We start from the raw sequence: 53,858 nt of genomic DNA on the forward strand, positions 1-53,858 counted from the left end.
CCTGACTGCAGGACCAGGTCCTGGGCCAGGGCTGGGGTCAAGAGATTGCTCTAGAGTAGCCCCCCTGCCCCCGGGCTGGGCACAAATCTCAGTCACTCGGCTGCACAGGCACACACAACTGGAAATCACAACACGGAAACAAGTGCGCAGCCCCCAGTCCCGGGGGCGGGGGCGCGGCTGCGGGGCAGCAGGCTGGGGTCCCGGAGGAGCACCTCCTGGGTCTTGCCCTGGGGGCTGGGGGAGCTTTGCTTGGGAAGCTGTTTGCTTTTCTTAGGACACGCTGGCCAGGTGGTTGTGCTGGAAGACTGGCCTAGGGCCACAAGCAGAAAGTGGCACTGCTGGGCTGTGACTAGGAACATGAAGTCCCTGCCCCCGGTCCCTGACCAGAGCCCTGCCTTCTGCAGGGGCACAGCGGGGCCGCCTGGGTTCTCCCACGGCCCTGGGTGTTGGTCACCCCAGTGAGACCCCTGCCCACTTCCCCATGTCCCTGCCAGACCTCAGTTTGGGTCCACCTTTTCCTGGCATTGCGTAATCCTCTCACATTTTCTAAATTTGCTCAGCTGATTCATGCAGAGCCGGAAAGGTCACGTAACAAGTACCGAAGTTCACTGGAAGGTTCTTCAGTAGGAAGCCCTGATGGACAGAAGAAGGGCCCAGAGGCCTGTCCTGATAGGTAGCCGTCCTCCCCACGCGTGGAGAAGGGGGCATGGAAATCTTGGCTCAACAGGGCATGCGTCTGACGGTTCACTGGTGGTGGACCTCCTTCAGGCATTGCTGGATCCAGGAGCCTGACTGCTCCTGTCAGAGCCTGTGTCTCCCAGCCCTGCTCTCCTCTCAGGCAGCCACTCCCCTTGGCGTGGCCCCTCCAGGCTGACAGCTCACAGCTCACAGCCCTGACAGCAGATGCAGGGGCCCTTGCCCAAGCCCATGGCCTGACTGCTTATCTCAAAGTTGAGGCAGTGATATCCCAGGTTCCAGTCACGTGCGTGCCAGAGGTGGGGTCAGCCTGTGAGTGGGGGTCCCCACAGAAGGATTTGGGGCTGTCCCTAGAAGACAGGGGTGGATGCTGTGCAGAGCAACTGGATGCTTGCCACGGGGGGCCACGCTCGTGCCCTCCAAGGGCCCCACCACTGGGGAACCTGAGGCTCAGAGAGATGCTCTGTTAGCAAGTGGCAGAGCCTGGACTTGAGTGGGGCTGCAGGTTCCTCCCCCACCCCAGCCCACCCCCACCCACCTCCTGCTGGCCTCCAGGGGCGTTCACTGAGCACCTACTACGTGCTGATCGGCTAGGAGCCCAGAAGACATGTCGTTCCTGAGGCCGGTGAGTGGGTGGAGGTGCCAGGCCAGCTCTGTCTCCAGGGGTGCCTCAGAAAGGACCAGCCCTGAGGGCCCGAGCCCCGGGCCGTGGGACTCCTGGGCAGACTGCCTTCCCTCGGTGGGGGCAGGGCTGGCCAAGTGCCCAGAACAAGGCCTCTTATCAGCCCCTTTGCCTCTTGCCCAGAAAAAACCTGGCCCATTAGCCCAGTCTGCCCCCTACCTGGAGGGGACGGAGCCATCCGGCAGGCTGTATGCGTAGTCTGCAGCCCCGGAAGCGGAGAGGCAGCACCCCGTGGACCCCGATTCCTGTGCTGACCCTTCCTCAGATGGCTACAGAATTGTGGGTCCCAGTGCAAGACAAAAATGTGGGGCCCTCCTCAGAAATTAAAAATTGCAAGATGGCAACAGCTGAGCAGTAAACCAAGCATGGAGCCCCACACGACTGCAGACTGCTCTCCTGTCCCTGCCACTGTGGTCACCTCTCACTCCCCACGTGGGACCCTCCAGGGCAGACCCCCCCAACCCCGCTGTGACCGCCTGGCACAGATTGCTAGCTGCCCCCTCCTCTCCCCTTCCCTGCCTTCCTCTCCGGGGATGGGATGGGGGGAGCATGCCTACCCTCCAAAAGACCCCAAATGCCAGGCTCTCTCTTATGCAAGGCCCCCCCCACCCCCCTCCGCGGGAGCCAGTTCGCTTCTGCCCAGAATGGAGGTGAGGCCGCTGCCGCCAGCCCCTCCCCGCTGGCCCAGACCGCTCCCAGGAAGAGGAATGAATCACACTGCTTTGGGCCACCCCCATCCCTGCTCCCTGGGCATGTTTCAGCTTTGCCCCTTCCCACCCCCACGCCTGGCAGCTCCCCTGGCCTGGCCGGCAGCTCCGACAAGTTAAATTTAACATGCCCCGAGCTGTCTTCCTCCCGTTCCCACCTGCCCCACTGGTCCCCTGCACACAGATGCGCCCACACCCCTCCGCTGCACGTGAGCCCCTGGGAAGGGTGGGGAGAGAAGGACCTGCCTGCCTGGGGGGTCCCCTGTGGCCCCCTGAACCCATATGCCTGCTCATGACGGCACCTGGAACCCAGCGCAGGGCCAGCAGTGCAGCAGGTGCTCAGCAGTCAAGGCATAGCCAGGAGGAGAGAAACCAAGCCTTTTGTCCAGGGACAGCGCTGAGGCTCCCTGCCTGGTACCACACTGGGCACACAGTAGGCACACAGGCTGTGAGCTGAGAGTGCTGCTCTGCGTCTGGCACTGCCCACGCCTCACCGGGTGTCTGCATCTCTGGGCCTGCCAGAGGACGCTGGGGGAGGCCTGGGGGCCACAGTCAGGCCTAGCCACACATAATCTTCTTCCCTGGGCCCTCTGTTTTATTCAGGCTGGAAATGCACTCAGCTAAAATGCTACTGTTCCACTGAGAGTGGCATGGGATAAAGTTTTGGCTAGTGAGATGTGAGCAGAAGTGTCTGGTATATCTTCAGGGACAGATTCTCAAAGGGAGATGATTCACCTGGTGGGGCAGCACCTCTCAGCACCTCTGCTCTTGTTCTTTCCCTTACTCCTTCTTCCTGGTCAAATATGCATGTGATGGCTGGAGCACCAGCAGCCATCTTGGGTTGTGAGGTGACACTGAGGATGGACGCTAGTATTAGAAGAGTGATACAATAAGGTAGGAGCTGGGTACCCTGCCAACCCTGGACAGCCGGGGCTTGTGCCATGTGAGAAAGAAGGACATTTCTGTTTTGCTGACGCCTTTGTTATTCTGGGTTTTTTCATGTGTGCAGCTCTAACTAATCCTAAAAAGCAGGAAGCTAAGTGGGCCCAAATGTCCCCCAGGCAAGGTAGGAGGCCAATTCAGAGTCATACAAGACATTCCATAGGGAAAAGAAAAAGTTGTCCAGTTCCAATAAATCCTGGGTCTGCAGCAGGCCCTTCTGTGTCTTGGAGGATCCCACATATACCAGAGTGGGAAGGGCCCTGAGAAGGGGGACACTTGTTGGCTTTGTTTAAACAGCATTCCCAAACCTGTTTGACTGTGGAACCCTTTCCTCTAGAAACACCTAAGAGCAGCCAGAAAGGCCTTGGGATTCCATGGTACCTCATTTGGGAAACTCTTCAGAGGGTGATTAGGGCATTTACCTGAGACAATACACCTAAAGGTACTCAGCCCAGGGCTGGGCACACAGTAAGTGCTCAATAAATGCTAGGGCTGCTACTGAAGCTAGAAGTGGGGCCCATGTCAGTCAACTCTGAGCATGGAAGCCACCCCCCCCCCCGCAGCCCCTCATTCCTGCCTGTTCCAGGGCTGCAGCCCCCACCCTGCTCTTTCTCTCCGTTTCCGTGGGTCAGCTTGCTCCTGCGGTCCCTTTGCGGGGCAGAGTGGCCTCCTGCAGAGGCTATAGGGGCCTGGGGGCAGAGCGCTGCTGAGTTGGGTGGGATCCACCCGGGAAGAGCTGGTTTGCAAAGCTGCAGCAGTGAGGAAGTCGCGGGGTAAAAAGTTTATAAGAGGAATACATTTTTTCTCTTTTGGCAGAATTTAATGGGTGCAGATTGCTCAGGTCCCAAAGCCATGGGGAAAAAAAAAGAAAAAGCCCTTTGCCGCTGCTATTGATAACTTGTCTCTCTCACGTGGTGGGTTCAAAACTAAAAATACTCTTCTCCGACGGCAGGGAAGCCGAGCGTTGTCACGTTGCAGAAGAGACTTGAAAGCTGTGTGGGGAAGGCTCAGCTTGGGCCACGTGAGGGCCGGGGCCCCACCTCAGTGGCCAGCCACCCTCTGCCCACCCAGGTTGCATCCAGATAGAAGATTCCCCAGCATTCCACAGAAGGGAGCAGGGAAATGTCCTCTCCATGGACCCGGGAGGCGTCAGGGAGAGGAGTGAGCCTCGGGCCGGGCCTCCCCAGGGGCAAAGACCAGGTCAGCAACACCGGGTACCCGGCATCCTTGGATGCCCAGCTCTGCTGCAACTCTGGCCTCACACTGAGATACAGAGACCCATCCAGCCTCAGAAACCTGCTGGGGAAGGAGGTGTGAAGCCGGGGAAAGACCAGTAGGCCGAGGGCAGGGCTGGCACCACACCGCTGGCCCGCTCCGCAGGGTGACCCTGGGCCAGCCCCTCTGTTCTCTGAGCCTCAGTTTCACCACTGAAGGGGGAGAAATAGTCTCTGCTGTGCCTTCTGATGTGATGGAAGGAAGGAGGGAGGTGCACGTGGATGTGCCTCCTGAGGGCAAAGTGAGGGTACGTGCTCCCACGCGGCTGGGGCCTCCAGAGCCCAGGACTCCCGGCCTCGCGCCACAGGCTCAGCCGCTGCCCAGGGGGCTTGTGGGCCATGATGTCACCTGATTCTGATTCAGAAGGAGTTGGGACAGGGAGGCTCCAGTCATCCTCGCCTGGGGTGGAGGGAAGGTCACAGGCAGACGTGACTGCCAGGTTGGCCTGATCTGGGAGCAGTTCTGGTGAGACCAGTCACCCCAAAAGTTATCTACTAGCCCAGCACTTCCCAAACTCTGAGAGTGCACACACGGATGGACCCCTGGGGTCCTGAGCAGACTCTGGGGCCAAGTCAGGCCCGAGTTCTCAGGATGGAGGGGGACACTACGATGACCCGCCCCCTCCCGGCCACAGGGCAGGGATCAGCTGATATCGTGGCCATGAGCCGCGCATCCCCCTCCACTGGTCCCAGGAACACCTGAGCACCTATTTCAGATGCAGATCCTGGTCCGGGAGATATGGGCAGGGCTCTGCCTTTCTGACAAGCTCCTGGGCTGTGCCAGGCTGCTGGGTGGCAGGAACGCACTGGGTCTGGGCCACTTCCTCATTGCAGGTCCTGGGTGAGTTACTTCCCCCGCTGAGGCTCAGTTTGCTCATCTGTACAGTGGGAATGATGACACAGAGTGTTTATTTGATTGGCGGTTGTAAACATGAAACTGGATGAGGCATGTAAATCATGGGGCACTGGCTAATGTCAGCTGTCATCACCATTGTCATCATTATTGCCTGGTCCCAAACCCTCTTTGTCTGCTTTTCTGCTCCCACCTTTCATCCCATTCCTGGAGAATTTTGCTGGACTTGGCCGCCTGACCTAGTGCAGGTTATGAAAAATGCTCCTGATTGGTCCCAAGGCACCCTCCTTCCAGCCTCTAACTGAAGGACGATTCCTGCCCAATTCACAGGGACCAGGAAAGAGAACGCAACAGCTGACCCTTGGAGCCCAGTTTATTGCATCTGGTTAAAGGGGATAAGCCGACATCCCAGCCACGGGACCCATCTGGGATCAGAGCCCACTCCTACCCCTCAGGCCAGGGCAGAGATGGCCGTGCTCAGCCCTCAGTGATCCGTGGGCAGGTGGGAGGCTCATTCACCCCCGCCTCTCCTCTGGCCTGAGCTCTCTGATGCTGCACTCACCCCTGGAGTTCATGGCCGAGAGCTGGGCTGGTGCATGGGGCTCAGAGTCTTAAGAGGCTTGTCAGAGTGAGGGACCTGCGCTGGACTCAGGCCAGGTGCACGAGGGAAGCCGTGGAGCATCTCCGTGGCAACCGGCCTTGTCCTTGTCCTGGCTTGGGAGACTGCTCGCTGCACCCTTCCCTCTCCAGCCGGTGTCAGTTTTTTCACAGGTAACCATGGCAATGCCTTTGTTTCCGAGGCCTGGCCCCGCCTCCCTCCCGGCTTTTCTCTCCAACAGTGGCTGGGAGAGCTCCTTCTCAGTCCCTGCACGTCTCCGGGCTCCCGCTGACAGTGGGCCCACCAGTGAGCTGGGGCCAGACCCTGGTATGGGGATGACTGGCTTTCTGGGCCCAGAAATGCAGCCTGGGCCGCAGCCCTGCCGCACGTGCTTCTGCCCCGCTGTTTACAGGAGGCAGCTTCATCTGCACGGGGGCTGCAGAGGCAGCCGCAGTCCAGCCCCCCCCCGCCCCCCCGCGCCCCCGCTGGCCATGAGGAAATGTTCTGAGGAGGGAGTGCAGAGGCCAACTGGGGCTAGCTTTGTGGAAGACGCGGTGAAGGGCAGGAACCTCAAAAGCGCTACGTGATCAGGGGTGGTCTATCAGCACTCTTGTGGCTCCAGGGTCCCAGCGATGCTTTGGTACCACCTCCAACTGGCTTAAGCAGAAAGGAAGACGTGGCCACTCACATACTGAAAAGTCTAGGATAGAGCTTGCTGAGGGTGCGGCTGCTTCCAGGAGACCCAGGGGTATTTGCTCTTGCTTTCCTCTGGGTTGGTTTCATTCCCAGGTGCCCCCCCTCCCCTAGTGGAGACATGGTGCCCATCAGTAGCCCCAGACTTATCGATGCATCTTTCTGTCACCTAGCCCAGCTCTGTGGAGGTCTGTGACCTCAGTTTTCCCTCTGGCCTGAGCTCTCTGACCCCCAGCAAAAGTCCCAGGACTGACCTTCACTGGCCAGGACAGGGTCACCTGCTCACCCCTGATCCAATCGCTGTGACTCTCAGCAGCCAGCCTGATCCATGTTACTCCACCCACCGCAAACCAGACCCAAGATTTAGATGGGATTGGGTGGGAGAAACCTGGTTTGCAAAGGAAAACCTTGGTACTCATAGGCTCAAAGAGGTTAGTTTACTTGCCCACGGCCATACAGCTAGCTGGTAAGGATGCAAGCTCGGGTCTGACTCCAGAGCTTCTGGGCTTAACCATGGCGTCACTACGGGTCAGTAAGAGCCCCCAAAGGTTTTAAACAAGGGAGTGAACGGTCAGGGATGCAGCCTGAGGGTACACTGGCGCCGGGTTTTGGTGAGTGGTGAAAGGCATGGCACGGAGGGTGGACGGTGGGAAGCCCTGAAAGATGCTTGAGCTGAGGAAGGCAGCTTTAGGAGGGTGACTCCCGCCTCCGCCCGTCCCCGGGGGTTGGGAGCGGCAGGCGCAGAGGACTCAGCGCGCCACGCACCCGCGCCCCGGCCACCCGACTCGCTGTTTGTAAACTCAGCTCATCCAGCCACGCCCCTTCCTCCCACCCGCCCGCCCCTTTCGGGTCAATATCTGCATATCCCCGCCTCCCCTGCCTTGATTGGTTACCCGAGTCGTCACTCCTCCGCGTGGGCCGGACTCCCATGGGGCGGGGGGCGGGGCCGATCAGGCGGTGCTATTAGCATACTCCCGCCTCCCGGCTCGGCCCTCGGGCCGGGCGCTGATTGGGCGGGCGGCGGCCGACGCGGCGGCGCCGGGCGCAGTGAGTGGCGGGCGCCGGCTGTCAGTCGACTGGGCAGCCGGCCGCACTTCCGCCTTGGTGTCAGTGGGTCGCGGGCCTGCGGGGCGGGGGCGGGGCGGGGCGGGCAGCGGAGCTCGGTCGGCGCTGGAGGCATCGCGGTCCAGGTGAGTGACCCGGCCGGGACCCCGACCCCGAGTTGCCTGGGAACGGCGCCCGGCATCGGGCGGGCGGGCCTGGGCTGCGGGTGGCGGGGAGGCCGGGCCGGGACGAGTGGAGCCGGAGCCCCGTGACCCCCGCGCGCCGGCCAGGCCCCGACCCCGGCCCCGGCCCGGCCGGCCCCCCGCCGCCCGCCCGCCCGCCCGCCGGCCGCGTCCCGGCCCGGAGGAAACTTGGGAGGAAAGTTGGCTGCCGGCGGCGGGGGCGGCGGGCCTGGATACCGGGCGGCCGCCCGGACCCCGCGTCGCCGGGCAACTGCGGCCCCGGGCCGCACTGCCGGACACCGCACCCGGAAGTCGGCTGGAGAGCTGGCCCGGGCGCCCCTCTCAGCGGCAGGGATGAGTCGGGGGCCACGATGGGCAGGGGCGCTGGGACCCCCGACTTTCCCTTGTGTCTAAGGTAGCCGGCGCCCGCGGTCAACCAGTCAGGAAGGGTCCAGGGTGAAGAGTCAGTGTCCCTGCTCGCGGGGCAGCCTTCCCTCCGCTCCCCTGCCCGGGCGACCACCTGTGGGTTTGTCTCGACCCTGCAAGGTGTTGTGCTCGTGTCCACCCCTTCCACTGCTCTTCGTTTTGTTTTTGTCAACCTTAGCAGACTGTACCTGCTGTGGAGAGCTCTTTACCTAACACATATGTTAGATCAATTAGATTTGTAATCTGATTTTAAAAGCTTCCTTCTGTTTCCAGTTACATTCCAGAAATCAGCAGAATAAATCTTGAGACTTTATAAGCCCAGAACAGGACTGTTGGGTAATCACCAATCAGTGTTCCCGGGTTTTTCTGGGAGAAGCAACCAGGTGGTGTTACGATGTCCCTGGCCCTCTTGAGTGTGAGGGTCACCTCCCCGGAAGCTGTGTTCCTGTCCCTGGGGTTTTTATACTGACGGGTCAGTCTAGGACAAGCTCTGGACCGGCAGCCAGCAGCTTTTGCACTGGTCCCTTTTCTGGGGCTGCCCGTGCACATCTGGAGACGTGATCTCACTCGGTTCAGTTCAACAGACATTTCTGGGATGCCCGCTACATGCTTGGCTGCAAGCTGCGGGACCTCTCCATCCACTGGAGCTGGAGAGCAGAGGTGTCGTGGGACCCCCGTCCTTGTGGCTCCTTGCCCTGGTGGCAGAGCGAAGGCCCTTGCTGACTTTGTGCGCTTGGCAGTGTTTTCCCATCTCTCCTGGCCTCAGTTCCTTCCTCTGCGACATGTGCCGTTTACCTGGCAGGGCCGATAAGAGCAGCAGATGAAATGCTTGTCTCCAGCAGTCCCTGGCCTGTGGTAGGTGCTCCAAATTTTTCGTTCCCGTCCCCCTTGATGAAGACGGGAACCTTATCGGCTGCACTTCCTCCTTGCGCAGCGCAGCGCAGCGCCTGGCAGGGTGCTGTCATTTAGTACGCAGATGACTGAATCTCCTTAGAATGTACCTTTCCCGTTTGCCTCACCTGTCCTTCTGTTAATAACAGCTCTTATCTAAGATGACAGTAATACGTGACAAGTGTTGTTCCAGGACTGCTATAAGCACATTATATTCACTTTATTCATGTGGTTTTCACAACAAACTACAAGACTTGTTCTTAGTTCCATTATCCTTTGTCTATTCATGAGGAAGCTGAGGAACAGAGAGGTTAAGTAACTTACTCTAAATCACACAGTAGTTAGTTATGGATCAGGGATTTGAACCCAGGCAGTCTGGCTCCAGAGTCTACACCCTTAAATACCTCTCTCTACTGCCTTTTAAAAACCAACGTTTTCATTTACAAGGTCCCCTCAGCATTTTTCTGTGGAACATTTAGTTGTGCTGCATTACTGTGTGTCAGAACTTTGTTTCTTGCAGCACACATAACTGATAGATTTTCATTTTGGGTGAGCATGAATGTTTAGAAAACCATTTTATTTCTTCTAAAATAAAGTAGTAATTCTCTATCTGGCTATCCAAGATTTTGCTGAAATACCCCACCTGCTGCCCCGTTCCCTGGTTAGTAAGGAAGTCGTTGATGTTCATGGTGTGAAAAGGGTGAGTTGGTGGAGGAGGGGTGATGATGGATAGACACACTATAAAGCATGAGGTTGTGATTTTGAATTCATTTCTGAGCGAACTTAATGTGGTGAACTTAAAGTCGTAAACCATGTACTTAGGGCTTTCCTTTCTCCTCCCATGTGCATTCAGAGGGGTCAGCTCTGGTTTAACATTTTGATGAGCAGTGTTATTTCACTGTTTAAAAAGTGCCACTTGACCTTCGTCCTCATGCCTCTTATCCATGCCTTCCAGGAAATGCTAGCAAATGAGTCTTGGATATGTACTTAAAACTAGGTCGACTTTTAAAATCTTGTTATATTCAGCTAATTACGAAAGTGACAGTTCTTTTTCTGGTGGCGAAATTTTGGAAACGTTTTATGTGTTCTTATACTGTCTTCAAATGATTTCCTTAGTATTCCTGTGAAAAGCCAAGGCCGTATCTTTTCCTAGGAGTTTGGCTCTGGTGGGTATAAGGTGTGCAGGGCTTGCATCTTTGAGCAAAAGCTGTGATGACGTCCTCAGGTGGCTAACATGTTCCACTTGAGAGTTTAAGAATCTTTCCGGAGGTGGCCTGGGGCTCTCAGGTTTTGGCCCCATTGCTCTCTGACTTTGATGGGAGGAAAGTTACTTATCTGCTCTTGCCTCAAGGGCGTTGGCCTGTAAAGTGGGTTATTGCCAGGAATATAGGTGAAGATGTAACCTGAGAGGCTCTGGTATTGTAGTAGGTGCTGAGTAGACCTTCTGTCCCAGACCTGAGAGCACTGAAATTGACCCCACCCGACACTGGCACAAACAAATGCGGTGCAGAAGTGAAGCTAAGGAAATCTTTGGTAGGTAGGTTTGGAGTTCTACTGAAATGAGCTACAGTAACATTTCTATGTTATGACTATTCAAGTGGGGTTGTCTTATAAAAAGACCCCTGGACCCATGCAGCACCTCTCCTGAGGACTCAGGATGGAACGCAGACAGCGGGGTGGGGTTTAATTTCTGAAACTTGGTGCACTTTAAGGTTGAACGATAGCTTATTGAGACTGGAAGGAAGTTCGTATTTGAACACTAGTGATTGTTTACAAATACTTAAATCCTAAGAATTTTTAATATTTTAGGCTCTAGTTGGCACTTTAAATGCACTTTCCATGTACAGTGATTAACTCGTGTCTCTGCTGCAGTCAAATCCCAGTCAAATCTGCTGATAAATCCCAGGCGTTGGCGTTGCAGCCGTATCACGCTCTGGCTGGAAGCGTGTGTGGAGCATCGGCCCAGCTCTGCAGCTCCCCTTAACAAACGCGTAATGAAATGGTCACTTCAACGTGTCCGTGAACTTTGTGGCACTTATTTCCTTTTCCTTCCAAATTCAGAAAAGAACTCAGGGTCATTGGGCAGAATTTCAAAGCATCACCATCTTTCAGCTGGATCTCCCGGTGGTGCAAATACTGTAACCTCTGCAGTGAGCTAAACAGTGGAGGCCCGCCTTCAGAAGGGGCTGTGTGTGAGAAACGCGGAGGTCCGGAGACTTCTGCCGCGTGTTCGTGTGTCTCTTTCTTCACTTTTTCATTTCATCAGTGGAATTCTTGCAGGATTTCTTTTGAGACACAAACTCCCACGTCAGTGCTGGCTGGCTCGGCCCTGGCCCTGTAGCCTGGGAGCCTGGTGGGAGCGTGCACACTGTTGAAGGCTTACAGGGCCTGGCACTCTCTCCTGGGCACACACACACACAGCCTCCCTGTCTGTTCAGGACGCCTCCGCACCCCTGGGCGCCGGGGTCACATAAGCAGAGGGAATGGTCTGTGTGGCTTTGGGTTGGGCAGACCTGTCTGACCTCTGAGCTCATGCCTTTACCAGAGGGGTGGGACCACCGGCCTTAACAAGTGCCCAGGGAAGCACCTGTTCCAGGCAGGACGCGGGTTCTTGGGGGAGAGCCTGGCATGAGGAATGGTCGTGTAGGGAAGTCGTCCTGAATCCAGGTTCTATAAAAGACGATGGTCGCCATGGGGGCAGGGGAGGCTGTGTGTTTTACTGAACAAACGAAAGGCTGATTGTGAGAAAAGATCAGCTGTGACCTGGCGCCTGTACCACTGTGCTTGGCTGGAAAGTGACTTCCGCTGTCGCTTTAAACCAGGTAAGCATGTGATTTGATGGCCAAACTGTGAAACTCTGAGGGGGGAAAGGAGCACCACGAAGAATTCTCGCGGTGACAGAATTCTCCGGGGGGCGCCCTGTCCGACATGCGACCGGGAGAACCAGAGCCATCCTGTCCCTGACTTGGTACCAGTGAGGCACCAGTGCCTGTGTTCTAAAGATTAACTGTGGGGCGTGTTCTAACACACGAGGGAGAGGGTAGGGGGGTCCCGGGGTGGGGGCGGCTCCAGAGCGCTGCCCTGGGCTCTGTCTCAGAGGTAGGGCACTGTGGGTTCGGTGCTGAGGCTTCTCACCAGAAAAACCTGCGGAACTCTGTAAAAAATGTAGGCTCACGGCCCAGCCCCGCCATGGGGTGCTAACCTGTTTTGCATCAGGGACCCCCTCCTTTGAGAACTGAATGAAGAGTCTGAGTCGTGTTCCTGGGGGAAAATGAACACAAACAGAATTTTACAATTTTTCTCTTTTTATTTGTTTCTCTTTTTTTTGCGAGGGGGTGGTTAGAAATTTGTGAACTTCCCTGACCTTGGTTTAAACACCCACCCCGTTAGTGCTCAGGAAGCATGGTTAGGGGTGACTGGGGCAGGCGGGACACCAGATGATACATTTCTCAGCAGGGTGAAACCAGTCAGGGGCCCTCAGCAGGTCCTACTTGGGCGAGAGCCGACGTGAAGGACCTGGAATAGGAGAGGGAAGTGGGCGAAAGGGCGAGGATGTGAAACCGGACCCTGCCCTGTGATGGAGGTGGCATCTGAAGCATCCTGCCCCACTGCGTCCGGGCCCTTGGTCCTCATCAGAGATGAACAAGCCGTGGGGAGGGGCACTTCAATGGTCTGCCTTCTCCGCGGCTGTCAGCGCGCTGCCTCTGGTGTAGCTGCCGCTCTTGTGGTTTTCTCTGAACACGGGCCCAGAGGCTATGGATGGGCTCCCTGTTCAGAGCTCTCTCACCCACTCCCCAGGCTGCATTCAAAACACTCTGCTTTACTCTGGGTTCCTGAATGATGAGGTTGATTCGGACAAACGCGTCTGCACTAAAGAACATCCATTCATCTCATGCGGTACTTGTTTGCAGTGCTCTGTGCTGGGTTGTAAAAGCGTGTTCCTCGACATGCGTGGTACGTCTTCGGTGCTCACTGTTGCATAGGAAGCAGTTGGTTCGGGGTGGGGGTGTGGCACGGGGCTGGAGGGAATCTGTCGTGAGCGAGGATGTGGGTGGGGCTCTAGGCTCCTGCCGAGTCCCGGCAGGAAGTGTGGCTCCCGTGGCCGCTCCCGGGGGCCGGGCTGGTTGCCCTGTGCCTGCCCTTCAAGGCCTCCCCATTGGGGTGGAGTATGGCAAACAGTGGGCGATTAATGCAGTTGTTTACACAGCAGGAGGTTCCTTTACCTTCCTCGGGTCTGGAAGCTTTCAGTTTCTTGCCTGAACCCCTAAGCACGTTGGCCAGTCCGTGTGCTGACTGTAACCTGCTCACTGGCGTGGATGAGACGGGAGGCCTCCTGGGGGTAGGCTTTTCCGGCCCCCGACGCTGACACCCACCCTCAGGGAAGAAGCTTTAAGTTCCCTGAAGCATTTGGCAGCTGATTTTGTCACGAAGATCATGCAGCCCTGCAGAAGGCCGGTGCTGTTAAAGCTACACAGACAGAAAACACACGTTTACTTGTTTTGCCCTCAAAATGGCGCTCTGATGGAGCCTCATGCACAAATGGGCTGAACCGGATTCCGCTCGAGTATAAGGAACCCGTGTCCAAAAGGCCACTCGATTCCTCCCCGTGGTCACCGAGACACGCGTGCGCGGGCGCTCTGCAGATGACAGCCACCCTTTCAAGAGGCTTCGCTGGGAATAGAGTCGGGGCATTCATTTGATTCCACCACTAAGCTTTTACAGACACAGGAATATGAAGGCCTGATCTTTCTTCAGCAGCTAGCAAAATGCACATTCAGTGAGTACAAGGTGAGAAAGCCAGGGTGGCTTTGAGAATAAGAATAAAGGGCAGGCTTGGCCTGATGCCCTTCTCTGCGCTCCATCCGTGGCTGGCTGTGGAAGGCTGCGGAAACCGGGCCAGCCCTGCTGCCGCCGCCTGGACTTGTGCGCGGAGGCCAAGCACTGCCGGCTCCGCCTGCCGCCTCCTTCCCACGTTCCTCCCTCTGCTTGGTGGGGCCACTGGAGCTTCCTAGGGCCCCCGTGGTGTCCCAGCCCAGTGAGGCCCTAGAGCGCTCTGTCCAGGATGGACGCCACCTGCCACCTGTGGGCGGTTGAAGTGGAAGAAATTCAACTGGGTCGCATCACAGAGAAAGAAGCATTGGCTTCCTCTCCACTTGATTCAAATGCTTAAGGTCACCCGCGGCCAGTGGCCACTGCCCTGGGCAGAGCACGTCCGAGCATTTCCAGCATGGCCGGAGGTTCTGCAATGCGGCTCTGGAATCTGTACAGGTTGAGTGTTTGTTTCCAGTTAAGTTTTGTTCTTTCTGTTTTGTTTTTTTTTTGTGGTACGCGGACCTCTCACCGCTGCGGCCTCTCCCGCTGCGGAGCACAGGCTCCGGACGCGCAGGCCCAGTGGCCATGGCCCATGGGCCCGGCCGTTCTGCGGCACGTGGGATCCTTCTGGACCAGGGCACGAACCCGCGTCCCCTGTATCGGCAGGTGGACCCCCAACCACTGCGCTACCAGGGAAGCCCCAGTTTTGTTCTTTTACAAAAGAAAGAAAGTGGGCACCGTGGCATGGTGGGCGTGACTAGGACAGGGGTCGTTAGGCATCCAGGTGGGCTTACTTTGCAAAGTGGACATCTCAAAACTGAAACACTGAAACAGTCAGTGACCATGGAGGTGTGGCCAGGAAGCACTGTCCTCCCTCAGTGGCACTGCCCCGTGGAGAGGGTGAGGCCTCCTGGAGGCCCCAGGGCTGGTGGTGGCCGCCCCGGGCCTCGTGCCTTTCCCGGGAGCGGCTGGGTTGGGAGAGCCTCCCCAGGCCGGCGCTGTCCTCAGGGTGTGTTCCCATCACCTAGCAGCCTCGGTTTCACTTTTCCCAATTTAATTTTCCCATCCCCATCCTTCAGTTCTTAATTCCTCCTGATAATAATTGTGTCCGTTGCGTGTTAAACTCTGTGGTTTTCACACTCAGAGGTGACACTGGTTCCACATTTTTGGTGGGCACCCCAGCTTGTGTGCTCTGGTAACATTTAGGCATCACCATAGCATCTTTCTGGGGTGTGACAGGCCAGCCTCAGGCGGCGTGGCCAGGGTGGTCCCTGTCAGGCCACTCCCTGGGAAGGAGAGGCCCTTGGGGAGGCGCCAGTGCCTTTGGTTTGCTCTGTCACTGGCCTGTGGCACGCTGCTGCTGTCTGCACTGTGCACGGGCCTGTCTGCTTCTGGGACGGGTTTGGCCTTGACCTTAAGAGCTGTGGGGCAGTGAGAGTCTTACGGATGGACCGTGCTCTTGAAGGCTGCTGCTTGCTTGCTTCTGTTTCTGACTCGTTCTTGATGGAAACCCAGTTTTCTGCATCCGGTGGGTTGAGCAAGTGTCCGGTTAGTGAAGCTTGCTGCTTGGCTGAGGCCCTGGCCATGTCTCACCTGCAGTTCTTTGGGGGCACCTGCTCTGTGACCGCCCTCTGAGTGTGACCCTGTGGGGGAAGGGGGTGGGACCAGGCTTCGTGGAATCTTCTCTGCGGGTCTCCTGGCCAGTTCTTCCACGCCCTGTTCCTCAGTTTCCCAACCCGCCTCCCGCCCTGAGCCACTGCCCTCATAGCTCTTCAGCTCCCTGATCTCACTTGGCCAGTTGCCTTTCCTGGTGGAAATGGGCTGCAAAGTTTATGCTGCATTACACTGAACGTTAGAAGGAGAAACATACCCTGAGGTTTGAGTGTTGGATGGGGTTTGGGCCCTTCTTAGCGCGAGTCTGTCATTTGAGAATCTATCAAAGTTCCCAGTGGAGCTTTTCCTTTCCAGAGTACTGCTGTGTAAGCTTGGCACCCAGAGCGCGGAGTTCTGTGCATAATTGTTCATTTCTTGTTTGTCCTACTTGCTAATGTATTTTTTTCCAATTAAAAAAATTCAGGACTTTCCTGGTGGCGCAGTGGTTAAGAATCCGCCTGCCAATGCAGGGGACATGGGTTCGAGCCCTGGTCCGGGAAGATCCCTGGTCCGGGAAGATCCCACATGCCGCAGGGCATCTAAGCCCGTGCACCACAACTACTGAGCCTGCGCTCTAGAGCCCGCGAGCCACAACTACTGAAGCCCGTGAGCCACAACTACTGAAGCCCACGCGCCTCAACTCCTGAAGCCCACGTGCCTAGAGCCTGTGCTCCACAACAAGAGAAGCCACTGCAAGGAGAAGCCTGTGCACCGCAACGAAGAGTAGCCCCCGCTCGCCACAACTAGAGGAAGCCTTCGCGCAGCAACGAAGACCCAACACGGCCAAAAATAAATAAAAATAAAATAAAATGAGAAAAAAAATTTTTTTAATTGTGGTAAAATACACATAGCATAAAAATCACCATCTTGACCACGTTTAAGCGAGCAGTTCAGTGGTTGTATGTATAGCCATCACCACCGTCCATCCCCATCGCTCTTTTCATCTTGTAAAATGGAAACTCTTTACCCATTAAACACCAAGTCCCCACCCCCTCCCCCAGCCCCTGACAACCACCTTCTACTTTCTGCCTCTATGAATTTGACTCCTCCAGGGACCTCAGATAAGTGGAATCACACAATATTTGTCTTTCTGTGTCTGGCTTATCTCACTGGTCAAAATGCCCTCAGGGTTCATCTGTGCTGTAGCATAGTACAGGGCTTCCTTCCTTTTTAAGGCTGAATAATATTCTACTGTATGTCTAGACCGCATTTCGCTTATCCTTTTGTTTGTGGATGGACACTTGGGTTGCTTCCATGTTTTAGCTATTGTGAATAATGCTGCTGTGAACTTGGGTGCACAAATATCCCTTCGAGACCTTGCTTTCAATTCTTTTGGGTATATACCCAGAAGTGGAATTGCTGGATCACATGGTAATTCTATTTTTAATTTTTTGAGGAACTGCCCTACCGTTTCCCACAGCAGCTGTACCATTTTACATTCTTACCAACAGTGCACAAGGGTTCCTGTTTCTACATATCCTCACCAAGACTTGTTATTTTCTGTGTTTTTTTTTTCTTTTGATAGTAGCCATCCTAATGGGTGTGAGATTGTATCTCATAATAGCTTTGATTTGCATTTCCATGATGTTTAGTGAGTTGAGCATCTTTTCATGTGCTTATTGGCCATTTGTATGTATGTTCTTTGGTGAAATGTCTATTTAGGTCTTTTGCCCATTTTTGAATCAGCTCATTTGTTTTTTGTTATTGAGTGTTAGGAGTTCTTTATATATTCAGGATATTAATCTGTTGTCAGATGTATGATTTGCGAATATTTTCTCCCATTCTGGGGTTGCCTCTGTACTCTGTTGATAGTGTCTGACGCACAGATTTTTAAATTTTTCATAAAGTCCAGTTTGTCTAATTTTTCTTTAATTGCCTCTGCCTTTGGCGTCTTATCCAAGAAATCATTGCCAAATCCAAAGTTGTAAAGGTTTTGCCATATGTTTTCCTCTAAGAGTTTTTTAGTTTTAGATCTTACATTTAGGTCCTTGATCCATTTAGAGTTAATTTTTATATATGGTGTAAGATAGGGTCCTACTTCATTCTTTTGCATGTGGATATCCAGATTCCCAGCACCATTTGTTGAAGACACAGCCCTTTCCTTCTTGAATGGTCTTGACACACCTGTCACAAGTCACTTGATGGTATATGTGAGAGTTTATTTCTGGGCCCCCTCTTCCATTGGTCTTTGTGCTAGTACCACATTGTTTTGATTACTGTAGTTTTGTAGTAAGTTTTGAAATCAGGAAGTGTGAGTCTTCTGGCTTTGTTCTCCTTTCTTCAAGATTGTTTTGGCTATTCAGGGTCGAGATTACATACGAATTTTAGAATGGATGTTTCTGTCTCTGCAAAAAACATCATTGGGGTTTGATAGGGATTGTATTGAATCTGTAGACTGCTTTGTGTGGTATTGACATCTTTTTTTTCTTTTTTTTAAATTGGAGTACAGTTGCTTTACAATGCTGTGTTAGTTTCTGCTGTGCAAGGAAGTGAATGAATCAGCTATATGTATACCTATATCCCCTCCCTCTTGGACCTCCCTTCCACCCCCCAACCCACCCATCCAGGTTGTCACATTATGTCTTTAATTTCTTTTGGCAGTGTTTTATAGCTTTCATTGTACAGTCTTTAACCTCCTTGGTTAATTCCTAAGTACTTTATTGTTTTAGATGGTATTGTAAATGGAATTGTTTTTGTTTTTATTTTTTAGAAAATGTGGTATTTTTTAAAAATTAATTTATTTGACTGTGTTGGGTCTTCATTGCTGTGCGCGCACTTTCTGTAGTTGTGGCGAGCGGGGGCCACTCTTCGTTGTGGTGCGTGGGCTTCTCTCTGTGGTGGCTTCTCTTGTGGAGCACGGGCTCTAGGTGTGCAGGCTTCAGTAGTTGTGGCTTGCAGGCTCTAGAGCGCAGGCTCAGTAGTTGTAGCTCACGGGCTTAGTTGTTCCGCAGAATGTGGGATCTTCCCGGACCAGGGCTCAAACCCATGTACCCTGCATTGGCAGGTGGATTCTTAACCACTGTGCCACCAGGGAAGTCCTTATTTTTTTAATGTAAGTGATGGTAGCTGTAAATTTTCCCCTTAGCACTGCTGTCACTGCATCCCGTAAATTTTGGTGTGTAGTGTTTTCATTTGTTTCTAAAGATTTCCTAATTTCACTTGTAACTTTTTTCTTTGATCTGTTGTTTTTTTAAGAGAATTTTTTTGTTTTGTTTTGTTTTGGCTGTGCCGTGAGGCTTGCCGGATCTTAGTTCCCTGACTGGGAATTGAACCCGGGCCCCCGGGAGTGAAAACCTGAGTCCTAACCACTGGACCACCAGGGAATTCCCAAGAGAATGTTACTTAGTTTCCAGAATTTTGTGAATTTTCCATTTTTCCTTCGGTTACTGATTTTTTTTTAATTAATTTTTATTGCAGTATGGTTGCTTTACAATGTTGTCTTAGCCTCCACCACATAACAAAATGATTCAGCTATACACATACAGATATCCCCTCCCTTCTGGACTTCGCTCCTATTTAGGTTACCACAGTGCATTAGGTAGTGTTCCTGGTGCTATACAGTATGTTCCCATCAGTTGTCTGTTTTATACGTAGTACCTGTTACTGATTTCTAACTCATTCTCTTAGGGTCAGAGAAGATGCTTTGTATATCTTTCATTTAAAATCTCTTGAGAAGTAATCTGTGGCCTAACATACGGTCTATCCTGGAGAACATCCCATGTGTACTTGAGAAGAAGGTGTGTTCTGTTGTTGGGGGGAGTTCTGGATACGTCTGTTAGATCTAGTTGGTTGATTGTGTTGTTCAAGTCCTCTGTTTCTTTCTTTATCTTCTATCTGGTTGATGCTTGCTAATGTATTTTTAAATTACTAAATAAAATTTATATTATTTTGAACAATTTAAATTCAGAATTGATATTTAACCACAAAAGTAGCTTTAGAATCTTCACATTATTGGTGAGCTTTTCTTTCTTTGTGAAGATCACACCTACAGGTTGCTTGCCCGTTTTTTATTGCGAAAGAGAAGTAAATGCGCAATTCGAGTCTCTAGTGAGTTGACCGTGGAGACTAACCCCCAGGGCCCTTAGCCAGCCACTTATTCCTCAGTGACTGGGTCTGCTTTTCTAAGAAAATGTAAAGATGGGCTTGTAAGACTTGAATGCAGGTCTTCATGTACGTGGCGGTGGACACTGCGTCTGGAGCCGGGTCCTGGGAGCTCGGGGCAGCGCGGTCGGAGTGGGCACCTTGAAGAGAGCTGGGGGGCCCTGTGGGGGGCCTGGCACCTTGTGCGGACCTGGCAGCAGTGGGGCGCCCTGGCTGGTGTCCCCTGAAGAGGCCGGGAGGGAGCGCTTGGGGCGGGGCTGGAGGAGGGGCCCCGGAGGCCAGCAAAGATGTCCAGCACAAGCTTATTTTTCCGTGTTTTTCTCTAGAGTTAGAAAAGGAAGCAGCTGACCAGAAAGAGCTGATTTTAAAAAAAGAAAGCCCTTTCCTGAAGCACTGTCTTCATGGATCGTTCTCTGAGGGCACAACAGACGCGTTGGAAAAGAGGCTTCTGCTCCCGCCCGCGCCGTCCCCTCCACAGGGGTGTGGCCGGATGGGGGCGGGGCCCACCTCGGGGTCAGAGGCCACTCAGCCGGGGCGAACCGGCGGGTCCTGCAGCAGCAAGCTTTCTGAGGGGGGTCAGGTGGGGGGGAAACTGAGGGGGAGCGAGGATGCCCTTCCCTCTCTGCCCCCAGAGGGCCCCCCACCCGGGAGAGGCCCCCCCATCCAGACCTGGCCTCCTCACCGCCCTCTCGTGTGGATACTCCGTAGCAGTGCCTAGTTTCCACTGGGCAAAACAAAGAAGATACAATGTGTGAATCGCCTGCACTCTGGGTGGGATTAACTCTCCACCTTGCACACGCGAGCAAGTCTGATGGCTGCTGTGAGGCTTTTGGACGGGGCTCCGGTACTTGGTGAGGGTCGGACCACGTGGTCCTCGTAGCAGGATCGCAGGGACTGCAGCCGTGTCACAGTCCCAGCTGTCGGCCCAGCCTGTGACTTCAGTGTTTGTCCAGCCTGACATCTTACACCCTCATTTTAAAGACTTTCCATAAGTTTGGATTGATTTACTTTTAACATTAGGACTTGTGTTACAGGTGAGGAAGCATATAAAAAAGGAAAATACCATGGCTTTAAACATGCCTTTTATTATGGGAGATTTTATTTTTTAATAACAAAGGATGTAGTCTTTTATTATTTTTAAAAATTATTTTTTAAAGATTTAATTTTATTTATTTTTGACCGCGTTGGGTCTTCGTTGCTGCACGCGGGCTTTCTCTCGTTGTGGTGAATGGGGGCCACTCTTCATTGCGGTGCACAGGCTTCTCATCGCGGTGGCTTCTCTTGTTGCGGAGCACGGGCTCTAGGCACGAGGGCTTCAGTAGTTGTGTCTCGCGGGCTCTAGAGGCTCAGTAGTTGTGGCGCACAGGCTTAGTTGCTCTGCGGCATGTGGGATCTTCCTGGACCAGAGATCAAACCTGTGTTGCCTGCATCGGCAGGCGGCTCCCTATCCACTGTGCCACCAGGGAAGTCCCGGGAGATATTAAATGTACAGAGAAGCAGACAGAATAGCACAGCGGTCCCCTGTGAGCCCATTTCTAGCCTCAGCAGTTTACCAGTTCCAGGCCCATCTTGTCCCATTAATCACTCTGCCCAATCCTCCCAAGTCATTTTGAAGAAAATCCCAGACATGCTATCATTTCATCTGTACATATTTCAGTGTGTAGCTCTAAAAGATAAGGCCTCTTTTAAAAATATATTAAAAAAAATTTTTTTTTTGGCCGTGCTGCACAGCATATGGGATCTTAGTTCCCCCACCAGGATCAAACCTGCACCCTCTGCATTGGGAGCACGGAGTCTTAACCACTGGACCGCCAGGGAAGTCCCAAGCCTCTTTTAAAAAAGTGCAATTATGACACCTGTGCCTTTTTTTAAAGTATCATTTTTGTGGTATAATTTGACATACAGTTAAGTTGCACATATTATAGTGTACAGTGAGTTTTGACCTATGTCTACACCCATGAAACTGTCACCTCAGTCGAGATAGCAAAGTATCCCTTCCCCTGTCATTCTCATTTTCCTTTGTGATTTATTGGTTGAAGAAGCTGGGCTTTGCCCTGTAGACTTTCCCAGAGTCTGGATTTTGCCCACCGTGCCCCCACGGTGGGGTTTAGCACGCTCCTCTGTTCTCTGTGCTCCGTAAGTTGGTAGTTGCAGCTGGAGGAGGGCCGGGTTCTGGCTTGCTTTTCTTGACAGGACCCCTTCAGAGTTGTCACATAGCACATCTGGGTCTATGATAGCACAGCTGTGGGTGGTCAGTGACCAGACATGGGAATTCATCAGGGTTGTACACGGCGATGCCACACACCCTGAGTCCTTCATGGATCGGCAGGAACACCTCTAAAAAGTGGGACAGAGAGGGACTTCCCTGGTCCAGTGGTTAAGAATCCTCCTTCTGGGGGCTTCCCTGGTGGCGCAGTGGTTGGGAGTCCGCCTGCCGATGCAGGGGACGCGGGTTCGTGCCCCCGTCCGGGAGGATCCCACGTGCTGCGGAGCGGCTGGGCCCGTGAGCCATGGCCTCTGAGCCTGCACGTCTGGAGCCTGTGCTCCGCAATGGGAGAGGCCACAGCAGTGAGAGGCCCGCGTACCGCAAAAAAAATAAAAATAAAAAATATTTAAAAAAGGAATCCTCCTTCCAATGCAGGGGACGCGGGTTCAATCCCTGATCGGGGAACTAAGATCCCACATGCCAAGGGGCAACTAAGCCAGCGTGCCACAACTACTGAGCTGGAGCGCTCTAGAGCCCGCGCCACAACTAGAGAGCCCACTCGCCACAGTGAAAGATCCCACATGCGCAACTAAGACCCAATGCAGCCAAATAAATAAATAAAACAAAGTGGGACAGGGAGTCTGCACAGGAAGGCCGCTGAAAGGCTCGACGCTTTCCTGTCGTGTCCTCGTTTTCAAAAGACTGTGTTGGCATCATCCATCCAGTGGTGACCAGTTAATTTCTTTTTCAGCATTTCTGTGAACTCAGGGACTTAAATGTATGGAATGTGTTCCATCCGTCTGGCTGTTCACGGGGCCCACATTGTCCCGTTGTCACAGTGGGAACCTCTGTAGGTTCGACTGAGCCTTTTGACCTGACCCCAGTCGTCCTGCCAGCTTCCTGCTGCCTGTAGAGGGACCCGAGTCCTGGACTGAGCCATTTCTCCTCCAGGAAACACTGGTTCCTTTTAGTGGCTTCTAGAGATCAAATATATTGCAGGATGTTGTAGATGGGACCTGTCATATCAGAGAGGAATCAGAAGCAAGTAATAACAGCTTCTCTAATTTGCCAAAGAAAACTCAACCATCAGCTACTGAGTGAGGCTTTGAATGGGTGTTTCCAGAAGCTGCATAGGTGTCCGGTTCTGCTGGCTGGTTGGGAAATTGGGAAAGGAAAAGGAAACTCTGGAAGAGCCTTTTGGGGAAGGAAGAGCGGAATGACCTAATGCCAGTTTGTTGCATAATGTAGACGCTCACATGTGCTCAGGATGGAGCCCAGAGATGAGCGCTTTGGAGGTGTCACCAAGCTCCGTGTGGCCACTCCAAGGACGGAGGACGCATCCCCCCTCGGGACCACCCGTTCCTTCACTGCCCTCAGAACTGGAGGAGAGCTCTTGGTCCCGTCGCTACGTGGCTCACACAGTTAAATATGGGTCTCTGCTTATTTTCATAAAAAGTCAAACCTTTTGGGATCAGGTTGACCTCTTGCTTCAGTCTCTTGCCATTTATGAAATACTGCACTTCATGATGGGAGAAGTTAATATGCATGAGTTCTACTAAAATATTGAGCTCAAATAATTTTGAGAAAATTTAAGTTGATTACAGTTTATACTGATAACAGCCAACTTACACAGCAGTCTTAATTCTCTAGAATTGAAAATTGGTTTCAGGTTGATGTGAAATAAATGTTTTCACATAACTTTGCATTTATTTATAACCGTTTGTTCCAGCTTCTGGTAAAGATTTGCAGTGGCCGTCAGCGGAGGTGTGTTGGGGCCCCAGCGTGTGGATGCCTCACCTTAGCTAACCTGCCTCTCGACGTGTCCACGCGCCCCCAGATTAGCCGTTTCACTGCTTCCCTGTATAGTGTAGTGGCTTTTAAAGTAACTTCAGGTAGTGGTTCCTTGTTGACGTGCTGCCCGTTGACGGATGCGGGTATCATGACTGTTTCCTCTTGTGTGAGATCCGTCCTTTTACTTCTTTGCTCAGATGTAATTGAGATTGACCTCAAGAATGGTGAATGGGTATTTTTAAATGTTTCTAAACCATACAACTTCGGAAAGCTAAGTATACCAAAATGTTTGGGTTTTTTTTCCCTTTAGGTCTCCAGTGCCTATTGGATTTTCACCTTAAAAAGTTCAGAGCATGAAATTTCTTACACTGTCGATGTAGATCCAGTACAATGATTCAGTAGAAGACCCTACAGATCAGGGGGCGGAGGAGCCTGGCACTGAAGGATGAACGGAGAGGAGGAGTTCTTCGATGCCGTCACAGGTGAGCGGAGGGAGAGGCAAGTTCAGAGATCGTGTCGTGAGCACGAAGCCCCGGGACCCAGGCCTTGGAGGTAGCCCGGGGACGTGAGGACGGCCCAGGAAAACTGTGTGGAGAGAGAGCTGACATGTTCCAAGGCACCAGCCTTCAGTAAAAGCATGTGTCCTATCCTAGGTTTGGGGGAAAACATCACCTTTGGACCACTAAAGATAACAAGAAAGGGCAACTGTGCTTTAGTCTTTAAGAGTTGCCCTGGGGTGTAAATATTTTTATTGGGATCCTAAGTGAGATGGCCAGCATTCTTATATTATTTATACTTAATGATCAAAAGCGTATTGTCCTGTCTCATAACTGTATCGTGTTTTGCGCTGCTTAAAGTCTACCCAAAAATGTACCTGCTTTAATTTACAACAATTTAATTTACAACAATTTAAAGTACATTTACCTGCTTTGGCAGCAGCTCTCACCGTGTCAGAGTTCAGCTCTGTTTCGCTTCTCACACACCACTGTGAGTGCTGGTACACAGCCTGGTGGGCACAGTGCATGGCGGGGTGGCAGGCGGAGGAGAGGCGGGCTGGGTTGGCTCACATTTGCTTAGAACAACCCCTCCTCGTCCTTTTCCCGCCTGAGGGACAGATGACCACAGGGGGCCCCAGAACTCACGTTCAAGACGCCCCCCTCCCCCCCCAACCCCGTTGTCTGCCCTCCACCCTCCTCGTCAGCAGGGGGAGCATCACTTTGCTTTTTCTAGTGAGGGGTCCCCTTGGTGGAGACGGACTTCAGGAGACTCTTCCAGCCCATGCCCCCCTCTCAGGTGTGGGAACATAGAAACAGCAGCTCTGAAATATTACTGCCGCCGGGTTTTTCAGCGCTAACCCTCCCAAGGGCAGTCAGAGGGGCACTTCCGTAATCAGTGCCGAAAGCGCGTGGTGCCCAGCACGACAAAACGCTCTTTCCTGAGCACTGTCACTGTTCCCCGGGACACCTTTGCCGTCCTTGCTGGCGCTCCTGTCTCGTGGAGCCCTGGCCCTGTGCTCCCGGGTGTTCAGCGGCCATGCTTCTCCTGAGTGAAGGGTTGGAGCAGGTTGAGGGATGGGCAGCCCGAGATTATTGACTTATTCTTGTCCGAAGCCCCAGGAGGAGCAGGCCCTGAGCTCATCGCTGTTTTCAAAGGCTGAACTGCTGAGCCATCTTATCTTCCGTGACTTCATAGCTATTGTGTTCCTTGTAGACGTGTTTTCCTGGGAAGCGTGCTTGTCTGCTTAACCCGCACGCCCATCAGTAGTCTTTCTCGCAGTTGAATTCCCACCAAGCGGGGTGTTTGTCAGGGAGTCATGCCCTCAGGCCACCTGGCCCTCGCAGGCTGACCACGTCTGAGACCAAGCGGGCCCGGCCTCGGCGTGGCCTTCTCACCCGGGAGCCTCCTGGGAAACTCCCTTTCACCTGGGACCAGTGTAGATACTCCGGAAGGTCTTTCCCCAGAGAGGGCTTGAACTGCCTGGAGTGCCGTGTGTAGGTGATCCCATCCCTGCCTCTCCGCACGGCGGGACCTCTCTGCGTGTCCCTGAGATGCAGGCGGAAGAGGCAGATGTCTAGGTGAAAATAATTCCTCGCCTCAGCCCTTTGGTTCCCAAGCAAATAACAGAAAGACAAAAAATATGAAGTCTCCCAATGCAATGAAATACCCAGTCAGTGACTACTTCACTGTTTATAGAATCGGCCTTACTTTGTGACTCTAATTTAAAAAGTGTTTAAACCCAGCAGTTATTAAATGAATGACTTCACTAGGCAATTACTGGGGCTTCCCTGGTGGCACAGTGGTTAAGAATCCGCCCGCCAATGCAGTGGACACGGGTTTGAGCCCTGGTCCGGGAAGATCCCACATGCCGCGCAGAGCAGCTAAGCCCGTGCGCCACAACTACTGAGCCCACAAGCCACAACCACTGAAGCCCACGCCCCTAGAGCCCATGCTCCACAATAAGAGAAGCCACCGCAGTGAGAAGCCCGCGCACCGCAACGAAGAGGAGCCCCCGCTCGCCACAGCTAGAGAGGGCCCGTGCGCAGCAATGAAGACCCAACGCAGCCAAAGTAAATAAATAAACAAATAAATTTTTAAAAGATAGGCAATTACTTCCTACAAGAATCAGTACCTTTATTTACTTATTTTCAGTGGTTGTGGCTTTTGGGCTCAGTAGTTGCCACGTGAGGGCTCTAGAGCACAGGCTCAGTAGTTGTGGTGCGCGGTCTTAGCTTCTCCGCGGCATGTGGGATCTTCCCGGACCAGGGCTCGAACCCGTGTCTCCTGCATTGGCAGGCGGATTCTTAACCACTGTGCCACCAGGGAAGTCCAAGAATCAGTACCTTTAAATTGAAAGGTTTTAAAGTACATGAAAAATATGTACAGATTAAGGGTTGTAAAAAGTCAGACTAACCCGTCAAAGGTGGGTATCTCTGAGTGATCAGATTACAGATGATTTCAACTTTCTCCTTTGCTTGTCTGTATTTTCTTTTTCTATAATAAACATGTGTTGTATATTAAAGTGTTTAAACTGTTACGTAGTGTTGGCTTCATCAGAGACAAGACTTCAATGCGCTTGTCAGCGAGGAGCTGCCTTGTTTTCTTGGGCACACACCAGGGTTGTGATTTAAACGAACTTTCTACTTGACGCTGGCCCAGAATCTCAGCCCTGAGGGAGGTCCTCGGAGATAGGGACACCCGTGCAGGGTAACACCAGGTCCATAGGGCTGAGCATCCTTAAGCGGGGACTGCTTCAGGCTAAGTTTAGACTGGGGATTAGTAGATGTTGCTTTGGGGATAGTTAGCAAAAACTAGAGGTGACAGGCTATTTCAGAAAGCATTGATTATATAAGAGGTTCATTTTTTTAAAAATTAATTAATTATTATTCTTGGCTGTGTTGGGTCTTCGTTGCTACATGTGGGCTTTCTCTAGTTGCGGCGAGCGGGGGCTACTCTTTGATGTGGTGCGCGGGCTTCTCATTGCGGTAGCGTCTCTTGTTGCAGAGCATGGGCTCTAGGTACGTGGGCTTCGGAAGTTGTGGCTTGCGGGCTCCAGAGCGCAGGCTCAGTAATTTTGGCGCACGGGCTTAGCTGCTCCGCAGCATGTGGGATCTTCCCGGACCAGGGCTTGAGCCCGTGTCCCCTGCATTGGCAGGCGGATTCTTAACCACTGTGCCACCAGGGAAGTCCAAGAGGTTCATTTTTAATATGTCCTTTCAAATTCATTGTGTAATAAATCTCAATACTACTGTATTTTGTGCACCTGTCAATATAGAAGAATACGAAGGAAGGTTATTTTTGCGTTTTCTCAAGGAGGCTTATTAGCAGCAGGTTTGTTTATGTTTTGTGTCTGACCATAGTCACCACCTGGCCTGTGACCCTGGGCCTCGCCTTCCTCTCGGAAATGAGGGGCTTTTATGGGAACCCTGAGCTCCTCGTGGGCTGTGCCCTCGCTGAAGTAGTCAAGGTCATCGATAGTCAGTGGTCAGGAGCTCCCCACCCCAGCTGGAAGGACTTGCCCTGGCAGCCACAGCTCCCGTCCAGGCCTGCTGTGGAGCAGAACTTGAGTATTTTCAGTGGATTGCACTGGCTGAGTTGAGAGGAAACACACTTTCCTTTTCCCTGTAGTCACTGGTCGCTTTGGGAGAAAGCGTTCCCGATGCAGAAGGGGCACGGAGCACAGCCCAGGGTGGTGTTACTCTTACTCGGCGGATGGGATGGGCCAGGAGCCCGCACGACTGTATTTCACACAGGTCCTAGTAGTTCACTTTCCCCGAGGTTTCCACGTACGTGGCGTGCCCTCTGCGTTCGCAGCCACCGTCTGCTGTTCCGGTTTCTGTTGGCTGGTTCTGGCGGTTCTGGCGGTGTGTTTGCGCGGAGCTCGGACTTAGAAACACGGCAGCAGGTTGTGTTTCAGGACGTGACGCGGAGCTTGACTGCGGCTTGTGCGGAGGAGGGAGGGGTTGCAGCCTGAGTTAGGTGACAACACCACAGAGGTGGCCGCCCCGGAGGGTATGGTCATTGACGACAACAGGGGAAACCTGTCCTAGTGCCCAGGAGCTGCCCCCCACGTAAGGACCTGGAGAGTGTGGCGCTGGTGGCAGGGTGGTGGCCTCACGCGGGGAGCCCCCGGGAGCGGTCCTCGTGCTCCGCCTCGACCTTCGGTTCTTGGGAAGAAGCGTTCATTACTCTGGACGTGTTGGTCAGAAGCACTCTTGAGCTTCAGGTGCCTGCTTGCAGAGTGAGAATTCTTAGAGGTAGGCTTTTCCATCTTCCAAGCCCTGCAGAAGTTACCACTCTGCTTGTCTCGCACAGGCTTTGATTCTGATAACTCTTCTGGGGAATTTTCAGAGGCAAATCAGAGAGTCACTGGCGTGATTCATGTGGACACCAGCAAAAGTAATGGGATTGGAAAAGTTGGGGAGAGGCCTCCTCAAGAGAATGGAATTCAAAAGCACAGGTATGTCATCCCACATGGACGTTTTGGAGTCTCCCAGCGCGCCTGTCCTCGCCCCACATCTGCAGCGGGCCCTGAGCTGAAGGAACATCCGTCCCGTGTCTCCTGGGCCCTGCCCCCTGGGCAGACCCAGGGCCCTGTTCAGCCAAAGACCCCGAGACCCACTGGCCCTATGCGTGCTCCCTGGAGATCAGTGATGGCGCCTCCTCAACGTGACCCCCGTCCGTAAGCGGACGGGCGGCCGTCCCTGCCCTGGGGTTGCTGGGGGACTGAGCTCCGTGGGCGCCCTAGCGTTGGCAGGGGGCCTGGCACAGAGCCAGAGGTCACTGGTATCAGACCCAACTGCTAGCTTCACGCAGAGCCGCCTGCGCTTGGCGCGTCGACCTCTCACCCCGTGAGTGAGTTTCGGAGGGTTGTTTGTGAGCGCAGCGAGACCGCAGTCCATTCTCTCCCCGCCAGCACTGCGTCCTCAGGCAAGCAGACTCTGATGAGTGACCTAAGCCTTCACAGCAGAAGGGGGGACGTAGGCGGGGCAGCCGTGAGTCAGGTGGGTGGAGATGGCGGCCTCTGTCCACCCCGCGCTGTTTGCGCTTCGGCTCCAGGGAGCCCAGCTTCACCCCAGATCTCTGCCCTGCACTGGCACCCAGTGCCCACCTGGGGCCCCGGAGCTGTCAGAGCACCTCCTGCCTGCTCGTGCGGCCTGGACCTCTGCTGTCAGCGCCCCGCACCCTGTAGGCGGGAATCTGACTCAAGCTGCCCGAGGGCCCGCTCCTCCCTCCCGCCTCCAGCCCCAGGCCTGACACGCTGGCCTCCAGACGCCCTTGGGTGCCTTCACCCGCCCGCTCCTGTCGCGGCCCCCTGCCACCACTGCTCCTGAATCCCCCAGGGAGGCGCCTCCTCACTGCTCCGCCCTCCCCCTTCCTTCCAGCCGCCCCAGAGGACAGGTCTGATTGTGCGCCTTCCCAGGCACGGCGCACGTGGCCCTGAGTGACGGGGACAGCGGCCCCTTTTCCTCTTTGAAGAGGCGGTTTGGGTCGTGAACAGTAAGGTTCTCCTCTTAGGCTGAGGACCTGCACCCTCGCCTCTCTCCTGGGGCGGCCCCTCCCGTGTCTGTGGTCCCAGCCTCTTGGGGTCCTCGGTGCACCTGGCCTGTCCCACGTCGGGGCCTGTGCCATGTCGGGGCTCCATGCCCCTGGCTCCGGCCCTCTGCTCCACCTCCATCTCTTCAGCTCCTGCCTCCCCAGGGTCATCCTTGGACCCCTTTCCCACCGTCCACAGAGCCACGCTCCTTCCTCACGGCTCCCTCGCAGTGGGGGCCCGTCCTGCCCTGGCCGCTCGGGGCCCCAGACGAGAGCTGGCAGAGTGGAGCCACGTGCTGGTTGCCGGCAGCCTGGCACGTGGTGCCTCATGAATGTCAGTTTTCTTTCCCATTTCGTCTCCCGCTGCCTTGCCCTCCTCTCCCACCTGCCCCCCCGGGCCCGTGGTCCCCCGACCCAGTTCACCGTGAGCAGGGTGTCCTGTGCCCGGGCTTCCCCGGCATCGGCGGGAAGACACCTGGGGAGGAAGGTGCCTCAGGAAAGACAAGCACAGGCTTCAAAGGGGTTTAAGAGCTGGTTTCTGAAAAGGTTTTCTCTTTCTTTTTCTTTTGGCCATGCTGCGTGGCTCGTGGGATCTTAGTTCCCTGACCAGGGATTGAACCCGTACCCCCTGCACTGGGAGCGCGGAGTCCTAACCACTGGACCGCCAGGGAAGCCCCCGAGGAGGTTTTCTTCATGCAGTTCCCTCGTGGGGTCCTCTGGGCTCCACCTCCGTCTGCAGCCCTGCTGCTGCTCCAGGCCGCTGGCACACGGCTGCCGGGGGACTCAGCGACCCGTCTCCCCAGCTCCGTGGAGGAAAGTCGCCTGTGTGGCCATGATTGCTTCCTAAGAGGCCCTCCAAAGATCGATGCAGAAAGCTTTCTTTGGGACTTCAGCAGCAGCCTGGTCCTTTTTTCTCTGCAGGCATGCCAGCATAGAGAAATGCTAATGCTTAGAAAGATCAAAGGAAGACATGGTCATTGTGCAAAACCATCAGTCATAAGTGACTCTCACGTTGGTTGAATAAATACATGTCACTCTGTTTACCCCTTTACAGGACGTCGTTGCCTGCTCCGATGTTTACCAGAAGTGATTTCAGCGTGTGGAGTATATTGAAAAAGTGCATTGGCTTGGTAAGTTCAGATGAACTCGTTTTGAAGTGTGAATCTTACACGTTTTCAATTCCTGTGAATTTATTGCACTACCGGTAGTTTAAGAAGATGCACTCTGCATAGTTACAAGCAGCATGGTGTAAAGATAGTAAAACAGGAAAGGAACAGATACAGGAGAGGAAAAGGTGAACAAAAGCTGAAGTATTAATACACAGCAGGACACCCATTCTGTGGGTTAATCTCTTGACATGAGGAGCTTCAGATGGGTTTACACTTACCTTGGTGTTTCATGATGTGCTCGTAGCCAGCTGGCTTTGGATAATCCTCATGAACTGGGGGGCTTTGGTGGGGTTCCTGGCCACTCACCAAGGGACCGAGGCTCCGTGTCCCCCAGCCCACCCACCCTGGGCTGCAGGCAGAGTAACAGGAAAGATAGTTGGATACTTAGTGTCCAGAAGTCGTAGGCCTTTCCTTTTATGGTCTTTCCTGGCTGTGAGACTCGGGACTGGTCCTTCTCGGGAGGGGAGAGCGCTGCCTTGAGCAGGCTGCAGCGTGCTCAGCCGCGGCCACGTCTGGTCACTCACACTCAGGCTGCGTGAGCTACAAAAAATGACTTCCCTGCTTCTCGGGTGGTCTTCAGCCCAGTCTTCTAATGCATTTATTTTTTGTCATCTTTTTATCTTGAAATAACTTGAGACTGCAGAATAGCGAGTCTTTTACCCTTCACCCAGCCTTCTGTAACGGCAGCATCTCACGTGAGAACCACAGCCCTCACTCTGGGGCGTTACTGTTAACTGCAGCGCGTACCTGACTGGGCTTTCCCCAGCTTTTCCACCAATGACGTTTGTTTGTTTTTTTTTAAAATTTATTTATTTTTACTTATTTTATTTTTGGCTGTGTTGGGTCTTCGTTGCTGCACGCAGGCTTTCTCTAGTTGCGGAGCACGGGCTCTAGGCGCAAGGGCTTCAGTAGTTGTGGCGCAGGGGCTCAGTAGCTGTGGCATGCTGGCTCTAGAGCGCAGGGCTTAGTTGCTCCGTGACATGTGGGGTCTTCCTGGACCAGGGATCGAACCTGTGTCCCCTGCATTGGCAGGTGGATTCTTAACCACTGAGCCACCAGGGAAGTCCCCACCGATGACCTTGTATTGGAGGATGGTGTGTAGAAACCGAGACCTGGGTGCTGGATGTGCTCATGGCTCCTGGGGTGTCACTGCTCCAGGCCTCTCAGCAGACAGAGCTGGAAAACCTAGGAGTGCACACTGAGCCCTGCTTGCTCACACACGTGTATCTGTACACACCTGTGATCTTTTAAAGTGACATGTTCAGGATTGTTTTCTTTTAGCACCATCCTCTCCTGCGTTTTCGACTGTGTGCACAATTCAGGTCTTCACAAAAGTGTCTATCTGGGAATGTGATGAACTCAACAAGCCACTCGGTCTTGACTCTTCAGATGTCTAAAACCAAAAGTCTCTTTTCAGCAGAGTGACATCATTGCATTGCACTCCCCAAGGAACTGACCGTAGGCTGGATTCAGAGTAAGGCTGGATGTAACACTCGGGGTTGGACGTCTGCATCTTGTTGGGTTGCACTGCCCCACTTCATAGCATCCATCCGCTGTCCCCCGTGAGCTGCTCATCTCTCCGGATGTACCTCCAGGGAGGTGACACACCTCTCTTCACTGCCCATCAGCTCATTGAAACAGCCACGGACTAGTGAACACGACAGTTTCCGACAGAGGTAGCCAGAATCTCACGAAGACCCCTGCCCGTCACCAGCCCTCACCACTGCCAGTCAGGGCTAATCATGCCTCCTCCCCCCTCCTCCCCTGGTATTTTGAAGCAAATTCCAAACACCTTTTCATTTGTGGACATGTCTTATATATCACTAAAGGATAAGGATTCTTTTTAAACACAACCACAATACTATTATCCTACTTTTTTTTTTTTTTGCGGTACGCAGGCCTCTCACTGTTGTGGCCTCTCCCGTTGCGGAGCACAGGCTCCGGACGCGCAGGCTCAGCGGCCATGGCTCACGGGCCCAGCCAGTCCACGGCATGTGGGATCTTCCCGGACCGGGGCACGAACCCGCGTCTCCTGCATCGGCAGGCGGACTCTCAACCACTGCGCCACCAGGGAAGCCCCCTATTATCCTACTTTTGAAAGTAACATAATTCTTTAACATCATCAAATACCCACTCTGTGTTCAAATTTCCAGTCGTCTGAGCGTGACTCTGCTGTGTGTGTTTTGCAGTCTGTGTGGGACTCATCTGGGTCCTTCCACCGCAAGACCCTTCTGTTGCTCTTCTTCTGAATTTAAGAACTGCTGCTGCTTGGTGCCCAGACCCATTATCTCATCAGGAGTTGCAAATCGGAGCCAGGCTGATAACGATTGCCCTTCTTTCATTACCTGGAATATTTCTGTGATGAGAAAGTCCCCTCCTCTACTGTGAATGTGGTTTGCATAAGACAGTCGGGATCAATGAGTGACTCTCTATCAAGGTGTTCAGATGATGTCTTTGGTTCCCTGGCAGCATAACTGGTCTAACCAACCAGCTCACAGCGTTGGCCCTGTGCTGTGTCCAGTCACACTTGTCCGTCTCCGGCTGTAAGAGCCTCTTCAGGCTGGCCCGCACTCCTTTACAAAAGATGCCTCTGCTCCTTCTGTACCTTTATTGTCCAGGGAGAGAGAGAGCTCAGGACCATAGCTGGGCCCGGGGGAGGCTACTGGATTGGTCTTGTTTCTGGGTCTTTTCAGGGGAGAGGGTTAGGAGCTGTGTTTTGATTTGTTTCAACGATGCTTCAAATTCCACGCGACAGGATTTATCTAACCTCTTCTGTCTTCTGTGTCTCTATTCCGCCCAGTTTTTCACGGCACAGGAGATGATGGATTTAGCGCAGCATGTAGCTTGTGACCCGCTGCTGCGCCCACACCCGTGGCGGCTCAGGAGAGCACGTCTGTGGCATTTGTCGTTCTTGCCCCGAGGGTGAATCTTCAGTCCCTGTGCCTTAGCGCCTCTGGGCGATTGTGCCGCCAGGGAGGTGGTGTGGGTTCATTTGTTTTGTTTTATTTGCGGTGTTTAGAGATGGCTTTTCTAAATTTAATTTTGGTTTAAAATTGTAAGTCCAGAGTCAAATCTCTCAGACAAGGTATATTCCAAGCTTTTAGCTTCCTGTCCCCGTGCCCTCCCTGCAGTCTGGAGGTGACCATCAAAACACGTTCTGGTCCCCCTTCCCGCGTGTGAGAACGACGACTGCGTGGCCTTCTCCCGTTCTTTAGATAAACGGTCGGCTCCTCTCCACCTGTTTCTGCCCCACAGTGTAGCCACGAGGGCAGAGCTGCTGCTTGTTCTTCTGGTCGCCGTGCTGTGCTGCCCCATAGTTGACTCACTGTGGCCCTGTGGTTGGATGTTTGCGTTCTTTCTGGCCTTTTGCTGTGTATTTGCTGGAGGAACTGTGGGTTAGGCTCCTACACATGGGGCCGCTGGACCAAAGGCTTGGGGGGGGGCATGGCTGGGTCCCCTCCTCTCCGGAGGCTGCTGCATTTTGCATTCCCACCGGCAGGTGTGGGAGGCCTGGGTCCCCCCAGCCTTGCCAACAGGCGGGGGTCAGAGGGTTGGGGCTTTGCCACTTGAGTTGGGTGTGCAGTGGAATCTCCGTGTGCTTTCATTTCCTGTCTCCTGACGTGAGCGAGGCCGGCATCTTTCCTGGCTTTGGGCCGGCAGCGTTTCTTTCCCTCCCCTCCCTCCCACCTCCTCTTCCCTCCCGCTCCTGTCCAGCCCTGGTCCTTCCTTGACAAAGCCAGTCCTGCGCTGCTCAGCCGTGCTCCTGGGAGGGGCCTCTGCCTTCTCGAAGTGCATTGGAGCCTCCTCCCTAGATGCCGGCTCCCTCGGCGCCCACTGCAGTATGGGTCCCCGAGCGTCTTCCCGGCCTCCCCCTGCACCAGGGGCTGCACGCTTGCTCTGCCTGCACGGTACCTGAGAGCCGGCCGCGTTAGGGGGTCTCACTTGCCAGGCCGAGGAGTTTCCAAGTCACCCTGGGGTGACGGGTTGGAACGATGCTTTGGGACCACGGAGCTGAAGGTGGCATGAGGAACACACAGGAGCAGGGTCGTCACTGGAGCTGGCGGCCTGGGGGTGCCTGCAGGCTCGTGTGCCGTGAGCGGGGGGCGGGCACAGTGCCCACGGGTGTGTGTGCAGGCGGCTGTCTCGCAGGCCAGGCTCCCCACAGGGCCTCTCCAGTCTCGTCCCGCACAGGCAGCTGCGGCTGCAGGGAATGATGCTCGGAGCAGGGGCGGGTGTGGGGGCACTGGTGTCTGGGCAAAGCCACCGGCAGCGGTAGTGGTAGCGGTAACGGGTCCTCATCGGCTCCCCCTAGGAGCTGTCCAAGATCACGATGCCCATCGCCTTCAACGAGCCTCTGAGTTTCCTGCAACGGATCACGGAGTATATGGAGCATGTGTACCTCATCCACAAAGCCTCCTGCCAGCCCCAGCCCCTGGAAAGGATGCAGGTGGGCGGCGGGCTCCTTTCGGGGGGAGGGCCAGGCTGGGTGCAGCTTGGCTGGGTGCGGACCGTAGCTTTTAATGAACGTGATGCCATCAGGTTGGCCATGTGGTGGCAGGGACCCAGGCACCTCAGCAGTGGGACACCTGGGAGAAGGGCCAGTGCAGCTTGCACGGATGTTGGGGTGCTGTCCTGCCCCACGGCCAAGGCATTTGTCGTGGGCACGTTCCGCGCGGGCGTGGTCTCGGCTGCCTGGTGGTCGGGGCTGCAGGGCTGCAGCGGGTCGTGGCGCCGGCACTCGGCTCCTCTTGGGCCCTTTCAGCACCATCACCCCACGTGAGTGTGTGTGTGTGCGCGTGTGTGTGCACATGTGTGTGATGGACAGGGCCTGCGAGGTAGGCCCGGGCTGGGGGTGGAAGGCGGCAGAGTTCCTGCTTTCCATGGCTGTGAGGAAGTGGCGGGTGATAAGCAGTGTTTCCCCGGAAGTTCTGCGGTTTCAAACGTGTTACAAGTGGGAGACTGAAAAGGCACCCAGGAGCGAGCGAGCGGGGCACCCTCACCGCCCTGGCTCCCACATTCTGATGGACAGCCGCCCCTCACCAGCCTGTGGTTGTTTCCAGTCTGTAGCGGCCTTTGCGGTTTCGGCTGTGGCTTCCCAGTGGGAGAGGACCGGCAAGCCGTTCAATCCGCTCTTGGGGGAAACGTACGAGTTAACCAGGTAAGGGGACAGGCCCTCGTGACCGTCTCGTGTGTAAGGTGCTTCTGGCGATGGGCAAGGGTGGTTCCTTGTCCAGCATGGATTTCTCCAGGCTGATTGAATTGAGGGGTTTACTGCAGGTGGGAAGATGGTGCACGTACGAGAGCTGTTGTGTTAATGACATAACAGAAGCCCGGTGAAAAAACCGAGTTGAAAACGGAAGAACGCGTTAGGTTCAGGAACGGAGAGGGGATGCCTGGGAGTGTGCAGCGCGGGGTGTCGGGTTGCTGGGTGCTCGTGTTTGGGCATTTCTGCGAGGTGTAGTTTAGTTTGCAGCATCTTTATAAAACCAGTGGCTGTTCCGTGACCGACGCATCCTGGATTCAGAGAACCACACACTTCTGGTTCTTGGGTCCTTTATTGCATATGTGTTATTAATGGTTGAGTTTTTCCAATGGAGAGTAAATGATGGTGGGATTTGGGGATGTTGGACAGCTTAGAATGGGCACTCTTCAGGTTTGTAGAGTGTAAGCGAGTGTGTGTATCTGCACTGGTTTCCAACCATTTGGGGAGGAATTGTCATCTCAGTGATGCGGGCGGCTTGCACACACCTGCCCACACGTCACTTCCCAGGTTGGGAAAGCAACATTCATGTCAGTTTCAAATTCCACTGTTTCTGGCTTGTCCTGGATGGCTCAGCAGCGACCCCTTCTCCACACGCTGCTAGAGTGGGAATTCCCCCTGGTTTTTTAGTGTGGCTTAGAGGTCGGCTGGCACTGAGCGGTGGAGAAGCCGTTCTCCACATCTCATTGCCCTTGAGAAAGCTGGACGAGTTGGGAGAAAGCGTGATGTGTGCTGCTGGGGGGCTTTGTAAGTGACAGGGGTTCCGCACGTGACCTTGGGCTGTGGCATCTCACAGCAAGCGGGGCCATAAGGCACAGCCCTTTCCTTTTAGAAGTGAGGAAGCTGAGACCCAGGCAAGGGAAAGGCTTGCCCCGAGGGTCACTCTTAAGGGGACACTTTTGTCTTGAATTCATGTAGAGTTTCCTCCTTTCTTAGATGTTTCTCTCGAGCAAAAGCTTCCTCCCTCCGGTTAGTTTGCTTTAGTCCAGGGTTCGAGATTCTGACCTTATGTAGCTGTCAGATTATTATTAGCATTTTTGTTTATTAAAAGCATCATCGAAATATCTGAAAAGAGAAATCAAAGCGTAATATGATAAAAGTTGCAGACAAAGGAAAGTAAGCAGATGGATTAAAAGCGTACGAACCCCCCCAAGATGCTGGATACAGAGTGACACCCCTCATTGTTCATCTTTTTTTTTTTTTTTTTTTTTGCGGTATGCGGGCCTCCCACCGCTGCGGCCTCTCCCGTTGTGGAGCACAGGCTCCGGACGTGCAGGCTCGTGGCCATGGTTCACGGGCCCAGCCGCTCCGCGGCATGTGGGATCTTCCCGGAGCGGGGCACGAACCCGTGTCCCCTGCATCGGCAGGCGGACTCTCAACCGCTGCGCCACCAGGGAAGCCCTGTTCATCTTTTTCATGAACGTAGTTCAGGGGTTGAACTATAGTTTCACAGGCTGATGGGAAACACTGACATTCTCTCTTAACTGTGTGTCAGGCCTTAACTTCTAGGTCACGCTTACGGTGTCTGCCGCGTGCCACACGTGTGAGACGGAGCCATCTTCCTGTTTGGGGGACAACATAACTAAGCCTGGCCATTCACCAGTGTCTTCTCATCCTTAGAGATTGCTCCTGGATAACTAAAAATAACACTTTCTTTTCTTAGACAAGTATTCATTTTGTAAATTACATACCTTGGTAGGCAACCTTTTTAAAATCTAATTTTTCAACTTTCTTTCCTCTGTAATGATTGGAAATTCTGATTCCAGTTAAGTTAGTAATTATGTGGTTGCGCTTTTATAATTGTTAATGACTACAGCTGTAGGTGTATTCAGGGTTCTGGAACAATTAAAAACTGACATTTTTATTGAAAAAGAGAGTGTACTAAAAATCCTATTTCCTGGGCAGGAATATCTTGGGGCATAGGACATTTCATCACAGAAATGCCAGGAGCCTTGAAAGGAGGCTGGAAAGTCCTACTCTGGGTTTACTGGGCAGTGGGCCTCCCTCGAGGACTAAGGTGACAGTTTGCTGTCAGTTCTCTGAGTTCACTGGTTCTGAGAGCTCCTTGTGCACCTGCGCGCAGGGCAGGAGGCCTCTTTGCACTGTCGCTTGTTCTGCGTGGTACTGACTTTGGCCCTGGAGGCACAGCGCATATGCGTGTGCTCTGCGTGTGGCCAGTGTTAGGCCAAGTGTGATGTCAGGGAGCCGTGTCAGATATTTCTGCCACGTGTGACAGCACGCGTGGTCCCCTTATCCCAGCGCCCCTTCCAGACGTGGAGGCCGGGTGGCCGTGAGGTCCTGCAGCGCCACAAGCGCTGAGCTGCAGGCCCGCTGAGAGCGGGTTGGGCTGACCTTTCTGGGCTTTGTTGTCACTGATGAGGCCCTTTGACTGTCCCTCCTGCCCCCTCCTTTCTTTTCCTTGTTTTGTTCCCAGGGAAGACTTAGGGTTCAGGTTCATATCCGAGCAGGTCAGCCACCACCCCCCCATCAGTGCATTTTACTCGGAGGGCCTCCATCAGGACTTCCTGTTTCACGGCTCCATCTACCCGAAGCTCAAGTTCTGGGGGAAGAGCGTGGAGGCGGAGCCGCGTGGCACCATCACGCTGGAGCTTCTCAAGTGAGTGGGCGGCCGCGCATCTGAAGGGAAATCCGTTTCCATTTAGGACGAAGACGTCCTTCTGGTGGAGGGATCCTGCGTGTTCTGCGGGCAGGGAGCCTTTCCAGCGGCAGGGACTTGCTCTAGGGAGGCTGGAGACCTCGTCGGGCTGGCTGTTCCTGGGGGTCCTCCTCACATTTGACCGTGTTGGGTCCCGTCTTCTCTCCCCTGATCTCTGCGGTCTGGTCCCTGTTCGTGGTCATCACCTCCGGCTGCGTGACAGCCCCAGCTCAGCAGTGTGAAACGGCACTGTCCTCCCCCGGTGTCTGGGGGCTGGAGGGCAGGGGCAGCGTGGGTGGCTCTGCCGGGGTTCTGTGCGGGCGCAGCGGGAGGCCTCCTGAAGACAGGTGGGAGGAGCCTCTGCTCCCGCGTTCACTGTGCCGGCAGCTGGCAGGGGCCCTCGCTTCCTTGCCACCCTCTGCTCCATACGGCTGTGCAGACGAGGCACTGGCATCCCCCAGAGCTGGGGCCCGGGGTGGTGGGCAGACCACCACCGGGACAGAACCTGCAGTGTCTTCTGTGACCTGACCTCAGAAGTGAACACAGCCCTATGTGCACGTGCTGCCGGCCACGCAGCCCAGCCCTGCTTGAGTGTGCAGGGTGGGAGGCCGGGCTTGACCACCAGGAGGTGAGAAGGAAGGGGCTGTCTTCCAGGATGCCCGAGCACTGTTAAATCTAAATCTAAACGTGCCCAACCCGATGGTGATCAAAGACCCTCAAAGCAGAAACTGAGTCTCTAGCAACCGCCTGGTGCTGCAAACCCGAGGGGGCGCAGCCGGCTCCCTGTGGTGTGAGCCTCGCTAACCGTAGCCCCCATGGGAAGCTTCTGATGTCATTGCACTTCCTGTGGCCCCACCGGGCTGGAGGAGCGTGGTCTTCCCAGTACCCACCCCCCATCCCCTGCACCTCGGGGCAGATGAGGTCACCCAGGCACGGTGAGGGCGGCCCCTTCCTGGGGAGGGTGCCTGTCCTGTCTGTCCCGAGCTCTTGGCTTTCTCGGGTGAGGCACGGGGAAGTGAAAGGTCACAAACCTTGTCAATTAACACCTTTGGGTTCCTGGGAAATTCAAGGAATTCCAAATATTCATCACGAAATGCTTGTGCTTTGAGCTGCTTTTTGCCCTGAATTGTGGCTCTTTGAGGCAGCCTCCCTTGAGACACACGTCTGGCCACATCTGCTCAGCACCTGTTTGTGGGGTCCATACGCAGGTCCCCAAACGGCCAGGGCCACGCGCTGGGGACCTCGCGGTTCCTGCAGGCTGGGGTGGAGGGGCTGTGCTGTTGAGGGCTTCACAGGAAACCTCTTGCCTTTGTCTCAGCCTTTTCTTGCTTATTAACTTGTCCTGACATTTAAGTAGAAAGCTTTTTTGCTGCTACAAAGGAGAGAAGAAGGACATTTCAAACGAATGCTAAAGAAGTAGCCCCTGTTCAGGGAGTTCAAAGCGGTATTCTGCTCTTCTGCAGGTTTTAAGTCAATTACGGTTTGAATCTGTCTGGTGTTTTGCTTTTGAGGTCGCACAGCGTCTTTGCTTCGCTGGCCTCTGACTTGCTGTTCTCTGGCGTCTTTCAGACATGATGAAGCCTACACGTGGACCAACCCTACCTGCTGTGTCCACAACGTGATTATCGGGAAACTCTGGATAGAGCAGTACGGGACGGTGGAGATTGTGAACCACAGGTAACGGCCCCCGACAGTCGTGCAGCGGTCAAAGCCAGGGTGGCGGTGCAGCACCCAGAGCACCAGCTGGCACTCAGCCCGTGGTTTCACGCTGCTGTCGGCTTCTCCGGGCCCCTCCCTGGTCCCCCGTGCCCCTCGGCCTCCAGACGGGCCTCACTGGCTGGGAGGCCCCACACGTGGCGGTGGTTGGATCTGATTCTGGTTGGCACTGATCGAAGTCATCATTACTGCTCTGTGTTGATATTTCTTTGGTTTTAGTCACAAGAGGGAATTTATTTTGAAATTTTAAACTACACTGAAGAATGGTGTGACTCCCTGATGAAAATAGAGTGACCGCTCTCAAATCTTGTCCACTGTCCAGTCTGTCAGGCCTTATTCCTAGAAGTTCATGGCTGGTTGGCTTTGTTATATCTATTAAGATGTAATTTACGTGTCATAAAATCCACCAGGTAAAGTGGACGCTTACATGGTTTTTAGTAAATCTACTGAGTTGTGCAACCATCGGCACAAGGAAGTGCTCGAAGCTTTCCATCCCCCGGAAAGATCCCTGTGCTGTCCACTGGTCCTGATGCTGCCCAGCCCTGGGCAGCCTCCAGTCTGCCCACTCTCTCCCACCCTCCCTCCCTCTTTTCTCTCTCTCTCTTTCCTGGATGTTTCACGTCTACAACAGAAGCCTGTGTTTGTTTTCCCTGCAGAACTGGAGATAAGTGTGTGCTTCACTTTAAACCGTGTGGATTGTTTGGAAAAGAACTTCACAAAGTGGAAGGGTACATTCAAGACAAAAAGTAGGTCCGCGTGTGGGTTGGGCCACAGGGTGCCTGGATGGCGTGTGTGTCTCTGCAAAAGACATAGTTGTGCCGGTGACATCTGCCGGGGAGGATGAGTTATGACTCTTTCTTGTTTAGCAAAAGCATTTCATTACTGAGCACAGAAGGAGATAATGATGAATTTTAAGTGCACCATTCAGGGTGGTGACTGATGGAGCCCAGCTTCCCCTTCTTTGAGGGTAAAAGATCTGGGTCTGTTTTCTTTTGATAAAATGGATGCGAGAAAGTTCAACATTTTCACTGAGAGATAAAACTGCAGTTGTGCAAACAGGACTGAGATTTTAGAATTTGACCCTTCTCTCTCCTGGCGTCCATAACGGTTGTCAGGCAAAACCCAAACCCGAGCTCATGAGCACCATTCTCATGTGACTTGTTCATTCCAATTTGGAAATTTGGGGCTTTTAAAGTTTTTGTGAGCAGAGGAATGGCCACTAGTAATTTTAACAAATTGGGGGGGGTCCCCCACGTTATGTGTTGGGTCTCAATTTCTCTCTGTCTCTTTTTTTTTCAATAAGTAACTTGGGCTGTATAACAGCCATAAGATTCCTTCCAGCTCCTGAAATATAGACATTTTCGAGTAGAAAGAAGTTTCCACTGTAAAGCAGTGGGTGCTTTTGTTCCATCCCACTCTACTGGGTACCAGAAATTCACCTGTTCTAATTCCTTAAAATACCTTTAGACGTAAGACTCTGACCACTTCGCCCCTTGAAGTAAGTTAGGACCTGGTGTGTGGACTTCACGGGGCAGCATTCCTGTTAGTGGGAATAGCACTGACCTGCCCTGTGGTCAGCTCATCCACAGAAGCAGGCCGCGGGAGCGGACGCCCACCGGCACTCAGTGAGCCATGCCAGTCCTGTTCTGAGTTTCCGGTTTTCCGCCCTACGTTGGATGCTCTTTCCTAATGTTACGTCTCTTGGAGACAGAGAGCGTCTGCCAGGCTGTCTGCCGAGTGAGGTCTAGCCACGTGTCCCTGCCTGCTGGCCCTCCCAGCACATCCCGCGGCGGGCGGGGCAGCCTTTCCAGGGAGCGCGTTGCCAACTGTATGGTCTCCCCCAAGGGAGACGTGGGAAAGAGAAACAAGGGCCCAGCACGGCTGGCACCACTCCTTTGGACTCAGGCAGAGAGCTCTGGTGGCTGATCTGGAAAGAGCTGTCGAGGTTATTACGAAATGAAAGATGTGGGCAGACAGCGACGGGGCATCTGACTTGAGGTCACGAAGATAAAGCAGAGGCCACATCAGCTGAACATGGGGAGGGTTGTTTATGTGGTTTATAGAAAAAGGGCCGCAGGACACACGGTACCTAAAAATGTAATGTATTTCAAAAATAACAATCGGGCGCGCAAGGTGTTAAATGTAATAACGTCGTACACTTGTTCTCGCATCATCTCGTCTCCTGCGGCCCGTCTTTCGCCCTTCAGGTTTTTGTACCTTCATTTTCTCTTTTCTGCTTTTGTGAAGGAATGTGAATAGTTAGTCTCAAAAGCCACGAGTAAGAGATGCTAAAATGAAACTTTTCATCTTTGCATTTACACCCAGCAACATCCCTAAAACTTATAAGAAGACATGCCAGAACGAGAATTTATTCCATGGTCACAGTTAAGGTGCTGCACGTTTAGATGAACGGTTTATAATTGTTAACTGGTAACTTGGTTTTAAAAAATTCCGTTTGACTACAGCAAAAAGAAGCTCTTTATGATCTATGGCAAATGGACGGAGTGTTTGTGGGGCCTGGACCCTGCTGCGTACGAGTCCTTCAAGAAGCAGGAGAGGAGAACTGATTCCCTGAGGAAGACAAAGCTGGTGAGCGGCTCCGTGCGGCGTCCCCCGCGGGTGGGTGGGTGGGTGGAGCCTGGCCGGGCCTGCCGCTTGCGGGGGACACGGTGCCTTCGTGGCCCCGGCTGCAGAGGGCGAATCACGGAACCTGTCTCTCAAGCAAAGCTGCTTGTCTTCTGATTCTGGACGGGGGTGGAGTCCACCTGCGTCCCAGTTGTGCCTCTACCCGCCCGAGCCTGGCGGAAGCAGAGGATACGTCCATTTTCCTCTGGATACTTCTCTCTTTTTGTGGCCACACTGCGAGGCACGCGGGATCTAGTTCCCCGACCAGGGATCGAACCCGGGCCCCTGCAGTGGGAGCACAGGGTCTTAGACCACTGGACCGCCAGGGAAGTCCCTCTTCTGGATACTTCTTCGTAAATCTCCTGTTTCCCTGCACCTTGTGAGCTTAGACCCATTAAACGAGCAAGTGGATGTCACTTCTGCGTTTCTAGTTCTGAGTACCAGGTAACATACCCAACAGTTGGAAAGTTTTCACAAGGATACTTTCCCCTTGGAACTTTGGAATACTGATTTTCTTTTTTTATAATTAATTTATTTATTTATTTATTTTTGCTGTGTTGGGTCTTCGTTTCTGTGCGAGGGCTTTCTCTAGTTGCGGCAAGCGGGGGCCACTCTTCATTGTGGTGTGCGGGCCTCTCACTATCGCGGCCTCTCTTGTTGTGGAGCACAGGCTCCAGACGCGCAGGCTCAGTAGTTGTGGCGCACGGGCCTAGTTGCTCCGCGGCATGTGGGATCTTCCCGGACCAGGGCTCAAACCCGTGTCCCCTGCATTGGCAGGCAGATTCTCAACCACTGCGCCACCAGGGAAGCCCTGGAATACTGATTTTCTTAAGACTAGTTCTTCTTGAGCTTGAAAGTAGAAGTGATAGTTCAAAAGAGGTGTCACATTTTTCTAGGTGATAAATTAGACTGTACCAAACCCGAGGTGTTCATAACAAAATGTTCAGCTGCCACTGGGATCGATAGTGCTTTTTGTTTGTTTGTTTGGCCATGCCACGTGGCATGTGGCATGTGGGATCTTAGTTCCCTGACCAGGGATTGAACCTGTGCCCCCTGCAGTGGAAGCGCAGAGTCTTAACCACTAGACTGCCAGGGAAGTCTCCTGTTAGTGTTTTTTATATTGTGATATTTCATGGGTGCTATTAGACATCGTTTCTAATAATGCTCTTTTAAACTGAAAAAAGAAAAGTAAAGTTCCATTTAAAGACCATCCAGTGGAATGTTAACTCCATTTAGTGGTGTGTTTTAATGCGTCAGCTTGGCTTTGTCGCCCCTTAGGGAACCTCGCAAGGAGGGAGCGTTTTGTGGATACTTGTCACTGAGCTGTGTCTTTATTTAGCTTCGGGCACCAAAGCACATAACCTGCGGGTGGCGTGGCGAGGCCTCCAAGGCTGCGCTTCTCACAGTTTAAGTGTCTCGCTTCACAGCTGCCTGAATAACCACCCTGTTCTTCCCCTTCGTCCCGTTGATTTTGAAAAAGAAGTAGCAGTTGCACCTTTTTATCGAGACGTGATCCCCAGTCTAGAAACGCTAAAACACTCTGAAATCACCAAGTGCGAACCCCGTCTCGACTGAGCAGAAGCGCAGCTCGTGGCGGAATAACCATCTGGGAGAGGCATCCTCAGCTTCCGTAGGAGGTGTTGCCCCGTCCGGTCACACCCAGAAGGCTGTGCGGGCCCCCCCCCACAAGGAGGGCGGTGCCTGGCTGCTGTCTCGGGGGCTCCGGGCGGGGCTGGAGGGGCTCCGGGAGCACCGAGATGCTGTGTCTTTCAGGACGACTGCCCCGAGAAGGCCGACGGTGATGTGGTGGACGCCGTGCCGGAGGCTCAGGAGACGGTGCAGGTCATTCCGGGCAGCAAGCTACTCTGGAGGGTCAACACCCGGCCCCCCAACTCTGCCCAGGTCCGCGCCCCCCCGCCCCAGCCAGGCCCCCCAGCCGTCCACCGTCGCCCGAGGGGCTCCCTGCCCTCCAAGCCCTGACCCGACACATCAACACTCTGCACACACATCCCAGTGCCCGGCTACACTGCGAGCCCTCAGAGCCTATACCGGCTGCGTCCTACCAAAAGGGTTTCCAAACCAGTTTCGAGAGACGATTTTTCTGACTCGTCAGTTTAGGTGCTTAAATGCACTTTGATGTTTGTTTTTGAAAATTGCACTTATGATTTGCATTACATATAATAAATTTATTAAATGTAATGCAAAATTATAAGTACAATTAAATATAATTTAATTATAATAAATATAATAAATTTATTTATAGTAATGTATACTATGTAAAAATAATTATATGCTAACTATAACACATGTAATAAATTATATTTTATTTTAATATATTATAAGTTATATGTTAGTTATATATAAAATACATACACAACATGCTATAAGATTTTTTATTGTATTGTCACATGCTATAAGCAAAGCACAGCAGGTGCAAAATAAAGGAAACAACAAAACATTCGTCGGTCAATACGTTACCTCAGCACAGCCACTGTTATAATTTTAGTGGAGTACAAGCTAGTATAAAGTAATAGCAAAAAAAGCTCATGTTTAAAAATAACACTCATCCCTTTGGTTCAGTGAGCATCTACTGAGTCGGTGCGGGTGGGCCCAGGTCACCGGGAGCAGAGCCCAAGGACAGGGCAGGCGAGGACCCCGCCCACACAGCAGAGCCACCGGCCTGATGGGCTGGGGGCGGGCCTCCTGGGCCCTGGCGACCTAGAGCAGGACCTGGGGGAGGCGGGGGTGGGGGGCCGTGGCCATCCAGCTGCTTTCCGGCAGGGGAGCGGCTGGGCCCGAGCCCCACTGCTCCTGTGAGTGATGTGGGGTTGTTTGGGCAGCGAGGGGACCAGGTGGGCCCCTCTGGCCACTTGTGGAGATAGACTTCAGGGGCCAGAGCGGGAGGGAGGCCAGGTGGGAGGCGGGTCCCCAGGTCTGGGCTGTCGGGAGGCAGAGGCTGGGGGGCCGTGGGCGCAGCAGCCCCCCCCCCCAGAGGAGCTGAGCCGGAGGCTCCCGTCCGGCCCCCAGGATGTGAGAGAGCAGATGTGCGGGTGGGAAGTCAGGGTGAGGGCCTGGGTGCCCCGCGTGGGGGCGGAGGGGAGGGGCCCCAGGCGAGTGCGTGTCAGGGCAGGGAAGGAGCCCCGGCCCCGGTGACCTTGACAGCAGTGTCTCCATGGAGCCGGTGACACTTGGCTGCTCTGAAGGGGTTTAGAGTGTCGGTGGCCTCCAACTGTGAAGAGTGCACAGAAAAGAGTGCCATTTATAGTAACGATTTCTGTGCCTGCTCCTCCAGATGTATAATTTCACGAGCTTCACGGTTAGTCTGAATGAACTGGAGACGGGCATGGAGAAGATCCTGGCCCCCACCGACTGCCGGCTGCGCCCTGACATCCGAGGCATGGAGAACGGCAACATGGGTGCGTGGCCCTGGCTGAGTGGGCGGGCGCTGGAAGGGAACGCATCCGCGTTAACCAGCCACACTTCACGTCTTGTAGATCGTGCTTCTCAAACCGTCTGTGGGGAAAGAGTTAAAAAATTTCTAGTTTGCTGCAGCCCAATTCTTCTCTAAATAAAATAAGATTGAATTACTAGGAAAATTAAATGAAAAAGAATCCGTGCAAAATGCAAGTACCCTGTCTTCTTATTAGGTTCAACAGACAGTAAGATTACATTTCAGAAGCTGCACACATTGTTATTTAAAAGTCGCTTGGCTGGAGGGCCCCCCCAGCATGCCCGCCCAGGCCCGAGGCCCCTCTGCCTGCCGGGCTGGGCCGCGCTGGGGTCTGCGCTGGCATCCGGACCTGGCCGTGCACTTGTGCACTCGTGCCTGGGTTTGGTTTCCCGCTGACGGCCTTTACTGTCTGTGGTTTGCTAACCCACGTGTGACTTTTCATCTGGGGTCGGGTGTGAGGGGTGCTCCGGCATCTGCTCTCTCAGCCCTCAGCTCTGCCTGTCACCCTGAGCCCTGACCCAGTCCCCTGTGCTTGCACCCAGATCTGGCGAGCCAGGAGAAGGAACGGCTGGAGGAGAAGCAGAGGGAGGCCCGGAGGGAGCGGGCCAGGGAGGAGGCCGAGTGGCAGACGAGGTGAGACGCCTGGTGGCCACGAGGGCAAGGAAGGGGGAGGGGGCCACACACCCACCGGGGCTCAGCAGAAGCTCCCCTGTGTCCCATAAGATGGTGGCCGGCAGCTCTGGGCTGCGTGTAAACTGATGTGTGATGTGATGATGCCTAATTAGAGGGGCCGTGATCCCAGGGGGAAGAAAAGACCAACGGCCGTGTCTTGTCCACTGGCCTCCTGACCGCCTGCTCTGTGTCGCAGGTGGTTTCACCGAGGCAGTAACCCGTACACTGGGACCCCCGACTGGCTGTACGTGGGGGGCTACTTTGAGAGGGATTTCTCAGGCTGCCCAGACATCTACTGAGAGAGCGGACCGGCCCCCGGCCCCGGAGACCCGAGAGGCTAGACTCCACCAAGTGGCTGCTCTGAGCTCCGGTCACAGCAGAAGCCAGCTTTCTAACGGCTGTGCGTGGAGATGGCTCCATCCCTGGCTGAGGATTTAATTCTAATCAACTTTTGATTGCCAAACATTTTACTACTGTTGCAGTCTCTTCATAAAGCTTCACTTGGGATCATCATGTTTCCATTAAGGTTTGAAAAGGAAAATTCGTTACAGTTCCCTTTTATGTGACAGAACCAGCGCTGGGGCTGGTGTAGCTTACAGCACCCTCTTAATTACAAAAGTTATAAATAAAGGAAGTAACAGGACGGGGTCCACATTCCTCCTTATAACGCGGTGGCAAAGTGTTTCTGAAAGTATTTTAAATTTGAACCAGTATCAGGAAAAGATGGATCTTGAAAAAAGTCCCACCAAGTGCTTTGTAACGGCCAGGAATTGCTTTCTAGATTACAGTGACGCAAAAGTGAAGATTTTCAAAGCATCTGATTGAATGAAATGAAAAGTTGTCAGAGTCTGTATTTTTTATCAGTCTTCAATAATGTAAAGATTACTTTTGATATTTAAGTTCAAACTACTTGAAGAATATTTTGCTGAAGAGCACGATAGGCATTAACGTCACGTGTACACTGTCCAAAATGAAGCATTACCATGACAACCGAGGGTGGCCAGAAACCTTGACAAAAAGTCCCCAGACGGCTCCCAACCCCGACAGGTTTGGGAGCCCGCCTCTGGCCCCCAGGGCTCCCCTGTCACTGCAGGCCACACCCACGTCACAGAGCGAGTCTCTCACGACAGTTGGCCTGTCCCTGCAGCACCTGTGCTCCTGTCCTGCATGTGTGAAATACGAGGGACCCACCTCTGGGGGCACCGAGGCGGGGGGGTCCTAGCAGTCTGCTTCCAGTGGTGTCATTACCGTTGTGTGTCCATCTCTGCACACATCTGCACCAGTGACTGTTTACCTTCTGTAGAGAAGCCAACACCACCGGTCGTCGCAGAGCTCTTTGAATTGAAGACGATCTGCTGTGTGCACAGACGCACACCTGCACGCACACGCGCACACACACGCACCTGTATGCAGTGGTGGGTTCTCAGTGAGAGGGTGTCGGCATTTTGTGTCCCAGCTTCAAAATCACGTTTGTAATTAAAACACTTTTAAAAGCAAATCGTTGCTCTGAAGGCTTGGTTCTGTAGCTTCGGAAACCCGAGGCGTGGTATTGGGGTCGAATCCCAGCGCATTTGCTCGATGGGACCCGAGCTGGGCCGCCGGCGCCACACGGAAGCCCCCGAGGATGTGATCTTGACGTTATGCAGAGAGGAGATTTTGACACACCCGGTTGTTAGGATGTGGGGAGTCCTGTGCCTCTGGTCGGGAGGCGGCGGCGGTGGCCTCCTTGCCCAGGGAGCGTGTGGGGGACCCAGGACGCATTTAGAACAACAGTGTTTAGGGCAGTTTGACAACCTCCATGGACTATCCCATTTGTCACCACCTCCAATAATTTACCATAAGGTTTGCATCTCTAGGTCCTCCCTGAGGTCAGATTCCACGTGGCCCCAGTAGCTGCTTCCTTCGCACCCGATTCAAGAGTCAAAGGACAAAGGGCAGGATGGCCGATGACCTCAAAGCATGGCCGTCGTGATCCTTTAACCACTGTGTCCACAGATGCTAACACTGACCAAAGCTGCCCCCTCAACTTGGCCGCCGTGACACACTGGGATGTTGGGTGTTTCTCTCTAATGAAGAGCTTTTCAGTGGAATTTGCTTTTTAAAGGACGACCTCCCACGACCGATGTGTCTGGCCCGTGTGGAAAGTGGTGGCCTTGTCGTCGGCCCCCAGTTTGTGACTGTGGCTTTGAGATAGGGCCCGGGTGCTTTTCAGAGCAGTCTTGTAACTCAGGACGTCCTTGTGGGATGAAAAGTAGAGCACACTTTACCCGAAGAACTTCACGTTTTGATTTTGCTCCCCCTTGAAGGTAGGATCCAGTCACATGTCCATCGATTCAGTGCACGTTTACTGAGAGCCACTGGAGAGTTAGCCGCACAGACGTCTCAGAGCATGTTTCATGGAAGAGAGAAACGTTACGTGCACGCCGGTGCTGGCTAGATTTAACAGGCCACCTGCTGTTGGTGACCAATGGTCGTGCCTGGGTCGCTGTGCCACACAGGTCCGTCCCAGGAGTGGTACTGCTCTCCCTGGCGGGGTCAAGGGTCAGGGCATCCCCAGCACTGGCTGGCCGGCTGCGGGCCCCGGTCGTGAGAAGGCATCGGAGAAGCGGGCCCCGGACCTCATGGGCATCACCGCGTTCGGCCACTCCGGGCTGCCACGAAAGCCAGGACCCTCCGGGATATAGCATGGTGGCTCTGGAGGGGGTGAAACGAAGGTGCCAGGCGGACCTCTCAGCCTCCACAGGGAAACGGAAGCCGGCAGTGGCCCCAGGCAGGGCCCCTGAGGAGCAGCTCCGATGGTTTTCTTGGCCACAGTCTCCGTTTCATAGTCTGTCCCCAAGGATGATGCTTGGGCTCGTGGAAGGATCTTCCCGAAACACGGGGAGAAGAACCCAGCACAGCGCCGATGGCCTCCGGGCACCCGGGCCGATGCTGCCGGCCACTAGTGCCAATGAGCGTGGAGCTGTCCAGCTGGAGGCGTTGCCATCTGCTTGCTGGGTCCTCGTCAGGACCTGAGGCCAGGAAATCAGAACAGGACGAGAGAAGGGCCGGGCATCTCCCGCGAGCCAGCCAGCCCTCCGGGTCGCCCCAGCAAGAAGCTTCCTCTCAGGACACCTGCTCCTGGGAAAAGGTGCTGCCCGCGGAGCTGGGGATTTACAGGCTTGGCAAGTCTCACGCATCCACCAAGAACAATGAAATGAAGACATCGTTTAAAATGCTAATAAGCTTCCAAAAATCGGAAGCGAGAATAGCCCTCCTCCTGTCTACCCTTGCGCGCTAGAAGGGGAGGGGACTGCTCAGTGAAGCCTCGCGTCCTGTGTGGAGCTATCGGCCCTGCAGGAGAGTTCAGTCAATAGACAGTTCCTACTGGTCCTGGCTTCACCTTCCAAAGGATCTTCCTATGTCCAAAGTGGGTGCGAAGATTGGGGTCCCCTGACAAAAGGGCCTGTCACCAGACCTGCAGGACATCAAGTGGTGTTTCCCTCGGTACGCGTCATCTTTGGGCCTATCTCGTACGTTCTCAGTGTCGGTTTCTTCGCAAAGTGAAAATGCCATTTTGGTATTTCTCGGTACGAGTTTCCTGGACCTTCAGCCCTCAACAGGATGCACTGCTCCATTCCGTCTTTGTGAACCAACCACCCTGGGCCAAACGTCTGGTGAAGGGCTACTTGGTCTCTGCAGAGGGTGACAACGCGCAGACAGGCGCCTTCCTCCATTGTCCCACGAACACTGTTCGTCCTATCCGTGCAGCACGAAAACGTCAGGCGAGAAAACACGTAGTGAAACGGATTTATTGTTATAATTTTATAATACATAATAACTGTCAGTATTCTTCTATATAAACAGAATCGACCATTCTCAGATTTTTGGGGAGGCCTGGACAGATCTGTGGAGATAAATGTTAAACCCTAGCCCTGAATAGAGATTCTTTGCAAATGGGTGGTAGTTGACATTTGTTTTGTACTGAACAATTTTTCGCTGTCTGCTGCTCTGGCTCCTCTGGCGAGGACTGCAAAGCAGCTGTGGACGTGTCCTTGAGACCAGGCGTCAGACCTTTGGCCTGTGTGTTCTGTAGGGTGGCCCAGTTAACGGATTGTTTCAGAAAACTGCTTGCTACAGCGAAGAGGGGGCTCAGGGGCACATGAGGTGGATGAAGGGGTCTGGGTTCTCTGGGCAGCGAGGAGCTCTGATGGACTCTCTTCCCTCCTGGGGGTTGGAGCCTGTTGCTGGAAGCAACGGAATGCCCAGAACACAGTGTTCACTTGACTCAGAGGTCCCTGTGCCCGACCTGCTGCCCTAGGTGCCCAGCAGCTGTGCGCTTCCCAGGAGGGTGAGCTGAGAGGAGGTGGTGATCCCAGTAGCCACGGTGGCTCCTGGCAGAGGGACAGACTGTCCACACGACTTTAATGTCCTGGGAATGCCCAGGTGCATAGATGTGGGGCTCCACCATGGCCATGGTGTCTGACTGTGGGGACCACAGGGCATCAGCCCTGCCAGAGCCCGGGCCTGGTGTCCTGGGTGCTTAATCTCCACAATTACCATCCAGTCTGACCCATCGAGGAGGAAGGGGAGGCGCAGGAAGGTGGGCTTGCCTGAGGTTTCAGAGCAGGTAAGTAGAGGACATGGAATTCAAACCCTGACATACAGTGAAACTCACCCTTGTGTGCAGTTGACAGATTCACACCATCTTGTAACCATCAACGCAATCAACATGTATAGCTTAATGGCAAGGTTCAAGTGGGAAAGGACTGTTTTTCAACGAATGGTGTTGGGAAAACTGGATATTTACATGCCAAAGAACAGAATTGATCCTGACCTCACACCATATACAAAAATTAACTCAGAAGGGATCAGAGATCTAAACAACAAAACTCTCAGAAGAAAGTATAGAGCACAGAGTTCACAACTTTGGACTTGGGAATTATTTCTTGGATATAACACGAAAGGCACAGGCAACAAGAGAAAAAAAAAAACCAGACGAGTTGGACTTTATGAAAATTGAAGCACATTTTGTGCGTCAGACTCTAGCATCAGAGTAGAAAGGCAATGGGAGAGAATGTTTGCAAATCAAGCATCTGAGCGCAGGTTAATATCTAGAATACATAGAGAACTCCTAAAACTCAGTAGCAACAAAAAAAGCCTGATTCAAAAATAGGCAAAGGACTTGCATAGACATTTTTCCAGAGGAGATACACCAATGGCCAGTAAGCATGTGAAAACACACTCAGCACCGTTAATCATCAGAGAAATGAAAAAGCTACAACGGGGGCTTCCCTGGTGGCGCAGCGGTTGAGAGTCCGCCTGCCGACGCAGGCGACACGGGTTCGTGCCCCGGTCCCGGAAGATCCCGCGTGCCGCGGAGCGGCTGGGCCCGTGAGCCATGGCCGCTGAGCCTGCGCGCCCGGAGCCTGTGCTCCGCAACGGGAGAGGCCACAACAGTGAGAGGCCTGCGTACCGCAAAAAAAAAAAAAAAAAGCTACAACGAGATACCACCTCATACCCATTAGGATGGCTAGTATTAAAAACAAAAAACCCCCAAAAATCCAGAAAACAAGAAGTTTTGGCAAGGATGTAGAGAAACAGGAACCCTTGTGCACTGTTGGTAGGAATAAAATGATACGGCCACTGTGGCAAACAGTATGGCGGTTCCTCAAAAAATTAATAATAGAATTACCATATGATCCAGCAATTCCATTTCTGAGTATTTGCCCCCCAAAATTGAAAGTAGGGCCTTGAAGCAATATTGGTTCAGTCATGTTCATAGCAGCATTATTCACAATAGCTGAATCGTGGAAACAACCCAGGCATCCACGCACTGATGAATGGATAAGCAAAATGGGGGGGAGACGTACATACAGCGGAAGTTTATTCAGTCTTGAAAGGAAATTCTGACATGTGCTACAGCACAGATAAAACTCGAGGATATTATGCTAAGTGAAAAAAGCTAGTCACAAAAAGACAAGTACTGCCCAATTTCATATACAGGAGGTACTGAGGGTAGTCCGATTCATAGGGACAGAAGGTAGAATGGTGCTGGGGTCGGGGACAGAGGGGGTGGGGAGTCAGTGGTAATGCAGACAGTTTTCAGTTTTACAAAACGAGAAGTCTGAAGATGGATGGTGGTGATGGCTTCACAGCATTACGAATGCATTTACTGCCACTGAACTGTACCTTTAAAAATGATTAGGATGGTAAATTTTCTGTTATGTGTTATTTTACCACAATAAAAACAAATTGGAAAAAAAAATCAGTGGTCGCCAGGGGTTACGGAAGAGGGAGGGAAGGACAAGGCAAAGCACAGAGGATTTTCAGGGTAGGGAAGATGCTCCGTATGATGCTATAATGGACACATGTCACTAAGCATTTGTCTGACCCGTGGATTCAAGACAAAGCATGAACCCTGATGTAAACTCTGGACCCTTGGGGACATGATGTGTCCACGTAGGAGCATGGATTGTAGCAAACACACCGCTCTGGTGGGGATGCGGATGGCGGGATGTGGATGGTGAGGAAGCCTGTGGGGTTGTGTGGGAACGCTATACTTTCTGCTCAGTTTTGGTGTGAACCTAAAATTGCTCTGAAAAAGAAAACCTATTGTTAAGCAAAGAAAAGGAAAACAACAACAAAAGCACCTGCCAAACTGTTTTCTCAAGTGGCCGTGTGCCATTTTGTATTTCCAACGCCAAAGACTCCACAGCACTTAGTATTGTCAATTTTCTTTTTTT

General features: G+C 53.5%; 1 protein-coding gene across 6 annotated transcripts; it reads left to right on the forward strand.

Annotated features, from left to right (window-relative positions):
- The first annotated feature begins 7,533 nt into the window (after window positions 1–7,533).
- OSBPL2 (oxysterol binding protein like 2) lies at window positions 7,534–51,073 on the forward strand. 6 transcript variants are annotated; one of them, XM_089897145.1, is made up of 15 exons: window positions 7,534–7,635; window positions 23,862–24,033; window positions 28,099–28,305; window positions 28,400–28,508; window positions 30,639–30,714; window positions 35,066–35,200; window positions 35,814–35,911; window positions 38,448–38,630; window positions 40,239–40,346; window positions 41,042–41,131; window positions 42,851–42,974; window positions 44,784–44,912; window positions 46,303–46,426; window positions 47,004–47,094; window positions 48,990–51,073. In XM_089897145.1, exons 2-15 carry the CDS (start codon window positions 23,997–23,999, stop codon window positions 49,024–49,026), a joined length of 1,548 nt encoding a protein of 515 aa, XP_089753271.1. In that variant the 5' UTR covers window positions 7,534–7,635; window positions 23,862–23,996; the 3' UTR covers window positions 49,027–51,073. The 6 variants fall into 6 exon arrangements, with proteins under 6 accessions (XP_089753271.1, XP_022453067.2, XP_022453068.2 ...); XM_022597359.3 differs by lacking the exon at window positions 48,990–51,073 and adding an exon at window positions 47,330–47,640 and having other exon boundaries at window positions 7,535–7,635; XM_022597360.3 differs by lacking the exons at window positions 28,099–28,305; window positions 48,990–51,073 and adding an exon at window positions 47,330–47,640 and having other exon boundaries at window positions 7,536–7,635; window positions 28,364–28,508.
- The last annotated feature ends 2,785 nt before the right edge of the window (window positions 51,074–53,858 follow it).

Source organism: Delphinapterus leucas, chromosome 15 (genome assembly GCF_059928025.1).
Source record: "Delphinapterus leucas isolate spDelLeu-1000000601 "Yukka" chromosome 15, BTC_Dleu_Yukka2, whole genome shotgun sequence".
Lineage (NCBI taxonomy): Eukaryota > Metazoa > Chordata > Mammalia > Artiodactyla > Monodontidae > Delphinapterus > Delphinapterus leucas.

What these genes read in the sequence shown, in the direction of transcription:
- OSBPL2 (XM_022597359.3), top strand. Translation starts at nt 23,997, where the DNA reads ATGAACGGAGAGGAGGAGTTCTTCGATGCCGTCACAG. An exon ending in ATCACGCTGGAGCTTCTCAA is followed by an intron (nt 38,631 to 40,238) that starts GTGAGTGGGCGG and finishes GGCGTCTTTCAG; the next exon opens with ACATGATGAAGCCTACACGT. An exon ending in GAGGCCGAGTGGCAGACGAG is followed by an intron (nt 47,095 to 47,329) that starts GTGAGACGCCTG and finishes TCTGTGTCGCAG; the next exon opens with GTGGTTTCACCGAGGCAGTA.